We start from the raw sequence: 72089 nt of genomic DNA, 5'->3' as shown, positions 1-72089 counted from the left end.
ATTAGACCATTAACATCGCGCTGAAAAATAACCAAAGAGTTTTGATGTTTTTCCTATTTAAAACTTCACTCTTCTGTAGTTACATCGTGTACTAAGACTGACGAAAATTAAAAGTTGTGATTTTCTAGGCCAATATGGTTAGGAACTATAATCTCATTCTGGCGTAATAATCAAGGACTTTGCTGCCGTAACATGGCTGCAGCAGGCGTAGTGATATTACACACCGCCCGAAAATAGTCCCCTGCTATTGAAAGATACCAAGGGGGCTATTATTCTGTCGGTCTTAATACATGATGTACCTACAGAAGAGTCAAGTTTTAAATCAGGGGCGTAGCCAGAATTAAATTTTTGGGGGGGTCCTATCTTAAAATGGGGGGGCAACTATATATATATTTATATATAAAGATGTAGATGGCACATTGTCAGCAAATATTAATGAACTCTCATGCGAAGATGACAGCGTAAGTTATGCTCAACAACGCATGACATGAGCTAATCCAATCAAGTTTGAAAATAGCTGCACTTTACCGCGCAGCATTTTGATTGGTCAATCTATCAATCAGACTAAGAAATCAACATTTTCTTATTTTATTTTAAGCAATTGGAAATCTGAGGGGGCAGACATGTAAATGAGGGGGCCAAGGCCCACCCAGGCCCCCTCGTGGCTACACCCCTGTTTTAAATAGGAAAAATATCAAAACTCTTTGGTCATTTTTAGCACGATGCTAATGGTCTAATCAGATTCAATGGATTATGCTAAGCTATGCTAAAAGTGGTACCACCAGACATGGAGATCAGCTGAATGGATTACAAAATGGTAAAAATCAAATGTTAAACTCTAGAGGAGTTTTTCAAAAAAAAAAGTGGAGTGTCCCTTTAAGTGTATTTATTCATTTCATAGATACGATAATGTACTATGCCTTTTGTGGGGCAGGACAAATGAAAATGAATCTAAGTAGTGACATCACTAATCCAGCCGTTTTACATTCATTTTTTTCCAGGGGAATGGTTAAAAGCTATGGAACTTGCAGGATGTATTAATGATACCAAGGCCAAAAGATCAAAGCTAATTTGATTCTTAATGATTCTTAAGGTCATGACCCCTTTAAGAGATTTTTCATAACTGTGCTTGTTCTGCTATCTGGCGGACCGCAGGTTTACTCTCGAGTCCAATTTAGTTTTGGGTTTTTTTAAGAAAGATATGCAGAGCTGCAGGTGCTACACAAATTCAAGTGGGTCACATTTTAGTCATATATCATTACTTCTGCTGGTTCTTCCTTGTTACCTCATGACAGGACGGGCCAAGTTACTGACCACAGGCATAGGAAGTTTTAAATACTATTGTTTTCAGGATGTTTTCTTAGTACATCAACTTACAAATATGACTTCATACACTATGACCTTCATCTCTTTGTTTTCGTTCACTCAACCGTGCGTAGGGAAACCCTCCAAAGACCTCGAGATGTCCCCAGACCGACATCACACAAGACTCACGGCTGTTTCCTCTTTTCCGCCACACAATCTTTATTCGTTCCACTCATGTCTTCGATTTGTTTGCAATATAATCCAAAAGCAAGACAACTCCTGAGGAAGTGGTGTGAGAGCTCGCTACTTTCCCTCAAGAGGGGCTATTATTCTTTAACAGTGTTTAGAATGTAAGGCCTCTGTTGTTTTTCATTAGGAAAGGAATCACCTTGGCTTTGCCAAGGATCTTGATCAAAACCAGCCGCTTATGGCTTCTAATTGAAGCAAGATGGACCTCCGTGTAGAGCACAATACACATAATATGACAATTTAACCCAACAGCGTTTCTTAAAAATATAGGAGAAAAACATACAGTGTTAAGGCTATCTGCATTTGTCATAATTCAGCATCTGGATTACAATGAAGGAAACATAAAGTCAGTTTGGCATCAGCCAACTCTCTGGGGCGGCCGTGTGCTCTCTTTATTGATGTTTTGGGATTTTTGTACCGGTTACCTTTACAGCTGGAGTAAAAGCAAGTAGGTTTAAATCGCATATCCCAAAGAAACATTTGAAATGAAACGTCCTAAAGGGGACAATTCATGAAAATCAGACGTTTTGCTATAATTGGGTCCCCAGTGCTTCTATCAATCTAGAAAATGTGTAAAAGATCAACCCAGTAACTTAATTTTGGTAAACCATTTTCAGCAAGCATGTGAAAACATAAGTCTCCCTCTCTTGAAATTGGGCTCCCCTTGTGATGTCAGAAGGGGATAATACCGCCCCCTAATCTGCACTATCCAACCAAAGCACTGCCATTTAGTGCAGAGATCAGCTCATTTGCATTTAATCATACTGCAGTTTCACTAGTCTCAAAACTTTTTAAGCCAATTGTGTGTTTATTCATGTCATAGATACAATAATGTATGCCTTTTGTGGGGCAGGACAAATGAAAAGGAATCTAAGTAGTGACATCACTAATCCAGTCATCTTACATTCATTTAATCAATATCAATAAAGAGAAAAAAAATCTCTTTATTCATCAATAAACAGAAAAATAGGTCTCCCTCTCTTGAAATTGGGCTCCCCTTGTGATGTCAGAAGGGGATAATACCGCCCCCCTAATCTGCACTATCCAACCACTGCCATTTAGTGCAGAGATCAGCTCATTTGCATTTGAAAGGACACACCCAAAAATAGCACATTTTTGCTCTCACTACGAAGTGTCAATTTTAACATGCTGTCATAAATTATCTATAGGTTATTTTGAGCTAGAACTTCAAATACGTACTCTGAGGACACCAAAGATTTATTTGACATCTTTAAAAGGTCCCCTTTAATAACTATTGTTTTCTGCCAGACAGTAATGAATACAGAGAAGATTGAGACTTTTGTACACGTTTAATTTCAAAAAGGTGAAGGGATGTTGGAAGATTTATCCAAGGAGTGATGTAAGCAAATATATGGGTAGTCTTGCATTGTGATTGGTTGGATTAAATTAGCCTGTTGAAGTATTTGCCACGTTGTGTTGTTGCTCTAATGCACAAAGTTGAACTTTTCTTAAAGGACACACCCACAAGTCCATCGCCAATGGATATATATATATATATATATATATATATATATATATATATATATATATATATATATGTATGAAGAGTTTGGTTCCAAAACGCAATAAATCCATTTTGACAAATTTCGGTAAAAACGTGTTTTCTATACCAAGAAAGTGACAAGATGAAAACCACTATTTTCTGTTACAAACTTTCACATAGCATCTTTAGGTTATAAAAACATAAAAAATTCAAATCCATAACTTGATTTTCAAAGATTTATTATAAAAACGAATTCTTTTTTCCACAAAATGCAATAAATCCATGCAGTTTTTTATTTCAAAATGCTATAAATCTATTAAATCAATGTATAAATGTGCATTCATCTTTACCATTTTATATTTATTTAGTTGACTAGTGGTATACAATGATTAAAAAATAAACATTAATGGCATTAACCAAAACACTTACTTTGTTATATTAAGAACACAATGTTTTAGCATGAGAAGCTTGATGCTGTCTGGAGAACAAGCAACCGAGTGCCTCTCGCGGAAATTATTAGATGTTGATGGCGTACGTTTCTTTCCCGTCACAGAAAACCATCACAGGTTTGGCAATGCTATTAAAGTATTATTTTGTTTTGTTTGTTGATCACGAAGTACAAAGTAGATGAGGAAAATTAGGATTCCGTGTACTCAGCGCGCCGCCATGTTTGTTTACATTGCGTGAATGGTCCGCTGTAATATCAGAAATGTATTTATTGCGTTCTGTAAAAAAGGAGGAGTGGCGTTTGTCGCATTTTGGGAAAAAAGGGAGAAAAGATGACAGAATATCACGGCGGGTATTGGATTTTGCGTAAAATTAATTATTTACTTTTAACTACTGACCTGATATAATACTGATTTTGGCAGTAACTCATTTTTTTCAAAAATGGCGTTTATCGCGTTTTGGAACCAAACTCTTCATATATATATATATATATATATATATATATATATATATATATATATATATATATGTATATGTGTACACATATACACATATGTATACACAAACATATACATACATATATATGTATACATACATATACATATACATATACACATATATATGTATACATATACATATACATACATATACACATATATATGTATACATATATATATCTTTACATATATATACACATATATATGCACAAACATATATATATATATATATACACACACACACACACACACACACACACACACACACACACACACGTTATTTTATCTGTTGGGGTTCGTATTGCACATCTTTCTAGAAGCCTCTTTTGCTGCTAATATTATAAGAATTATATTACTCACATGCAATTTAAATTAATAGTAATAAAATATACGTATCATTTTTTAAACCACTTCTCTTTCATGTGCGCATGCATCATGTCAAAAAAATTATTTCACTAAGACAAACTTTTTCTTTATGCATTTGTCAGATGCTTTTATCCAACTCATTAATTTGTTAAAGCTCCCGTTCATTCTGTGTTTTTGAAGCTTTGCTTGTGTTTACCCTGCACAATATAACACGTGTTCATGTTTCACGTGTAAAAAAACGCTGTATTTTCCACACAATTTACTTATCTGTATATCGCTGTTTTCACTGTCCTAAAAACGGGCTGATGTTTTGTTCTATGAAATCCCTCCTTCAGAAATACGTAATGAGTTCTGATTGTGTAGTTTGTTTAGTGTGTTATGATTTGATAGCAGCTTAGCTTGCCGCTAGCTTAGCTGGCGACTGACGTATTTCTGTGGGCGGAGTTAATAAAAAAAAATGTTCTAGTGACATCATTAAAGCAGGGAGTAGAGGACTGGAGTCCAAACCGGCCGTTCGCTGTAGGCTTTGAAAGGCGAATTCTGTTCAAGAAAATATATCTCCTGGCAGTGAACTTTAAGCTTTATCATTTTACAGGTATTATTTATGCTCTAACAGCAACATTACACACTAACTAGGTAGGGTTTGAAAAACAGGATCAGGAAGAACAACCCAGTCTCACCCCATGTCGTCAATATTTGACGACACTTGACCATTCGTCAATATGTGACGCGGAGGGTATACCTTTCGCGTCATTTTTTGACGAACTGGGGACTTCAATACTATTACGTCCGTTGCATTCTCTTCTCCTATTTTCTTACCATTTTCGCGTCGGTTTAGGGTTAGATTTACATAATGACATCCCTACCCAAACCTAACTCTAACCCCAACGCCAGGTGACAACTGTTTAATTTTGCGTACAGTGTTTAATTTCGCGTACACTGTTTAATTTTGCGTAATCTAACCCTAAACCGACGCGAAAATGGAAAGAAAATAGGAGAAGAGAATGCAACGGACGTAATAGTATTGAAGTCCCCAGTTCGTCAAAAAATGACGCGAAAGGTATACCCTCCGCGTCACATATTGACGAATGGTCAAGTGTCGTCAAATATTGACGACATGGGGTGAGACTGTGTTAGGAAGAACGTGACCTTTAAAAATCAGTATGATAATATTTACTTGCATGTAAAAAGAACTTGTATACTTTAAAGATCCTGCAAAACCCTTTTGTCTTGCATTGGGTTTGTTTTGAATTAGGGAGGCCAGACTCCCCACCAACAACCCACCCATCCATAATTCATAAATGCAATTTAACCCAAAAATGTAACCGTCTGCTGTTTTGCTGTTCTGATATTCTTCCCTCCTGCTAGTTGATGACACCCGTGAGAAATCATGATCCCTGTTAACCCATCACAAAGCTCTGGCCTGGTTTTCACCCTAAGAAGTTAAAGGAGGACACCAGTCGCTTTCTTTTTGGACCCCAGCCACAATGTTGTTGACATTATTGCTGCCATCTTTTCACGTTTCCTCACATTTTCTAATGAAATCCACATTCCAGTCTTGACCCATTCTGCATTTCTCTTTTCACCATTCATCCGTCGGGAAGGCTGACGTCTTCCAGCACGCTCCTTGAGTTTCCTCCGAGAACTTCTTTTGATGTGTTTTGTTTTTTTTGCACACAAGGGACCCGTGTTGCTCCAGCTTGGAGCTGCACCGAACAACAGCCGAATGTGGGAGGCATATGAGCGGGGAACAGTCTTGGCATAAGATCAGTTAGAAACACAGAGGGATTCAATATGTCTGCCGTGGACAACTGAGCCAAAGTGGGACAATCGGCCGTATAGATGATACACAATGCTCACATTCTTTCAAAGATGTTCAGCAACCTCTAGTAGACAACTGATTCATAGCGGCTAAACAAGAATAGTCAGTCGATAAAAATGATGTCGCTTGGAAAGAAAGCGGCGATGTGTTTTGTATTTCCAGAATGAAGACTTATGGGAGTACTTCCAATAGCTCGGCTAATATAATTTTTCATTCAACGTTGTTCGCTATTTTTCAATAGATGATTATAAATCTTAACATGGAAGTGGCCCCCTATAATTTTTCTGGAAGGAAAATCGTCTAGCGAGTCACAGCGCTCGGGAGGTTAGCACGCAAGCACCATCAGGGGGAACACAATTGCAATGAGAACCAAATCCAGGAAGGTCTTGGCAAACCTTCAGACTTTAAAACAAACACAATGTCCTGATGCCCGGTGGATTTGACACAAAGTTAAAGTAAAAGCTATCCCAAACATAAAAATGTGCCTCCATGCTGTTCCAATCCGTATGCTGTTTTATGTGGAATCTAAAAGTAAAACGCACTCTTTCCATACATAAATCCAGCTATAAACTACTCTTAAGTTTTTTTTGTTGTTTTAAGAATAAAATATCAATTTGGAGGAGCTACATCAGGAATCTTCAAAATATTTTTATTTTTCGTTTATTGGTTTAAAGGGATACTCCACTTTTTTTGAAAATAATCTCATTTTCTAGTTCCCCTAGAGTTAAACATTTGATTCTTACCGTTTTGGAATCCATTCAGCTGATCTCCGGGTCTGGCTGTTCCACTTTTAGCATAGCTTAGCATAATCCATTGAATCTGATTAGACCTTTAGCATCGTGCTAAAAATTACCAGAGTTTTGTTATTTTCCCTATTTGAAATTTGACTCTTCTGTAGCTGGGTGATTCTCACGAAACCATTGAAACACCACGGCACTAATGATTTTAGCTTTAAAATGTGTAATATAGTAACATTAAAAAGCATCAGAATTAACACAATACTGTGTTCTACCTTGCACAATGTGTGATTTCAACATAAGAATTTATAATTGGAAATTTTATCTCATTTTCTGCTAAAATTCTCATTACCGCAATGTGTCCGGCTGTGTTTGAACATGTGTTATGTTGTAATTTAATTAAATTAACAAAAATATTAAGAAAAAAATTGATGTTTTGCTATGTTAGACTACTTTAGATAACAGAAAAAATATTTACTGAATATTCATGTATAATAATAATGAAGAAAAATTAGGAAAATGATGTGTCCATGCCTGATGTTCTCATCCTCCGCAACACTTTTTGAGAACAGTTTAAGCACACACAGAATTTTAATAAAGTTTGATTTTGAGTGACCAAGCACATGGACCAGTTACTTCAAGATGGCTACCAGGTAAGATCATTTTTTTACAGTTAATTTGAAATATTGTCTTGTCAGAATGCTTACACGACATTTTGATTATCATTACCGCAACAGATGCTTATTAAATGTTAATTTAATTAATAGAAGCATAATACTTTGATTTTAAATGCATGTGCAGAATCACCAAATTATGTTCTTTCAGGTTTGTCATGTCATTTTGAAAATATGTCAGTGTTGATGTTTTCTGACTGTTGCGGTAATGAGATTTTTTAGGACTAATTTTTCTAATTATGTTACAAAAAGTGTTAAATGATAAGTAAAAGTTTTTGAATTAATGTTCAAATTTACTCCAGACTTTGTTTTTCAATGTCTGGTGGGAAAAAAAGTAAATTTAAGCAATTTTTACATTTTCATGCTTGACATTTTTAAAACCAAGTTTTCATGAGAATCACCCAGCTACATTGTGTACTAAGACCGACCGAAAATTAAAAGTTGCGATTTTCTAGGAACTATACTTTTATTCTAGCATAATAAATAAGGACTTTGCTGCTGTAACATGATTGCAGCAGGCGTAGTGATATTACGCAACGCCTGAAAATAGTCCACTGCTATTGAAAGTAACCAAGGGGACTATTTATGCGCCGTTAAGTTTTAAATAGGAAAAATATCAAAACTCTTTGTTTATTTTTTAGTGCGATGCTAATGGTCTAATCAGATTCAATGGATTATGCTAAGCTATGCTAAAAGTGGTACAGCAAGACCCGGAGATCAGCTGAATGTATTCCAAAATGGTAAAAATCAAATGTTTAACTCTAGAGGAGCTGGAAATGAGCATATTTTCAAAAAAGTGGAGTGTCCCTTTAAAACAACAAAATTAAATGTATTTTTATATTTTTATTAAACTATATCTGCTTGTTTAATAAGTTTGTGTTCTGTTTGATCAGGTGCGGTGTACCAACACGTGTTTTCGTCTCTTGTTTGCGTGTCGCTGATACAGAACAGTCGGCTGTTTTCTAGGGACTGCTCTGTTTATTTCATCCCAAAATGTTTAGTTACTCGAACTAATGAAAATCTGTCGAACAGCCAGCAATGCTCAAGGAAAGAGTTTGAAGTGGAAGTCATCTGAAGAAAACAAATGTGACCCTTCCTGTGAAAACCAGGCTCATGTCCAAAAATCTAATTCTGGGATGATTCATTTCATTACATTGACATTGCCTTGCTCAGTCGATATGAAATATATCAAGATTATATTTTCACAGAATGTCCTTTAGGTTATATTGGATGATTTTATGTAAAAATCAGTAAATCACAAAAATGTAGCTGGGTTTTCCCAGGCAGGATAGCAGGACGACAATAAAGAAGTCCCCATCTTTACACATTGAAATCTACCATTCATCACACCAACAATTTTGTTATAACAACCACAAATAGACTGCATAATATCGTCCGTCATTGTGCTTGGTTAGCTTTCGTACAAATTTTCCACAGTCTATTTATCGAATCTGTATTGGAAAAAACGTAGCACTCGACAAAAACCGGTTATTCGTACAATTGTTAATGTTTTGACAGGCACACTATTGTGTAGCAACGAACCCATTTACATAATTTTGCAATAACGTAAGGACTTACATAACAACTCATTCATTTCAATTCAACTACAGCTCCCAACTTGGCCCCATGATTTTGAGATGCAACAGGGCCAGCTGAATCTAAACTTGTACTGCGAGCACAAAGTGCACAAAACAGCTGGGATCCTAATTCTGTAGACCTATTCACCTTCTCACCCATTATGACACGCTCACAGTGTGAGTTTACGGAAAACAATAACGATTTATATCTGGTGGACATTAACTGGTGAATGGCACACTTCAAAACACGGTTTTTAAGGAGTCTTATTTGTGTATTATTTTATTGATTATTTCCCATTCGACATTACTATTTTTATTATTGTTTCATTTTATGTTGGGTCTTTGAGAATGCAATTAAGATGATTAAATAAAATCATTTTATTTTATCATCACCTCATCCATCTTTGTATCTGCCTCATGCTTGAGTGTTAAGTCCCAACAGATTCGACCATCTGTGAGTAATGGACAAAATAATATTTTGCGTGACGGAGAGATATGTTGGACCTAGATCTAACATTTTTGGCATAGTCATGTTTCAATTTATGACCGTGTGGGTATTAGCTGATGTTTTTTGTATTGCCAACTTTTAGGCGAGTTATAAGGCATTATCTAACCCCCTAATTCTCAAACTCCCCTTGGGGGCGTGAGATGGTTACGGGGTGCCCAGCTTTATGACATTTTATAAAATGCATACATTTTTCTTAAATTCTGTGTAATTAAACCTCAGAAAAAAGAGGCTATAAGCAACAGCATTACATTAATTTAATATACTTTGTTTTATTTAAATTTTAAGTTTGAGATTGTTTTGAGATTGTCACAATGATGAAAAAAATTACTTACATGCCACCAAAGCACTCGTTCATCAATAACTCAATGAAAACATTATACATTTCCAATAATTTGCGGAAGATCATCTTTTGGGAGCATGAAAAAAACAGAAAAACAAAACACTCACCTTTGTGCAACAATGTAAACAGTCCGTGTTACAAGTATCCCCGCGTTTGTTTTTGCCCCGCGCACCACTATTGTATTCGTCAACTCTGTTATTTACCACCCTGCTACATATTCTGCCACTTTTCTGGCAAAAAAATTATTCATATATTCATTATTCGTATTTTCAGCCTCATGCCATCCCAGATGTATATGACTTTCTTTCTTAAGCCGAACACAAGCAAAACATTTCGGGCTCTATCTTACACCCGGCGCAATGCAGCGCAATGCGCAACGCAAGTGTCTTTCGCTAGTTTCCACCCTGCGCAATTATAATTTTCACGTTTAGCGCCACGTTGTTTAAATAGCAAATGCATTTGCACCCCCTTTTGCGCCCATGGGGGTTCTGGTCTGAAAACGAGGTGTGTTCAGGGGCATTGTTGGCGCGTTGCTATTTTGAGTCAACTAAAATAGACTACGCCATTGACCAACAAAAACCTAGTCTAAAGTCTATGGCCCAATAGTGTTTTTGTTATTTAATGAGCGCGTTAGTAATATGCTCCTATCAACGGGACGACAACGTGGGTTTGCTTATCACACACATGAATGCGCAGCAGCACAAAAACGCTTTTAAATATGAAAGATTAAAGGATTGAATGCAAAAGATTATTATTGAGTCTCTTGGACATAAATGAGGAACAATTATGAGACGTTAGAAGGCGCAAAGAGCTGCTTCACCTGTAGCCTGGTAAGTAAATAAATGCTTTGCTTAAAACAAATGTATCTGTTTTTAAATGTTTTTTTTAAATGCTACCTCACGGATTTATTGTATATGATGATGACTTTGTACCTGTGGATATTGTGAGATGAGAAACATTTTTAAGTAATGCTTAAAAAAACTCTTTGCTTAAAAAAACGCTGTCCAAGTGCTGAAACGTGCGAAGAGCCGTTTGTAAATTCTTTATCTCCTGTTTGTTACAAATAAAGTATTTTTAGAAAACCTTATCTTACATACTTGTAAATTTTTTTTTGATGATATTGGATAGCCATACATTTAAAGCAATTACAAGCCTGCTTTTTTACTTCCATGACTATTAGAAAAGATTTTAAAGGTTTTAATAAAAAAAGAAAAATTTCAATACAAGTGAAAACAACACAATTATTTAACATTAATCTTAAACTGGGGATCATCTTCCTCCGCTTAGTTTTTCAGTTTACAAAGTCCGTCATCTAAATAGGGATTAGACATAACGCCAGCGCAACAGGCTTTTAAAGGGAATGAGAGCTGAGACTCTCATTGGTTTATTGCATGTTACGCCTAAAATACTCCCATTACAATATAACCCTTTTCAACCATGCGCTCGCCGCACAAACCATTTTTCCCGTCGTAAAATTCGCAAAAGTGGATTCGAAAAAGCCCATTTAGACGTTGCGCTGTGCGCTTTAGACAATGCGCTTAGATCGTTAAAATAGGGCCCTTTATATCTAATCTAAATTTAAATAGTTGCATACTTTATCATGAAACAAATGAGATTCAAAGTTATCGACATGGTATGTAATGTATTGGGTATGCAATGTATTGATCTCTAAGTGGTGATTTCCCAGATTAAGCTTAGTTTAATAGACTCTATGCACGCCTTACTGCCTACGTATTTCCGCCAAAATCTCAGTTTTACGTTGGCTTCCGGTCTAGCATTATCCGATAGCAAGACGTGGTGGTAGTGTGGTCTTTTTGTCATTTTCAACTAACTAGCGATAGCAATTTATAATATTATACATATTATCAACCTTAGTTACATAATAGTTTTAGTTTGTTATATTTATACAACATTTTAGTTTTGAGTTCAACACGCTTTAAGGTGCGAACATGATTCCTGTTCATCTCCCATTCCGGCGGCAGTCGATCTTTCTTTAGATCAAACTGAAGAACTCCGAAAGGAGGTGAAGCGCTTGAAGAAGCAAGTGGAAGAGCTGTCTGTCAGTCACAGTTTTTGCTTGGGGCGTTTTGCTGCATCTGACGATGACATACGGTTCTTTACTAGGTAAGATAGGAAATTACCAGATGCTTTAATATCATTATTATAAGATGACATATTAAGACATGGTGTGATTTTTACATTTCGTTATGAAAGTTAGCTAAAACTGTTGGGCTTACATTACCTTAGATGTATATTATCTCAAACATGCCCAACGTTTTATGTAGGTTTGTGACCTACAGTCATCTCATGGCGTTCTGGAGACTCATTGAGCCTGCAACCAACAGAATGGTTCGTGTGACAAGGGCAAAAGCAGCTACAAGAAGTGGTGAAGTTGGAGCAACAGGCAATGCATCTGTAAATATATAATTTTTTATTTCTTCCTATAATTTATTTACATTATAAATATATATTGTGTGGGGAGGGGTAAGGAACACAAATGTAGTACTTTTTATGTATGTAAACTGTATTTTACATTTTATTTTAACAGGGTCACTCCCTAATGTCGGCTGATGAGGTAAGGAAGACGCAGTCCATTGCTCGTCTGAGGGTCCACGTTGAGCGTCTCATCCGCAGGGTGAAGCAACACAAACTGTTTGATGCTGTCATCCCTCTTTCAATCACATGAAGCATAAACCAGCTATACACTGTTGCTTGCCTTCTTGTCAACTACTAGAATGGGCCCTTGGTAAAAGCATGGGCAATGGATTAAAGACTTTGTATGGGATGGATACATTTTGATTGGCAGAGAATCCTATGTAAATTAAATGTATTTGCTATGTATGTTTTTGTAATCGAGTAACAGAAGCATTTCTTTCACAATGCTAATGTAAAAACTGTAATGCAGCAATGTCAATAAGTAATTTTGATGCAGTTTTAATGTACACCACTAATGTAAACATGAAAATAACTTTGATACAGTTTCTGTAAACATGTACATAACTGATACAGTGTTTCTGTAAACAAGAACATATAAATAACTTTCATAAAGCTAAGCTTGTAAAGTGCACCACTAATGTAAACATGTAAATAACTTTGATGCAGCTTGTAAGGTATAGTTCACCCAAAAATGAAAATTCTGTCATCATTTATGGATAAAGACCATCTAAGTGTATTCAACTGTGTATTCTGCTTTGAGAGACCATGAATATGAACTGAAATGTATGTAGTTACCAATTGTAGTAAACTTAAACCCATTTTTGTCTAAAAGTAGGGTTTGAGTTTACTTTAGGTTTTGAGAGATAGTATCTTAAAGGTGTGTTTTAATTTATATTGTTGATGTCTAAAAAATTGCACAGTTGAGTACACTTACATGTTCTCAAGTTTATCATAGGAGGTACTAAAGAAGAAATTTTAGTACATTTCATTAAAAAAAAATGGACAATGACAGAAATGACAAAATGTCAATTAAAAGACCCCAAATTATCGAGCATTTGCATAAACAATGACTTATTTAGCTTTTAAAGTGCTAAACATTTACTTAAGATACTTGCATAAATGTACTGAAGAAATTTTTATAAATTTAATAAGACAATAAACTTAAAATATGAACAACATGTCTATGTTTGTCTGCCTACTCTCAGACTATGTGGCTTCTCTGTCTTCCTCATAGATCTGAAACAAGTCGCCTTCACACTTATCTCTCCTGTTACCTGATCCTTATTAGAAACTGAAAAATGCACAAAGTGACAGTTACAGTGTATTAACATGATAACACAACTTGCAAAAATATAAAAACAGACAATCTGAAAAGGTAAAATAGGAAGAAAACAAAACTCTGACTCTAAGGAACGTTTACAAAGGAAGCGTAACGTTACCTAGCTAGTTTGTACGCTTGTGAATACTTACCCTCAAAGTTGTCCATGTAACTCGAAATGTACAATTTAAATCCTTTCTCCTTTTTACTAGAAGGAGTGACAGATGCCAACCTCACAATTCGGTTGACGTCGTTCACCGTAATCCGGGGAAGCTCTTGCAAGCAGCGAGTGTAAAATGACATGCTGACAGCGCTTATTAAAACATAAGCGCTGCACCGGAAGCTACAGTACAACTGAGACAAAACGCGGAAGTGACAGTGCATAGAGTCTATTAGGAAATATAACTAGTTTTAACAAACATGCCTTATTAAAAACATTGCTTGTGTGCATTTTGAGGCAAAACAAAGGGCACTGATATATTTTAAAATCTTTCAGTGCAAGTTGTTTTCATTTTGGACAGCTCTTAAATTTATTTTAGTCTAGGACTAGTTTAATCCCTGACTGGGAAACTGCCCCTAAATAAGCAAAAAAGTTTACATTTAAATACAATAGTTGCACGTATCAACAGTCAGAGACAAGTGAGAATCAATGAGATTCAAAGTTATTGACATGTAGCCATATTTAAGTTTACATCGCTGATCCTTATGTTTCCATGGGTATGCAATGTATTGATGGTAAATGATTTCACTTTAGTGTTGGGGAAAGTAACTTTTAAAGGTAATGCATTACAATATTAAGTTACTCCCCAAAAAAGTAACGAATTGCGTTACTTAGTTACTTTTCATGGAAAGTAATGCTTCTGTTACTTTAAAGTTACTTTTTCTTACTTGGCTGAGGCTTGATCTCTTTCAGGCCGTGTAGGTGTTTTATATGAGAAGTTCTGCATTTAGAAATTGCATATTTCCATCGCAAAAATACCAAGCTCTGGCCTGCCATCTCCGTTTCCGACTCAAACTGTTCCTGCTCAGGCGCGCACGCATAGAGTGTGTAATTTTACGTGACCATGTTCAGTATAATTCAGTACATTATTAATTTTTTATCAAATTAAATAAACTAAAAAGTAACTCGCATTACTTTAAAAAAAAGTAACTTGAATATTAATGTGTAGATTTATAAAGTAATGCGTTACTTTAGAAAAGTAATATTACGTACAGTAATGCGCGTTACATTAAATGCGTTACCCCAACACTGTTCACTTTAGAAGACATATATTGCCCCACTGGCGTCATTTGGATAGTTTAATGATGGAAGCTTGTGCTTTTTGGAGTTAACATGACTGCATTTTAATACAAGAACATTATTTGTTTGTGTTAAGCTTAAAGGTGCAGTGTGTACATTTTTGCAACATCTAGTGGTGAGGTTGCGCATTGCAACCAACGTCTCAGTCCACTGCTCACCCCTCACTTTTGAAATGCATAGAGAAGCTACGTCAGCCGCCACCGGACAAACATGTCATCGTCGTAATCAATTTAGTAAAAAAAGTTTGTCCGTTAAGGGCTTCTGTAGAAACATGGAGGCACAAAATGGCGACTTCCATGTAAGGGGACCCTCGGTGTATATAGATAAACACATCTCATTCTAAGGTAATAAAAACATAACGGTGCATTATGAAAGATCTTTATAAGCCCCTGATCATATAGCTTTGTATTTATGTCAAGAGATCCTTCTAAAAAATTACACACTGCACCTTTAAGAAAGGAAGTCATGTACTTCTGTGATGGAATGAATGTAAATAATTTATGAGAATGTTGCTTAACTATTAAGCTTTATCAGACTATTTATTTTTCAATAACACAGTAGCTAACGCACTATGCTGTTTTGACTGTTAAAGGGTGTAACGGCATAATTATTGTGAGTGGACTTCCCCTGCATTCAAACACATATCATATTCTCAAATTAGACACTGTTATCTTCTTTAAATAGCTTTTACATGGCAGCATACTTGGGCGCGCACATAGAAACACTCAAACCCCGCAGACGCATTTCCAAAGCTGAGTCACAACTGTCCCACCCGGTGCCAGTTTCTGGGCATGGACGTAGTCTGATACCTGAAATAGATGAGGCATGCATTTGTCAACCCAGGTTATAATCAACCAAATACAAGCGTACTATAAAAACCAGTTGTTTGTGTACGCGCGGCTGGTGCTTGAGAATGTAAAGCATACGGTGAAGATAAAGAAAAAAAGAGACTTTGAACTTGTTTACCTTCCAAAACAATAAAGAACAAAAAGACATTTCCAGAAAATGTAGCATTTCCGTCGCTCTATAACTCTTGTTATACATGAGAACTATGATATTACGGTAAGAATTATTACAAATGTTTTTTATTGCGCAATACTCTGCGAGTGAACGTATAATTTATGAAATCCTGGGAAAGTGCTGGAAAGGGCCTTCCTTTGCATATGGATTCGATTTGAAAAACGGCAACGGTGACATAATTGCTCACATTTGTTGTTTTCATTGGCCATTGATGTCCAGCCAATTGACAAAACATAATATTTATTGGATGTTTAGACACATCGTGTAGACACATCACAAGGATACCCTTTGATTTCGAACATCTTGTCACGCTTTTGACGTCAGTAACCTGCTCGCTGGTAAATAAGCCACGTGTAAGAAAAAAACGAAAAGCAACAATGGGCTAGTCATCTGCGGGACAGATTTCATAGCTGTTTTAAAAGGGAAACTGTCTCTGGAGGTTTAATGTGGGGAAGCCCTGTTGGTTCATTTAGAGGAGAAAAAAACATCTCCAAATGTTGAACTGGAAAATCCATGACATCATCTCGAGGAGAGTCGCAGAAAGAGGGGCGAAGCGGAGAGTGAGTAGGAGCTAAAGCAGCGAAGGGTCAAAAATCGGGACTGATTAGCAATGGTTTCCAGTGCGCCACGCTGCGGGTTCCCCAGATGAAGGGAAACAGCGCTGAGTGGATCTCATTTTCGCCCCCTCGCCCCCCTCCAGGTTCATTGTGGCGGCGGCTTGAGCGCCGTGTGATCTCGTCTCACTCGCGAGTTTCTGTGTGTATGTGTGCGTCTGACAGGAGCAGAGGTCACGCTAAGGTTCCGATGAAGTCAGAATGTAATTATGCCTCAATGAACAAAAAGTGGAAAGTAATAAAAAACAGCTGGATGTTTTTGAGTAAGACTGAAGACGTATAGATATGGGCATGAATCACTCTCTTATTCTCGGCCAAACATAATTATAATATATAGGTTTTTTTTTGGTTTTGGTTGGTTTATTGGTGATGTGTACTATGTATAATAAAGCAAAAACAGGTAACAAGTTATTGTACCTTAAACAAGTAAGTGGACGTTTCTCACAACTTCATTGCACTCCAAAATGTGTCAGATCTGTGCAGGCGTTGCATTGAACTCTACATGAGTGTGGTACGTCTTTATCTATGATTGTTTTTGTTTATAGATTTATAGCTATCTGAATAAAACTTTCAGTTTAGTAAAATAAACAAGAGGAGCTTTCAATGCATTGGACGAACATTTGCGCTTGTTGTTGCATACTTAAATATGAAGAGTTTGGTTCCAAAACGCGATTTAAAAATATGTTACTGCCAAAATCAGTATTATATTAGGTCAGTATTTAAAACAGGCTTCCCGCATCTTAATTAACTTCAAATTCAAGAACCTTTCAATGACTTTCCAGGTCCAATACCCTCAAATTCAAGGACTAAATGTGGGGACACATTTCAAGTGAGAGCAAGGTTACATTGTGTTACCTTTTAAGATACATTGTTACAGTTCCCTTTTGAGGGAACTCGCGCTGCGTCACTGCGGTGACACTTTGGGGACGCCTCCTGAATGTGTATATCAAATTCAACCAACGGTGAGGGTTAACGACAAAGACAGGGTGACGCAGGAGTCAGGAAGTATATCACTATCTGAAATATTGCCAAAGACGGCGTTACAGGGATGCAGGAAGTATGGCAAAGGAGACACAGCGTCTCGTTCCCTTCTCAGGGAACAACAGTTACATACGTAACCCGAGACAGTTTCATGTGTCAAACACAACTAAAAAAGCATTTTGGTATGAATCAACATTCGCATACAGAAGATATAAGCATTTAAAGTGAACAGTTTAGCACGTGTGCTTATAAAGTCTAGAATCTTTATGATATTATCTGACACTACACAGGGAGTAATATGGATTTTTTCCAGAAAACCTCTTGCATAAAATAGATTCAAGCACTTTTAATGACCTGTATCTATGTATGACATATGACAAAGTAAGTGTTTTGGTTAATGTGCATTTTTTTTTAAATATGTATATACCACTAGTCAACTAAATGAATATAACATGGCAAAGATGAATGCACATTTAAATATTGATTCAATAGATTTATAGCATTTTGAAAAAATAATTCGTTTTTATAATAAATCTTTGAAAATCTAATTATGGATTAGAATTGTTTGTTTTTATAACCTAAATATGCTATGTTAAGTTTGTAACAGAAAATAGTGGTTTTCATCTTGTCACTTTCTTGGTATAGAAAACAAAGTTTTTACCGAAATTATTCAAAATGTATTTATTGCGTTTTGGAACCTTCATATGTGAATAGTCTACTCATTTTCAATATTAAAATATGTTATTACCTTAACTAAGAATTGTTGATACATCCCTCTATCATCTGTGTGCGTGCACGTAAGCGCTGGAGCGCGCTGCGACGCTTCGATAGCATTTAGCTTAGCCCCATTCATTCAATGGTACCATTTAGAGATAAAGTTAGAAGTGACCAAACACATCAATGTTTTTCCTATTTAAGACGAGTAGTTATACGAGCAAGTTTGGTGGTACAAAATAAAACGTAGCGCTTTTCTAAGCGGATTTAAAAGAGGAACTATATTGTATGGCGTAATAGCACTTATGGGAGTACTTCGACTCGGCGCAGTAACACCCTCCCTCTCCCATTATGAGAGTGAGAAGGGGAGCGGACTTTTCAGTCCCAAAAGTGCTATTACGCCATAAAATATAGTTCCTCTTTTAAATCCGCTTAGAAAAACGCTACGTTTTATTTTGTACCACCAAACTTGCTCGTATAACTACTCGTCTTAAATAGGAAAACGTTGATGTGTTTGGTCACTTCTAACTTTATCTCTAAATGGTAGCATTGAATGAATGGGGCTAAGCTAAATGCTATCGAAGCGTCGCAGCGCGCTCCAGCGCTTACGTGCACGCACACAGATGATAGAGGGATGTATCAACAATTCTTAGTTAAGGTAATAACATATTTTAATATTGAATATATTTAAGAGGTCTTCTTAAAAAACAAACAAAAAAATATTAATAAAGACAATAACGTTCGCAAAATAGCTATGATTATTAACATTAATAATTGGAATGACGATTTTTCACAAGGTTAATTAACTGCCGTTCATCCAATCAGAATGTAGAGTTAAACTTTTAATGAAGTTAAATTACATTTTTAAAACATTTTAAATCTGCGTGTAGAAAGCGTACAAATTTAACGTAGGAATAAGGTGAGGGGGCGCCTCTCTAGTTGGTTTCACTCAGGTACTTGTATAACTACTGCATGTTTGCTAAGACAGACAGAAAAAAAGTCTCATAAAGGGGATAAAGGGCCTGTTAAAAACCAAAGGGCAAAACTGCATCACTTTCCAAGACGCCCCACTCATCATCATCATCTCTGTGTCTATGAGACATTTTTTCCACCTTTGACATTCACAGATACTGTATCCAGCAACAGTAGCAGTGTTCAGTAGGTTGTGGGAAACCGCACAGGGAGGGTCTGGAAGTAAAGGGATACACAACAGAGTGATATGGATAAGTGGTTTGTGAGGGGGTGACCCAATGCACTCTTGGTTCCAGATAAAGGGGTCCTGTTGCACAGATATAAGAAAATACAGAACAATAACAAAAATATTGCTCTAAACAAAACTATTAAATATGAAAGGCCATTTTTGTTTAAAAACAGGTTGAAGACAAGCAAATAACAATGATAGATTAAGAAGGTTTTGCATACCTACCGAAAAGTCTGCAGTAATTCAATGCTTTCAACCTATGGTTGGGTAAAATATGGACAAACGCAACCAATGGGTTAACGTTAACCTTATACTTGGTTGCTTCAACCTAAAATGCTGGATTGTTGTATTACATTTTTGGGTCAAATATGGACACTTTCTAGGTTAGTCGTCATATTAATTTTATAAGATTGATAGACTGAACGTGTTATTTTGCATTCATGAATGATGATATACATTCTTCTACCGGCTTAACTAAATGGGTGTCATAAATGTGTAAATGGGTGGGCATTTTGCCTGCATTGTGATGTACTCATATGGATGATGTGAGAACGTCTGGGATGTTCAGGACAAGCTTTTTCTGCCTTTTTCTTTTTGGACAACAGTCATTTTTGAGCTCTGAAAGTTGCAGTACATGTTCAAAGCACGATATGATCTTCATCTTAAAAGAAAAAAGTTCTTAAATGGTTTCTAAAGAATGCTGACAATCAAATAATAAAGCCAAAGCCATCACAGTCCATTTAATCTGGCAATCAATACCCATCAAAGTACTAAGCCTCCAATTCTTTAACGTATGAAAAAAACTGGGCAATTTGAGGTCTTGTCATTCATAACATACAAAAAACATTAACTACAAACATAGAAAACAGTTTCTCTTATGTGAAGATCGCCCCTCAGACGATTTTACAGTAGGAAAGATGCTTAAATCCAACCAGCTGGTGTCTTGCAGTAAACTTCCGACAAATGTATTTATAAAGACAGATCCATGTAAGGTCATTGGTCTGGTTGCTCTGCTTTGTGTCCCGATGGCGACTGTCCAAACATGGACATCTTTTCCTAGAAAGACCTCCATCGCGAGTCAGTATAAACAGAATCCTCATAACAATTGCTGCGTATTTTTTTATATCCGAGCATAAATAGTCCCTCGTTTGTGTGTAGGATACACTATTGCATGTTGTGGCTCTTGTCCTATTGCTGTCCTGAAGATTGAAACCATCTTGGAGAAGGAGGGATGGGTTTATTTGGTTTATTGAGAAATATTGAGTTTAGGGCTGTCAAAAGATTAATCGCGATTAATCGCATCCAACATAAAAGTTTGTGTTTACATAGCATATGTGTGTGTACTGTGTATAAATATTATGTATATATAAATACACACACATTCATGTATATATTTAAGAAATATTTGCATTTAAATACTGTATATACATTTCTATAATTTATATTATATATAAATATAAATATTTTATATATAAATATAATTTTTTTTCTTAAATATATACATGATTGGGTGTGTTTTTATTTATAAATAATAATTATACACTGTACACACACATATGTTATGTAAACACAAACTTTTATTTTGGATGCGATTAATCGCGATTAATCTTTTGACAGCCCTAATTGAGTTTCGTTGCAAAAGTTTTTTTAATTGTTCAGAAATCTCGTTTTTTGGTTGTGCATTCCAATTAATATCAATTCAACTGCAGTTGGTTTGTTTTGATTTAAACCTTCATAACTTAAAAAATACAGCTAAGTAGCACCATAAAACAAAATAATAACATGATAACATAACATGTTTTGAGAAAAATGTTAAAAACGGATGTTAAAAATCTTGTTTTGCAACGAAACTCTTCAAATATTGGCTAAATGGAAACGTTGTATTATTCTTATGTCATGTTTAAAGGGGATTTAAAGATTATTTGTAATTTTTTTCTAAAAATGCATTATCAACAAGACAGTAGCTTAAGCAGTATATATAGTCCCGTCCCAAGCTATACTTTAAAAAAAAGTTAAAACAAGTCAATTTAACCTACTTTTTTAAGTTTGACCTGTGATAAGCTGATATAACTTTAAAAACAAGTTCAATAATTGTTTAACTTAATTTGTTAAGGAACATAAAAATATATGTTGATTTGACCAAAATGCTGCATTTTTTACAGTGTATATGAAAAGTAAAATAAATAAAAAAAAAGTAAATTCTTAATTTTACGCAAAATACAATATCAGCCATGTTATTCTGTCATCTTTTCTCCCTTTTATCCCCAAACGCAATAAACGCCACTCCTCCTTTTCTGCAGAATGCAATAAATCCCCTAAACAAATCACAGCGCACCATTCCACGCATTGTAAACAACAATGGCGGCATGTTGAATACACACAGAATCTTAGCTTTCCTCATCTACTTTGTACTTCGTGATCAACAAACAAACAAAAACAAAATACTTTGATGGCATTGCTAAACCTGTGGTGGTTTTCTGTGGCAGCAAAGAACATAAGCCATCAAAATCGAATAATTAACGCGAGAGGCACTCGGAAAACGGAAAAATGCCGGCTGTTGCTTGTTCTCACACGACAGCATCAAGCTTCTGTCATGCTAACACATTGACCCCAGAGGATCTTATGAAAAACTTTACATTATTTTACTCAAAGTCAACAAAAATCGAGCAGGACCTAAACATTTTACAGCTGATCGCTGTCAAAAAAGTTCAGCGACAACGTCCCAATGATGACAGCAGCAATGACAAAGTAAGTGTTTCGATAAATGCCATTAATGTTTAATCAGTGTTTACCACTAGTCAACTAAACGAATATAACATGGCAAAGATGAATGCACATTTAAATATTGAGTCAATAGATTTATAACATTTTGAAAAAAAAACTTGCATTTTGCGGAAAAAATTATAATTTTTATTATAAATCTTTGAAAATCAAATTATGGATTTGAATTTTGAATGTTATTATAACCTAAAGATGCTATGTGAAAGTTGTAACAGAAAATAGTGTTTTTCATCTTGTCACGTTTTTACCTAAATTCGTCGCAAAGGATTTATTGCGTTTTGGAACCAAACTCTTCATATATTGTTCATGGGATATAGCACTTTTTCGCATGGAGCATAGTGACATAGTGGTTTGCATTGTTTAAAGCTTGAAATCTTCATTCATCGTAACCACATGGACAAAAGCAATCAGTACATTCTTCAAAATTCATAACTCTCATTTAGTACTTTCGTCTACTCTGTGAAATTACGTACTAAGCACAAATCTTCACATACAGTACAACCTCGAGAGAATGGTACTACGACCACAGAATGAGGAATATATCCAGGAATAAATATTTTAGAAGAGAAATCATTTTGCAAGTCTAAAAGCTTGGTCAGAACGAAACGCTCGCATGCAGCATGAAGTCCTTTTGGGGTGTTTTGGGTTTGACCTATTTTTCCAAAAGTAAAATGTTTGGCATCCTTATTTTGTGTCCTTAAACTCTGATCGTCTCTGAACTTTAGAGTTTGGGGGTTTCTGCCCAAAATGTTAAACATCAGTAGAATAATTAACTTAATAATTAAGTCGGAACCAGATTGAGTTTTGTCCCCGGGGTGAACAATCTGGCTCCAACGAAAAAACAATTACACTAAGGCCGACTAAAACGATTGCTCTTTTGAAGAAGGACAGCTGTGAACTTTTTTTCTAGGAATTCTAATGAGTATTTCTAGGAACCCTGGATGTGGTAAACGTGCGGTCTCCTGGATAAAGTTTCAGGCCTCTGCGACTTAAGAAATGCAGAAAGATGTGTATTTCCATGCTTTTCTGGCCAAAACACACATAGCCTAACCTCACCACATGAATGAATATGCTGCGTAGAACAGACATTTACATGTAAAATAAATAGTTTATGATTTCTATTGCATTAAAGCCAGAAGCTTTCTAAATCACCTGTTCATTTAGCATCTGCCTGCAAAGAAATATAGGCATATGATGATATAATGTTTTTATTGAGTTGGTTTTTGTAAAAGTGATTTTTTTTCTGTAAAGTCTTACCAGTGTATTAATGTTATAAGGACAGAGCTTATCTAGTCCCAGATCAAAATGCATGTCTGAGCGGCCTTAATTTAACTCTTTCCCCGCAATGACGAGTATTTCCGTCTTTCCGCAATACCGCTATTATCCACTTCCGCAACTTTTTAAAACCGGAAGTATTGCCCTATGGCAAGCTGCTGCATGTCCGTGTCTGTTTTAAAGATCGCTCTGAATGGGATCTCTATGAAAAGTCCGTCACAAAAATTGGATTATCTCTGCTTTTTGCTCAAAATTTGGTGTTTTTGCAGAAACCTACCCATATTCAAAAGCTGATTACAAAAGAACTACTGAAGGTAGGTTGAAACAGTTTTTTGTTTGAAAGCAGAGGGTCTGTTCTTTCATTTGGTATATTGTATGTTTATATATTTTAAGAAGAACATATTCTGGAAGGCATTAAACTTTGGTGAAAAATGCTGGCGCTGGCTGGCAACTTTTTTTAAAAAAACGCTGGCGGTGAAAGAGTTAAAAACATCTTGGCCTGACTTTCCTTAAAGGGGCCATGGCATGAAAATCTGACGTTTCCATGTTTAAGTACTAGTGATTCTATCAACCTAGAAAATGTGAAAAAAATCAACCCAGTAACTTAGTTTTGGTAAACCATTCTCTACAAGCACATTAAAAAATGGGTCGTTGAAATTTGGCTCTCCTTATGATGTCATAAGGAGCTCTTATTATAATAACACCACCCCTTAATCTGCACTATCCAACCACAGCACTGCCATTTAGTGCAGAGAAAAGCACAATTAAGTTTTAATTGCATCAAACCACCATCATCGTGATCAGTGTTTGAATTTCATCAGCTCATTTGCATGTTAAAGGACACACCCAAAACGGCACATTTTTGCCAACACCCACAAAGTGGCAATTTTAACATGCTATAATAAATTATTTATATGGTATTTTGAGCTAAAACTTCACATATGTGCTCTGGGGGCAGTAAAGATTGATTTGACATCTTAAAAAAAGTCCCTTTAACATATATCAGTGCCATTGTTTTGTCTCAATATGCACACCAGTATTGTTTATGTAAGATGCGTCTGTAAAAACTACTTAAATGTCCTAATATAACTAAGGCCTAGTCCTGGATTAATCTAAACCCTGTCCGGGAAATGGCCCCATAATGGTTTAGTCACATAACACAAGATCCAATAAGATCTATCGATATTTGATTTGAGCCTTGTATACATTGTTTGAGCATGGCTAATGGTCTAAATGGTTATTAGGGTCAATGAAAGTATTTCTTCAGAAGACTTGTATGAAGGGGGGGGGGGGCAGGGGGGTGTAATGTTTCCCATTTATTTTCATTGCGTTGACTAAAACACCTAAACATTCTTCAGTTATTTTATTTAAACTCCCAATGTAAAAAAAGTACAACGTGTACGTGTGTCCAGATTAAGAAATTACAGTTTTGCAAAAGCAACCCCTTAAAAGCTTAATTCCTCTTTTCTAAATTGCTTTACCTCAGCTTTTCCTCCGCACAATACAAAAAAGGGCTTTGTTTCTAGTAAACGGCACACACGAATCACTTAACTTTTAGTAATGCATGATCTGGATCCTACGGTTAGAGATGTTGGTAGAAATTTGTCGAGTGATTTTTATATTCACAGTAAAGTTATGCTTCGCGTGAAAGAAAGGCGAACCCATTTGCCAATTCACAATTATATGACTTCACATTTAATGGTGTGCAAAACATTGCAGTACAGGAAGTACTATTTTACATTGTTTTTGCCCCCATTAAATGTTTAATGTTCTTGTAAAAGTAGGGGGAGAGAGGTTTAAAAGCACTCTCCAATCTGCTTACACGCAAAGCTGAATCATCTGACTTCAACCTGAGTCCACGTGTGACATGTAGATTCAGCACGAGACAAAAATTGTGAACTGAAAACATGACTATGAGCATGGTACTGATGATGGATTTAGTCTCACTTTTGAGCTGCTTTCATGTCTACTCAACCGGGTTAGCATCGTGTTAGCATAGCAAAGGTTTGGGGTACATCCCAGGGAACACACGTATAAAAAAGTATGTTACAAAAGTTACTTTTGATGGAAGCATCTGCCAAATACATTAATATAAAAGTCACTGATCTGGAAAATTCGACAAATGTATTTAACGCTATTTGTCACATCAATACACAGAAACGACATGGACAACTTGACTAAAAGCCCGTTTATACTAAAAAAAAAAAATAATTCAACATTTTAAAGAATAGCGGAGTCCACACCACATAACAATAAACAAAAGGATCAATATACTATAGTTGGGATCACATTCAGAGCAATGTATTTCCAGTAAACATTGACAGGGTTTCCACACCTTATACCCTCCAATACCCTTAAATTCAAGGACTAAATGTGAGGACACATTTCAAGTGAGAGCAAGGTTACATCGTGTTACCTTTTAAGATACATTGTTACAGTTCCCTTTCGAGGGAACTCGCGCTGCGTCACTGCGGTGACACTTTGGGGACGCTTCCAGGGGTAAGTGCATCTGAATGTGTATATCAAAATCAACCAATGGTGAGGCTTAACAACAAAGACAGGGTGACGCGGGAATCAGGAAGTATATTGCTATCTGAAATATTGCCAAAGATGGCGTTACAGGGACACATGAAGTATTGCAAGGGAGACGCAGCGTCTCGTTCCCTTCTCAGGGAACAACAGTTACATACGTAACCCAAGATGTTTTCATGTGTCAAACACAACTATGCAAAAAAGCATTTTGGTATGAATCAACATTCGCATACAGAAGATATAAGCATTTAAAGTGAACAGTTTAGCACGTGTGGTTAAAAAGTCTAGAACTTTTATGATATTATCCTACACTACACAGGGAATAATATGATTTTTTCCCCCCAGAAAACTTCTTGCATAAAATAGATTCAAGCTCTTTCAATGACCTGTATCCATGTATGTTTATTTTCAAAAACTTCCAGGGCCTTGAATTTTTCCCCCTGATTCACAAACTTTCAAGAATCTAAATCCACCCAAATTTAAAGGGGCCCACACTTTTAAATCTGAAACTGCAGTGCATGAGCTTAGAGTAAAGGTACATTAACGTAACATGGTATGTAAATTCATATGTGGTTATAGTTATCTTTACAGCCTTTACAACTCATTTCAACACATTTTAAAGGAACAGTATGTACGAAATGTATATCGATTAATCATAAAATGGCCCTGATATGTCACTAGACATTAAGAAATCATTTTCATTTCAAATACTTATATCACTGACAACATTGGTCTGGCCAGGATATTGTCATTTAAAAACTGGAGTTGCAGCCCTCAACTGATGTTTATGTTGTCATTTTGTGTATTGGCCACCATTGTGTGATTGCAGTACCAGTTTTGGCCACAATCCTACATACTGTTCCTTTAACAAAAAAGCTACATTTATGCAGCAAAATGTTCGACAATTAATCAAATTTTCTTCTTATTATTGAGCTTATCAGAATGCAATATGACATTTTTTTCGTTGCTGTATGTCGCTAGTCTCCTTCATTGAGTTTGTTAGGAGGCGTTCCTAATTTTGGCTGTCCTAGAAACAAATCAGTAATCGTCATCAGTAAATGACGAAGAATAGATGACGTGAACTTTGCTTCAGTCTCATTGATTGTCACTGCTCGTCGTTTGCAATAATTTGAACTGTTTGCAACATTGTCACGTAGCTGGACACGCCCACTTCCTGTCACCAACGGTCGCAGTCGCCGGAAATCAGCAAGCATCCACTGAAATGAATGAGACTGGCTGTGTGCAATCAGCGTTAAAATGCCACAGTTGCGAAAAAGTCAGGAAATACATATAGCCAAAAATTGGAGTCTGCTTCTATTCCTAACGGAGGTGATGGTTGCCTGGAAAACCAATTTTCAGTCAAAACAAATGGATTTGTTGTCGGAATTAAGACATCACGAGGACGAAAAAATATTTTAATTACAAATAGATTGGCAGCTGCGATGTTGTTGTGTGGTCTTTTTGTAAACACCAAAGATTTGCTTTGAGACTAGATGGATATGTTCCCTTTGTCTGCCCTCCAAAACACAAAACTACACAGGCCAATGTTTGTACAGAACACCAAACTCGGGACACCCCCAGGGGTAGAAAATGTTTGGTCGCATGCCTTGTTCTTGCTTCAGATTAGCGTAGCTAACGTTGTTTTTCCTTTTCTTGTTACCGAGCCTAAACGTCAAGGATTCACTTACAATAACATCAAATAATAAGCCACTGTGTTTGATCTCCTCGGCGGCTCGCTGCCTTATTGTCTGACAACAACGGCGTGAAGGACATCTATGGGAAGAAGGCCACAGCAAACATTAAAATCACATCTATCTACAAACTCGAAAAAAAAAAATCATTCTTCCACACACATTACTGTACTCAAATGCATAACAGTGCAGTTTGTTTGTTTTTAGTGTAGTGATTCTCATATATCTCATCATCTTGACTAAACCATAAAGCACCTCAAAATAAACAGAGGCCTGCTTACAATCCATTGAAATATCCGTCGTTGGTGTTATTACATATTTAGATTGGCTACGTATTTAGAAAGCTAAACATTTGATTCTTGGGTAACCAATTACTCTTTAAAAATGAAACAAAGACATTGCATTGCATGAAACAAACCTAAATAGTCCGAAAAGTGACGTATACTTTATAAAAACTGTTTTGCTCGAGCTTACGAGACGTAATTTATCTCTTGTCTCCTAATACGCCTTATTCAGTCAGAAAATATGGATTGTTAAAATTAGAAAAAGAGCTTATTTGAGATGAGAATACACTGAAAAAAATGATTAATTGAATTTAATCAATTTTTTTAAGGTAAGTGGTTGCAATCAATTTATTTAAGCTACATTTAAACAAAAAAGATTAGTAACGTAAAATAAAATATAAAACTTTTGTTTAAATGTAGCTTAAATAAATTGATTGCAACCACTTACCATAAAAAAATTGATTAAATTCAATGAATCCTTTTTTTCAGTGTAGCGCATTGTGTACATAATATCTGTTTTGGATATTAGCCTGTTAATCGCTGATTTCTCATGTTGTAAGCATGTTTCTAAAACAAATTTGCGCTTGAGATGCGTGACAAAAACACGCCCACTTCAGTACAGTATACTGAAAAAAATGATTCATTGAATTTAATCAATTTTTTTGAGGTAAGTGGTTGCAATCAATTTATTGAAGCTACATTTAAACAAAAGTTTTATATTTTATTTTACGTTACTAATCTTTTTTGTTTAAATGTAGCTTAAATAAATTGATTGCAACCACTTACCTTAAAAAATTGATTAAATTCAATGAATCATTTTTTTCAGATGCGAATTAAGTGCTTACATGGCCAAATACTGCAAATAAAAAGAGCGTACGCCACCTGTTTTAATACGATTACACTTGCTGCGATTATGAGCTCAATCACATTATTTTTATCGAAGTGTTTACATGAGGTAAAGTATACTCACAATATCACCAAAATCCCATTATAATCGCATTATATAACGGTCATTGACTTAATAACATGCGATTGACTTCATAACAAGCTATTTACGTGATAGTTGGTTGTGCAAGTATTGTTAGAGGTAAAACCTTATTTGAACCCCCAAAGTTGTGTACAAATGTTATTTAGTTCGATATGAATCCTGCTTCCGTTGATTCTGGTCAAAGCGCTTAAAAAACTTACAGAGGAAACGTTTTTAACATGCCTTGTGTTTTTGTACGAATTGGAGATATGTACTTAATTATAGAATTATATATATTAGTGTTTAAAAAAAGTAAGCATGCTTACAACATCAGAAATTAATGATTAGGCAACATAAAATAAAATTATAAAATAATTGTACATATTGTGCTGCTCTTGTCTTAAAATTATAGGTCATATGTCCCTTCTCATTTTAACAATCCATGATTTCTGAGGTTCTTTTACCTGTGGAAATTTGTAAAATGATGTATTTTCTGTGTTTTGATACTTGAATAACCAGCATCCTGATACAAAACAATAGGTTTAAAGTGCAACGTCTGGACGTCCATCCATCACAGCCTCGTTTTGGAATCAACATGGCGGCAGGCTGAATAAGGCTTATAGTAAGAAGAAAATATAGACTTTTCAAAATTAAATTTCTTCACAAAAACAATACAATTTGAAATATCTTATATTTTCTTCCATACACTCACCTAAAGGATTATTAGGAACACCTGTTCAATTTCTCATTAATGCAATTATCTAATCAACCAATCACATGGCAGTTGCTTCAATGCATTTAGGGGTGTGGTCCTGGTCAAGACAAACTCCTAAACTGAATGTCAAAATGGAAAAGAAAGCTGATTTAAGCAATTTTGAGCATGGCATGGTTGTTGGTGCTAAACGGGCCGGTCTGAGTATTTCACAATCTGCTCAGTTACTGGGATTTTACCCTCAACCATTTCTAGTGTTTACAAAGAATTGTGTGAAAAGGGAAAAATATTTAGTATGCGGCAGTCCTGTGGGGGAAAATGCCTTGTTGATGCTAGAAGTGAGAGGAGAATGGGCCGACTGATTCAAGCTGATAGAAGAGCAACTTTGACTGAAATAATCAATCTTTACAACCGAGGTATGCAGCAAAGCATTTGTGAAGTCAAAACACGCACAACCTTGAGGCGAATGGGCTACAACAGCAGAAGCCCCCACCGGGTACCACTCATCTCCACTACAAATAGGAAAAGAGGCTACAATTTGCACGAGCTAACCAAAATTGGATGGTGTGGGGGATGTTTTCTTGGCACACTTTAGGCCCCTTAGTGCCAATTGGACATTGTTTAAATGCCACAGCCTACCTGAGCATTGTTTTTTGATCATGTACATCCCTTTATGACCACCAAGTACCCATCCTCTAATGGCTACTTCCAGCAGGATAATGCACCGTGTCACAAAGCTCGAATCATTTCAAATTGGTTTCTTGAACATGACAATGACTTCACTGTACTAAAATGGCCCCCACAGTCCCCAGATCTCAACCAAATATTGGGATGTGGTGGAATGGGAGCTTCGTGCCCTGGATGTGCATCCCACAAATCAACTGCAAGATGCTATCCTATCAATATGGGCCAACATTTCTAAAGAATGCTTTCAGCACCTTGTTGAATCAATGCCACTTAGAATTAATGCAGTTCTAAAGGCGAAAGTGGGTCAAACACAGTATTAGTATGATGTTTCTAATAATCCTTTAGGTGAGTGCATGTACTCTACACAAGGGGTGAGGTTGCATACGGGCCAGGGTGGCACTGACCCACTCAGATTGACGGCTGGCCCACCCAGTCAGAAGAGACACAAAATAAAAGCAGAAGAAATCATGCATAAATTATAATAATCTCTTTAATAATAATCATTCAGAAATAAAAAACTATTTATATAGAAAGTTTATAATTTGCATGTGTTTCTAAACCTTGCACATTTAAGTGATTTTAAACAATTTGAGATGTTAAAGTGAGCTGTTTTGTGCGCACAGACAACAGCGCAGAAGCACACACATACTCAAATAGATGCACATTTGTTGTATTTTATAAAATATATAAATAATGACTTCAACACAATATAGAAGACTTAAAACAGACATTTATTGACAGATAAATAAACACTTTACAGATCCTGCCACTGCATCTAGTTGCCTATCCGTTTATCCGATAAAACAATATCAAATTCCCTTACATCATGTGTCAAATCGATGGTTAATCATTAAAATATATGTGTGTTCACACATATTTAAGTTAACGTTACTAAATGAAGAAAGAGATAAAATAATTAGTTAAAATAATCAGTGTTATCATTCATTTGATTCTATTTTTGTTCCCAAATACTAATTTTTTTAAACGTATAATTTCTTGATTTTATTTTCTTATTTGCATTTTTTGCTTATCTGAAAATTGCTCAAGACTCAAAAACACGTAATGTAATCCGTTTAGACACTATATTGAATTAACCACAAATTATGGAATTTGACCCTATTTTTACCGAATTTCTGGCCTCGCCAGACACACTTAATAATTTTATGTAAGGCTGTTTTGAAACAATTCAACATTGTAAAAAAATGCTATATAATACATTTGAATTGAATTGTTACTCTCTAGGAGAAACAATTTTGCACATTTGCATCCTAAGGGTTACATTTATAATAAATAGACTTTACACTATGCCAATGTCCTCAATTTTACATAAATTTCTTCTTTGCAGTTACACGATTCCACTTTTTGGAGTGCATAATGGCTCCCACAGGCCTATCTGACAATCTGCCCGATGGTGTCGAGATAGAAAGATGAGTTCTCAGTGTGCCGTCCAAGTCTACGAGTGTGGAGAGGACATTAAATGAAAGGGGTTTCAGGGAAAGCGAGCCGGTTCTCCAGAAGTGAACTCTTTCACTCCAACTACAACAAAGTTGACGTTTGCTCCCGGGCACCGTACGCTTACACGAGGGACTGCATGGCTTCTCGCACAACAAAGTGCCAGCTGAACTAACATAACCTGGATTTAATTCTCCTGCAACCATTTCCTATCCAATACCCACAGTGCACAATTAGTGTCGAGGCGGCCGAGCGTTGCGTTTTAGACAATTTTTTTGAACCATACCAAATCCCCCACCCGCTGAAAAACAGTCCAATTACAAGGAACAATTCATCAAGTTGCACTGCAAATCTTGGAACGGCTACAGAAACGCACACGGAGTAAATGTGGTTCGAACAGTAAGGAAAAATCTGTCTTTACAATCCTCTCGCTGCCAACTTTATGCTGGCCGTTGGGTGAACGGAAATGAAAGCGTGCTAGATTCTCCACCCCTGGAGAATAACTCGAACCCTGCAAAGCGCAAATCAAACATACAATCGACGTCACAGGAAACCATTTTGAAGCCTAAAACCTACCTCTCAATGGAAGATCCATTCGAGTGTATGTGCAACTACACCTCCCTCTTTCAAGGCTTCGGCCGCCAAATAACCACATCGTCAGCACTATGGGGACAGGACACCCCTCCGTATCGAAGAGCCTTTCGTACTCTCTTCATCCGACACACGCAAATCTCTCTTTTTCCCATTCCCTTTTGTCTGCTACTTATCAACAAACACATGATTGTTTTAAACAAAAATCAATTGTGGATCGAGTTTGCGCGCGCTGGCGATTGAGGGATGGCAGCTCTTGATTACAAACACCAATTTGAATCAGGAGGTCTTTCAATTTTTCGTCATTCATTCTACCCACAAACCAGGAGATCTGGAGTCGGTAATGATGTGTATCGTATTGTGTTTAATTATCCAGGATCTCATGCCAAGCCCTCGCGCTTTCGTCTTAGGAGACCGCATGACCCCTCCACGCCTCCCCTTCCCGCCTGCTTGACATTTGAAAGATGGGTTGAAAGGTCAGACCCCAAGCAATCAAAGGCGTTTGTTTTGGCGCTCCTTCCCCCCGACCCAACGTCTGGAGAAGGGCCTTCCCATCACCTCGCATGCCTTTCAGAGAAACAAATACATCCTTAAAGATTACCGCGGGTTGAGGCCACACATTTGGGCCGTCAATTAAACCGTCCAGTGTAGGCACCGGTCTACGCTGCTGAGCTGAGCCAGGCTTGCTCGGGGAGCGTACCGGACACAAATGAAAACCAGGACTCGCGTCGTTTTCCTCTGAGCCAACATTTGGCCGAGGTTTCAAACAATTCGCATGCCGTCCCTTCGAAAACACCTTAACACGTGAAATTCTCTCGAGGGGTTTGCATTCCTATCACCTATTGGTTTGAATGAGATCAGAGGATGTGTGGTTGTTTGGGGGCTCTTTCAAAGATTAACAATGCAGCCATGCTTAAACTTTTCCCAGCAAGTGAGACCATGGGGTGCACACATATCTATTAAATCAAAAACCACAGCATTCTCAGACGTTTAAGAATCTTTCAAAGTAATTCTTAAACATGAATTGAATTTCCTGACTGAGATCACATAATCAGACTAAAAGATACCATTCAAATAACCTTAAAACAACCTTTAAACAACCATTTGTCTTTAACCTTTATTGAAAAGTTATCTAAATAGTCTGAAGAACATTTATCCAAGCTTTTATGAATGTTATATTGAAACCATACAGCCTGACAAAGAACCTTTATGTGGACACTTTCAGTTTTATAGAAAACTGTCAAAACTTAAAAGCACTACCTGATTGAAACATCCAGTAAGACTTTGCCAGGTTCTTCAAGCGAGAATAAACACCGTGCAAATGACTCTCATCTGTATCGTTTCATTGATTATGGATTTCAAAGGAGCGGATTGTGTGGCCACATACTGTAGACGCTGATTTGTTATGACAATCAAACTCAAATCTCTAAAACCCTTTTATGACACATTCAATGCATCAAAACATCGCCTGCCCCACCCATCACCTATTCTTTGAGTTTCATTACGATTATAAGCTTGTTTAAAATGCAAATGCGTTTGTCGAACAGCTGCTTTGGACAAAGACCACCCAGTAGGTACGTATAGTCGATTTCAGATAAGCAGTAATGGGGTGTCAGGGGAACTTCTTTGCCCCTCTAAGGAGTCTTGCAAACACATCAGCGGTAAAAAACAAAATAAAATAATGTCTCCATTTGGGTGTAATAATGTGTGTCAAAACCAGAGACAGATCTGAGACAAGAAATGCGAACGTGCTGGATTGTGCATATTTACTCCGGTGAAATGCGTAACGACATTTGCGCAATTCCGAGATTTGACTGATTAGTTATGTGTTTAAGATATGCTAGCGTAAGTTGAAAGGGTTTGCCCAAGAAATCTGGAAACTGGCTGTTTCTTAGTTATTGTTTATTATAATTTAACCTGAAATTTGCAAGACCCCGACGCACTAGAATTCACACTTATCTTTGACATGATATTACTCAGCCAATTTTAAAGGCATCAAAGTTATATTTTCACAGAATGCTCTTAACATTACATATAGGATGATTTTATGTTGTAAAATCGCAAAAATGACTTTAGCTGGGTTTGCACAGACAGGGTCACATATCAACCTAACCTCCAACCCATACGATTGTTTTGGGCATTTGTCCATTCCCCCAAATACGACCAAGAGATGCGTTTACTAAATTACTTTTATATAATAGGGTATGAATTGATATATAAATATATAGTGGTATAATATTGCAATGATGACATTTTATTACCCAATACACTATTCAGGCATTTAGGGCAAATAATATAGCTATTTATTTATTATATGATATAAAACACAGCATACAAAACAGTCACACCTTTTTTTTAAGTGTACCGAGGTTAAACGATCGATTTATATGAAGAAAAGATGCAAAAGTAATCACAATCTGCTGTAAATATCAGATCAGGTGTACTCGTTCAAAAACTGCCGCCAGAAGAAGTGATGATACGTCATTTTTTATTATAAAATACCATTGGCTCTCATGACTGATTGCATCATTACGTCAGCTAAAAATATGAAGCGCTATTGGCTCTCGTGGCAGACACAAAGTGATCAGACAGCTTAAGGTTTGCAACGCAAATTGTTTGTAATAATACTGTTGTTTTTTTGGTCAATAGGCTTTATGCCCAGCTGCACTACTTCCTGAACTTCAGCCAGCTCCTTGTTTCCTGTCTGCCATTATTGGACAAACTGATTAATCCAGGTGTGCCTGACACTAGTTGAAACTGGGTTTATACGCATAGATTTATTTAAGCTCAACAGTTGGGTTTGTGCATATTTCACCCAACCATAAGTTAAAACAATCCAGTATTTTTTTCAACACCTGGATTAATCCGTTTGTCCAATAATGGCAGACAGGAAACAAGGAGCTGGCTGAAGTTCAGGGAGTAGTGCAGCTGGCATAAAGCCTATTTATGCAATACATTTAACTGTACTTTTACCTGTGTGTTGTGTTTTATATAGGTGAGCATGGTTGGGTTTAGGGTAAAGGTGGGGTTGGATGCCCCAAAATATCTTTAAAACCATAAATGTATATGAAACTGACAAATTCATAAAATTAAACGCGTTTAATCTGACACATAAGGCAAAAACCTTAAAACGTAAGCACATGTAGTATATAAGATAGACAGTGGCGCTACAGTACAATAACACGTAACTTTATGTAGTAATAAGGTGCCTGCAGGCGCGTCATGCAAAACATTTTTTTATTTGTGCATACACAGACATGAAACAAAATTTTATAGAGCTTTCAGTCTTTTCATGCAAAAACCTCTAAAATAAAAGTGTTGACTAACTTTCATATCAAATATTATTTAATCGGAATAATGACATATCGGCATCACATTTACATCTAAAATGGCATGTTTTATTTATTTAGTTTTAATAAATTACTTGTTTAATTGTGCCATTAATGCATTTTGCACAACAACTGCATTATCCTATAAAATTAATGTTATTTTAAATCCATAAAGTATATAAGCAACGAAAATAGCCACATGATTGATTTTAATGTTCAATAATGATTTAAAAAAAATGTAGATAAAATTATTAGAGGAACAGATTTTTGCATAAAATTTTACCTCATATGTGAGCATGTGTGATTTTGCGCCCCCGTGAACTCTGGCGAACTTTGGCGTTGTACCAAGATAAATCTAGAAATCTACTAATATAACGTCGAGACATTTTAAACACATACATTTTCTACACAGAGGAGGTTAACTGGGGTTTGGAAATGATGTGTGAGTTTCTTACACGTTTTAATTCCTCAGATAGCAAAATGCAGCAGCAATAGCAAAGAGCCGTGAGCGCGCTAAGACGCTAATGACGTCTGCGACTGCGCTGTCTGCAGAATAAAGTAATCAAAACGGCGAAAATCTCCGAAAATTGACAAGGATGCAGCACAGAATTGATAATATTGTGCATATTAAACAGATTAAAAGACAAATAATGGACGTTTATTTGATTTTGAGGTTGCATGCAAAATCCATTTGGCGCAAAAAAAAACAAGGCGGCACGTGCCCCCTCAGTTTGAATGGGCATGATGCCTCTGGGTGCCTGCACAAACGAACTATGAGGTCGCTATTTTTGGAGGACAGTCTCTCACATATACTTATAACCTTGTGGTGGAAATACTATTGGATGCACGAACAGGACCGGTGCTAATGGGGTGAGAAGTAGTACCAATAAGGGGGCACACAAAAACCCCACATCAGGCCCCTTACTCCTCGAACAGTGAAAACTAATGTGAACATACTTCAAACTGTAAAATGCAGTACATTGTAAACTTTAGGTAGATTTAAAAGTGTGCAGTTGTGCACAAGTTTGTTTTTGATGCACACAGTATTGCTCCGTAATACAATAAAAATACTGGGTTGTTTTAACTTATGGTTGGGTGAAATATGCACAAACCCAACTGTTGAGCTTAAATAAATCTATGCGTATAAACCCAGTTTCAACTAATTTGGGTCATATATGGATATTTTCTTGGTAAATTTAAACCCAGCGATTGGGTTTACCCAACTAAACTCTAAAGAAGGTTCATGGCTATTTAACGCATTTGCGTTAAAATAAATAAGTTTACACAACTTGTGTTGTTCCAATAATAACACAGAGAGTGTAAAAACAATGTATACTGCATTTATTTTATTCAATATGGTATAGTAATAGTGTAGACTAGTAATCTGTGATTCCCTCATCTGCACAACTCTTTCAAATACAGCTGTGCATAAGGACTTGCAGAGCTTCCTGCTGGGCAAAAAACACTGCTGTTTGCGCACTAAGCCAAGACCGAAAACGTGGGGTGACGGAGTGCACAAGCTGAGCTCAAATGAACCAAAAGCAACCTGGGGGTTTCAGGAATGTCTATGGCTCCTGTCCAACACTCCCGCTCACTATGGGCCTCCTCTGGTTGTCTTAGTGAACATCTTTCAGACACACTAAAATGCGTAGTGTGCGTCGGCTTTTCTTAAGATTTGCTTCGCCGCTATTTATAGGAAGAGAATTTATCGTACCATCCATCGTTGATCGCCCGAAGGCGACGATTCCCGGGAACTTGTGTCAATACATTCCTTTAGATTCTCGAAGCTTGCCAAAATCCGAAACGATGCCGTTGTGGACCTTCGAACGAGAGTGTTGTCAGCTAGAAATTTTGCTCGGTTTGAAGCTGCGGAGAGATGATGTTTATTTTAAAGACCCAGATGTATCACTGAAAAACAGGCACATTCATAAGTCAAGAATGACAACATATTTTATTATCAGGGGACATTGGGCCCCCATTACAGTACGAAACAGCGGACCACACAGGAGGCTTGCAAAAGAACACATTTATTAAACAGACAATAACCACAATATATTCATATCGTTGAAAGGGTTCGTTTATTTTAATTGTTGAAGCTGATAAAATTCAATTCTGAGAAAGAAATAAAAAAGCAACAGTGGAGTTTATAACAGGTCATTTAAGTACTGGATATTCGAAGAACATTGTGATACGGTCTGCCAGGAGATGCTTTACAGGTTTGCTCTTAAAAAGAGAAATAGTCATGTTCCTAAATCACAGTAGAAGTAGTTTTGGTTTCTATATGATGTCACTTTACATGGTTTGTCCGTGACCAGTCCGTGAAACACAGCTGTGAGATATTAGTGAGAGTTTGTTTTTTTATCCAGCAGAAATAGTAAATATAGACATTTTATTTTTCCAATTTATCATTATTATTATTATTAGTAGTAGTAGTAGTAGTAGTACTAGTAACTTGATCAGTGTATTAATATGGTTGGTTAAATCAGTGGTGGAATCCATAAGGAGGCAACAACAAATAAAGAATTCCTTTACTTGTGAATGGACATCACATAATTATATTTCTTTTATATATTTATATCATTTTAAGTATATTATTATATGCACTACCGGTCAAAAGTTTGGTGAAAAGTGCTCTCAGAAGGTACAAAAGTTGTCACTGGGACAGTACCCTTTCAAAAAGGTACACCTTTGTACCCAAAGAGTGCATATTAGTACTTCAAAGGTACATAATGGCAGTTCAAATATACATATTTGTACCCTTTCCTTTTTTAAAGGGTACTGCCCCAGTGACAGCTTTGTACCTTTATTTTTGACGGTGTGTGATTTAATTTTTTTATGCAAAACCCTCAAAGTGCATCTGACACATTTCCTTGTGAATGAGCGTTTTTTTATGTTTACGTTCAGGGATTTCACTTAAATGGCAATAAAAGGTTATTAGTCAGAAATTGAAATGTGGTTCATTTCAAAATGATTTAACAAATTTATCATGCAAAAATCTCCATTTCTAAAAAAGTCACTCCAGTCACTCTTCACAAAATTCGGCCAATATCCTAATATTTTTGGTAAACCTCCTTCAACCGGGTAAAGAACTCTTGCACACCTTGGCGTACGCGTGCCATCGTTAATCAAAGTCTTCCGTGCACTTCCTTGTTAAACAGATTCTGCCAACAAACCGATATTTCTGAATGGCTTAAGGCCGGGATTAAACGGATTTAAAGCTATAGTTTTTGATGAATGTATAATGCATGTCGAAAGCATTCAGTCAATATCATTATCTTTTTTAACGGAGAAGGAGTTTGTAAGGGAAATCAATCCGTTGGCCCAATGGCGGAAACCAATCGGCAGGGCGAATGGTCCCTGCACGTTCGTTTTTTTTCCCGACGCTTGCTTATGACGTTTTAACGTTACGTAATTTAGGTAATTTTATATGACTTCAAAAGATTACATCTCGTTATGTGTAATTATGAATCAAATAAATAATTATCTTTGATAACTGTGGAATTTAGATAAATGTTTGGTTATTCTGTGTCTTACTTCTTTACCCAATATTGCGCTTGTTTATTCAGTTACCAATGTCGTATTAGTCCAAACACAAACTTTACCTACAGGGTTAAATCTTGGCGTATCGACTGTTATTAATTATGAGGTCTGACAAACCTCTTAACTAGTTGCATGGTCATGTTTGTGATCGAAAACCTGCAGGGGCTGATGCAAGGATTCTGAGCAACAATTGAGAACCGATTGAACGAGTCAATATAATATAATATAATATAATATAATATAATATAATATAATATAATATAATATAATATAGAGAGAGAGAATGAAAAAAAATTTAATGGATATGATCAAACTTTTATCCAAATTTCACAATTACCTATTTGAATCATATTACAAATAACGAGATTTTATATCTTTTGGAGTCAGATAAAACTACCTAAAATTACGTAATGTTAAAACGTCATCAGTAAGCACTGGAAAATATCGAATGCGCAGGATCCTTCTCCATGCCGACTGGTTTTCCCCTTACAGCGTTTAGCAGCTTTTGCATCTATATTAAATCTTTCCCCGTAATTTACAAAGTTTGTCGTCAATTAAGAGAAAACACTTCCTTGCCAATAATGCTTCCCTGACGAGTTTTTACGGCCAATCTATATTTCTGCTATTATCTGCAAGGTGGCGCTCTTACCCAACTTATAAAACACTTAAGCATCCACTGATTCAGAAACAGTAAAAAGTTTATGTATGTTTTGATCATCATTCTGAATCTGTTCTCTAACATAAGTCCTTTACAAAAATGCAATTATCTCTAATAAAATGCTATTTTTTATTTTTAAAGAAACCTATCAATATTTGAGAGGTGATAAAAAGAGAACAAAATGAATATGGAGGAAATGGTATTTTACGTTTTGTTTGTTTGAAAGCAGAGAATCTGTCCTTTTTTATTTGATATATTGTATGTTTATACATTTATAGAAGAAACGGTTTAAATACTTTTGTAGACCAATTGTGCAAAACATATTTTTTATTAGAAAACAAAAATGTTATTTAAAAAAATGGTAACACTTTACAATAAGGTTGTATTTGTTAATGCATTAGCTAACATGAACTAATAAAGACAATTCTTTTAGAGCATTTATTAATCTTGGTTCATGTTATTTTCCGCATTTATTAAAACATTTATAAACTCAAAAGATGTAACACTTAACATTAGTTAATGTACAATGAACAATTGTATTGGCATAAATTAACATTAATGCAAATAAATAAATAAAAAAACTATATGCGGGTGATTCTCACGAAAACTTGGTTTTAAAAATGTCAAGCATGAAAATGTAAAAATTGCTTAAATTTACTTTTTTTCCCACCAGACATTGAAAAACAAAGTCTGGAGTAAATGGGAACATTAATTTAAAAACTTTTACTTATCATTTAACACTTTTTGTAACATAATTAAAAAATTAGTCCTAAAAAATCTCATTACCGCAACAGTCAGAAAACATCAACACTGACATATTTCATATTTTCAAAATGACATGACAAACCTGAAAGAACATAATTTGGAGATTCTGCACATGCATTTAAAATCAAAGTATTATGCTTCTATTAATTAAATTAACATTTAATAAGCATCTGTTGCGGTAATGATAATCAAAATGTCGTGTAAGCATTCTGATAAGACAATATTTCAAATTAACTGTAAAAAATGATCTTACCTGGTAGCCATCTTGAAGTAACTGGTCCATGTGCTTGGTCACTCAAAATCAAACTTTATTAAAATTGTGTGCTTAAACTGTTCTTAAAAAATGTTGCGGAGGATGAGAACATGAGGCATGGACACATCATTTTCCTAATTTTTCTTCATTATTATTATACATGAATATTCAGTAAATATTTTTCTGTCATCTAAATTAGTCTAGCAAAACATCCATTTATTTTTTTCTTAATATTTTTGTGTTAATTTGATTAAATTACAACATAACGCATGTTCAAACACAGCCGGACACATTGCGGTAATGAGAATTTCAGCAGAAAATGAGATAAAATTTCCAATTATAAATTCTTATGTTGAAAATTCTTATGTTGAAAACACATTGTGCAAGGTAGAACACAGTATTGTGTTAATTCTGATGCTTTTTAATGTTACTATATTATATTTTAAAGCTAAAAAAAATCATTAGTGCCGTGGTGTTTCAATGGTTTCGTGAGAATTACCCATGCATACATACATTAACAGAGACGCAACCTTATTGAAAAGTGTGACCAAAATATTTTTTAAATAGAGGACTATTGAAGAAAAATCAGCCAATAAGAGCCCAGAATAGATGCAAACTATGCTGCCTGATAAAAAGCCATGAGTAAGACTATGCAAATTCTCGTCAACCCCTTGAGATTTGTGTTGTAAAGAAAATGGAAATGTACTAGTTATATCTTACTGTATGTATACTGTAGTTATAAAGTGCACACAGCGCAACTTTCTCATACTTCTATCCTAATCCAATGATGTCATGTCAGTTCCAAACTTGGCTTTAAAAACAAGGTCACTTTTCTTACAGGAGCCTGAATCAAGTAAGAGAGGTTTAAATATTCAACCCTCTTCCATTAGCTTTCGAAGGACGGACAGGGAACACAGCTCACACTTTCCATATAAGACATTAAAGAGAGGCTAAAGAAGAGATGAGATGGGAACACGTGTGTGTTGGATGGATGGATGATCCATCTCGTCTTTGAGCTTTAAGCCAGGGCAAGCTCAATAATTTCTTAGCAGATGCGTCTACCGCAACTTCATTTCCCAAACTTTATCACATTATCAGCAAGGGAAGATCATTTATTTAAAATGAATCATTAATCCCGGACAACCCGAACCACATAACACTTATTACCGCTGGTCTGAAATCAAGGGATCCCAAACGGAGAAAGTTGAGGCCAATATCAGCGTTAGGAACATCATGTGAACAAATTAGGAAATCGGTGCCAGCTGTGTGTGTAAAGCATTGTGTTACAAAGTTTTTATAAGGTTTGGGCAAGAGGTTGATTGGGTTGTTGCGGGGAGGGATGCGGGGATGGATGGGGCCAACCTTGGCAACCGCTGCAAGATTTCCCGAATATAACGTGGGTTCTCCTCATTCATTCAAGCAATGAGGATATTGGACAAAAATCCTTTCTTTGTCGTCCAGCCGCTCACTTACAAGCCGTTTTATTGCAATACAGGGGGTCCAAGCACAAACCGATGGGCAAATGTTATCAATACTGACATGATCCCTGGCAAACGGTGAGGTAAGTCCCTCTGGTATGAGGACTGGCAAGAGGTTATCCAACACATCTATGAACGCCAAGCAAGCTGAAGTAAATACAGAAAAACAAGTCATGTCGTACTCTTTTATTGTAATTGAAGTACACAGTGTAAAAGACCATCAGGAACGCGGTATGAATTTTCAAGGAGAACTGAGACACTTTATCAGATCGCTGTAAAGAGAATACATTTTGGATGGACACGCTCCACATCCCTGCAATGCCAAATTTCGAATAGTTCGCAAGGGAGAGGAACATAAGCTAAAAAAATATCATGACATGGCCAAGGCGATGGTCTGCAATCTAGACGTTAGCTCTCTCTAGTTTGGATTTTCGAATCTTCTCGTGTCTCACTTTCCATCGAGTCAGATCAGATCACTGCAGACGGCCCTCTGTGGACGCCAGTCAGATCACTGTAAACGGCTCTTCCTGCGTAAATACATAATCTACCATACACCACATACTTCATTCAGTCGCTGTCTCTCTGAAGTCATTCTTCATTCAACGCTTGTCTGTCTAGAGGCCAAACCACTCAGTAACTCCACCTCTTCTGGGATCTGGTTTCTGCCTCTGACGCTCGTCCTCCATGAACTTCTCCTGCATCTCCTCCGCAGAGCCCTCCTCGTGTTGCTTCTCCTTCTCGGGAAAGATATCTGGGAATTGGAAAGTTTGCTGCTGAGCCTGTAGGAAAAACACAAATGCATTTAAGTTTAAGATTAGATTGCTTATCACAGGGCTATAATGTTGACCGTTTATACCCGTCGCAGCAATATAGCTAGACTGCATGCAATTGTATCCAAGGCTTCTAACACTTCATCAATCAATTATTTTGTCTTCGCTGAAAGTGCAAATGTCTTATGAAGCAATAAAACTACAGGCGAAGTATTAGATGAATAAAATACAAATATGTGGAACTATGCAAAACGTTGAAAGGTTTTAAAATCACAAGCAATTGGTGTTGAACTTACATACGGGATAATGAAAGTGAAAGTAATGTGCTTTGGTTGTTAAGAAAGGGATAATACCCCTGAGGGGTCTTATTTCGCAATAACATCCATAATATTTTATTTGCTCATTTTTAACGAATACAGACCTTCTGGAAGAAAAACCCATTTACTTTTGGTTTCAAGATAAGACAAGACGTTCAAATGTCACAAACACTATTTGGTTTAATCATTTGTGAATATAATGCCATATATGTTATTAAAAGACATATTTATATTTCATTTTTGTGTAACTGCACCTGTCAAAATGATTTGCACCATCAGGGTTACCGTGTTACTGTGGGTTCACACCAGCCGCGTTTGAGGCGTTAAATTCGCGTCTAGTTTGCCCCTTGAACATTTTGAGTGTAGTCGCTTCATTCGCGCGTGAAAGCCGCGCATGAAATTCTAGTCATGGAGACAATCACGTGGAAGTTCGCGTCATGGGAGGGGCTTCTGCGCTCACTTTATGTAATCACATCACTACTAGAGCAAGCTCCTGATTGGTTAAAGGAATAGTCTACTCATTTTCTATATTAAAATATGTTATTGCCTTAACTAAGAATTGTGGATACATCCCTCTATCATCTGTGTGTGTGCACGTAAGCGCTGGAGCGCGCTGCGACACTTCGATAGCATTTAGCTTAGCCCCATTCATTCAATGGTACCATTAAGAGATAAAGTTAGAAGTGACTAAACACATCAACGTTTTTCCTATTTAAGACGAGTAGTTATACGAGCAAGTTTGGTGGTACAAAATAAAACGTAGCGCTTTTCTAAGCGGATTTAAAAGAGGAACTATATTTTATGGCGTAATAGCACTTTTGGGAGTACTTCGACTCGCCTGAAAAGTCCGCTCCCCTTCTCACTCTCATAATGGGAGAGGGAGGGTGTTACTGCGCCGAAAATAAGTAGACTATTCCAGTATGTGTGTGGGTTCGAACCCATGACCTGTTGCGCTGCAAACACAATGCTATGCCACTGAGCTATACAGGAAATTAAACCCCAGCTAAGTAATGCGCGGGTTGATCCAAAATGAGCAGGTGCCTGCGGTCACCCGCGATTACGAGTCATCCAAAAATATTTTTATATTCAGGTCGCGGTGAGTCGGGTCGTTTGAAATAAAGATGCCAAATAAATATTTTAAACAATTACTACTTACGGGTCAGAGTTGCGGGCGGGTTATTTGAAAATGTCTGTCGGATGCGGGTTATTTATGCATTGACCCGCACAACACTGATTGGTACACATAAAAGAATATATAAACATAAGTTAAAAGGATATTTCACCTAAAAACCAGTAAAAAATGTATTTTTCTGAACACAAAGGAAGAAATTTGTAATCAAGCAGGAAGGAACTTTCGTAATAGGAAAAGAAAATACTATGGAAGTCAATGGTGCCCAAAAACGAATTAGATTACAAACAAAAATATCTGCATTTGTGTTCAGCAGAACAAAGAAATTTATACAGGTTTGTAACAACATGAAGGAGAGTAAATGATGACCAAATTTTCATTTTTGGGTCAACTATCCCTTTAACATTTGGCTGGTTAGACTCCATTGTCCAAATTGCTGTGGGTTAAGAAGACGATCTGACTATTATCTAACATAATAAAATCGTCATAGATTCCACTTCAGTGGGCAGAACATTGTGACCTTTTTAGGATCTCCGAGTGCCTTCCGATGTCCAAAAACACTCAAGAATACATCAATCACCAGATCTCAGGCCTGGTCCTGCCAGAAAACTGAAATTTAAAACTTGTATTTTATTGCAGGTCTGGTACATAACAGCAGGTAGAGTACAGGCTCATGTGGCTGTGCGATATAATTCAATATCACATATTGATGATATTTTGTATGGACATATTTTATTAGTTTTTTGTGCAGTCTTTATGGGGATTAATTTAATCGTTTTCACACCTTGGTTGCTTGTTGTCAAGGAATTGTTTTGCGCTGTTTGTGAGAAATAAAAAAGGAGTATAATTGACTACTGGTGCCGTCTTTAGCACATCTCTTACTATTCGGCAAGATTCGATATTGAACTACATTTACATTTATGCATTTGGCAGACGCTTTTATCAAAAGCACCTTACAGTGTCTAAATCTTATTATCAGTATGTGTTTTTCCTGAGGTCGAACTCAAAACCTTTTGCGCAACTAATGCAATTATTATCTCGATCATCTCTAATATTCAATAAAGTGTCCAGCCCTACGAGGGGGGCATGTTGGGTTGGAAGAAAGTAAGAAAGAAAAAAACCAAGTGAATCACTTAAAATCAACAGCTTGGCCTCCGAGGCTCGGCAGTTGTGCTCCATCTAGGAATGCGAAACCCCACACTATAAACACAGAAACCGGCCAAGTGAAAGTACGAGAACCAAACCTATTAAAAAACAGGACCGTAGTAACAAAGTACTAAAAATGATGCCAAAAATGCCTGTTCCTTCACCTGTAGTAAACTCTCCGCAAAGAAAAACACAGAGGTTGAAAATCGTCAGGGGGACCCGTTTGCATGACAATCCAAGAGTGAAGTTCAAAAGTTTGGACGCTCTGCATAAACACCGAAAGCATTCGAGCACTGGACAAAGAGGCGGCTGGTTGACCAAAACAAGTCCAAAGAACTATGCCACTCGATAGTACGCCAGATTCGAATCGACAACACATTAATGCGCATTGAACAATACCCTTAGGCCCAGATTTACTAACAACTTGCCGCAGCGCAAACCATCCTTTCGTCGTTAAGTAATGACTGTTGGGATTAACTAAAGACGCGGTGGATAATTTGCGCTGAAAAGTTGTGATTTAGTTAAAATTTATGGGAGTATGATTCACGCAACACAATTTAACACGTTTTTTTTATTTGCTGGAGGAAATTTTTATATATTTGTGTATATATTTGCGGAATATTGAATTTGCATTTCCATAACACAGCTTTTCTTCTAACTTCTCTATAGGAGCGATTTTGCTATTTGTGCTTGTTTGGATGACCCGTTTCTATTGGCCGCGAAGGTAATCGTCACAGAGCGCAGGGCAAAAGTTAAAACTATTTTTAACTATTTTGACAGTGACGTGAGTGCGAGCAACAACAAATCATCAAACTCTTGCCGTAGTTTGCGTTAATTTAGCAAATTGCTATAACGGAGTACAGCATTAATATTACAATTTCAAACGTATACTCCGCGAATATACACAAATGTAGGAAAATTCATTTGGTGGTCGGCTTTTTTATGGTACGTTTACACCAACCGCGGTAGAGGCGTGAAGCGCGAGTGATTTCAATGTTAAGTCAATGTGCAGATGCGTTGACGCGCGTCAGGAGGTCCCGCGGCACGGAAGAGGCGTTCGGTGCGGAGCGGAAGACGCGTTTCCGCCTCATTCGCGCGTGAAGCTTGCGCGAATTGAGCGTTGTGCGCGGTACGTGCGAATGGTGCTTTTGTGCATTTTGCGGTTCACGCGAATTTGCGGCTGACGGCCGAGTTGAAAAATTTGAACTTTGGCGGAATTTCGCGCCGCGTTAACCAATCAGGAGCCTGCCTGCTGCTGTGGTGGCAGCCCCGCCCGGAGTCACTCATTCAAGCAGTCACTAGGAGCTATATGACACAAGTTCTTATTTCTATAGGATACAGGAATAAAAAGGACCTCGCTTTGAAGAGTGTCAGTAAGGACTTTGGGCAACCTGGTAAGTTGTAATACACACTTTACTTTTGAGTTAGGTTACGTTTATCGACCCGCGCCGTTTATTTTCCCCCTATAGTAAGGTTACCCAATACAAACTCTTGATAAATGCACAATCAACATCAGTCATCTTGCAAACAGACACTCGCACAGCAGTTGCCCCTCCCACAAGAAGCGGAGTTTGCCTCGGACGCGCGTCAAATGCTTGCTTTTCCACGCGTCTACTCCGCTCTACACGCGCGAATGCATTCAAAGTGTTCAAGCTGCAAACTAGGCGCGGTAGACACGATTTTGACGCCCAAAACGCGTTTGGTGTAAACCCTGCATTAGAATGTAATGGAAATGTGCAAATATATATTTTTAAAAAGTGAAATGTATTTAAAAAGCTGAACGCCCCAGGTAAAAATAAAGTACACTTGAATGTACTAACAAGATACTTAAATACCAGAAATACATTTTGTAGTACATTGTTATTTTTTGGGCTCATTAAAATTGTAAATGTTTAACATACAAATATACAAATTAAAAATATAACTACGTCAGTACTTCAGGGCACTTGAAAATATTACACTAAATGCCAGTAATATTAAGACTGATTTACAGTGTATTAAAATAAATGCCTTCTCAAAATAGCACAGTTGAATACACTTAGATGTTCTTAAAGTAAACTTAACAAGTACTGGAGAATAATTTGTTATATATTAAGTACAAAATTAGTGTGTGAAAATAGTACATTTACTGAGTTTACTTCACCTGGGGCATCTATTACCCAGTTGCGTGTCCCATTTGACTTCAAGATGTTTTTCCAATGTGTAAAAGGGAAAAATAATACATAAAGAAGACTAAAGCATGAAACAAAAATGTTGTTGTTGGGTCTATCCCAAGGTCTGTCCCTGCTATAGACACCCGACCCCCCATAACTTAAGCTCTGAACTTGAACCATTAACTGTATATTTCGTGGTTTGGCGTCAGGAATAGACACTATGAGCAAGAGAAGTCTTTTATTAAATTTGAAAAGTGTTAAAAAAATTGTGTTTCAAAAACTACATTATCAACCTTTGAAGGTTATTGGGAAAAATGTGTCCTGTTGGCCTGCACTGGAATGCAAAACCATACTATAAAATCCATCTTTTTTTGTGCCAACACACACAGATATGGGGATTATATATCACATATCCAATAAGGTGATGGCGCCTCTTAAGACGGTAAACATTTATGCACTTGGCAAATGCTTTTACCTAAAGTGACCCATGGTGCATTAAAAGGTATCCTTTTTATCATACTGTACATGTGAATTGAACCCATGACCTTTTGCACTGCTAATGCAATGCTCCACCAAGCATGTTACAGAAACACTAAACGATGACTTTAACGGATAGTTCACCCAAAATTGTCATTATTTACTCACTTTCGTGTTATTTTAAACCTGTATGAATTTCTGTTTTTCTAACGAACACAAAAGAAGATATTTTGATAAATGATGATTAGCACACAGCTGGTAGAAGCCATTGACTTTCATAGTAGGATAAACAAATCTTATGGAATTCAATGGATACCGTCAACTTACCATATTTTACCATATCAAAATATCTTCATCATCATTTATCCCAATACTTTCATAGTATTCGTTTTTCCTACTATGGAAGTCAAGGATTTCCACCAGCTGTGTGCTATCCCTTTAGTTTTTTTCTGCGGCTGTAAATCCATCATTAAAGGGACACTCCACTTTTCAGCTCCCCTAAAATTAAATATTTGATTTTTACAGTTTTGGAATAGGGATGGGGCCGATCCGATCCAGTATCGGTATCGGGACCAATATCTGCGTAATTCACGTATCGGATTTTCCGATCCAACATGCTTAGATATCCGATATCCGAGCTGTCTGCGCTTTAACGTTGTCTGCTGAAATGACTCCGAAAGTGATTCCCGCCGGCAGGCTGCAAACTGTGGAATGGATTTCCTGAACGGAGGCGCGGCTCAACGAGACACAGTTATGAGACACGCCCTCACGCAGGAAATCCATTCCGCAGTTTGTAGCCAGCTGGATAGCGCTGACTGAGGCTGGACAACATGTCCGCTGTGTGGAAATTCTTTACCTTGGAAACACCGCAAAGCAAGACGGCAAAATGCAATGTTTGCAAAGCCGTTATTCAGAGAGGCGGAAGCTCCCTCGCGTCGTACAACACAACAAACGCAATCAAACATTTAAAAAAACACCATGTTAAAGAGCACGAGGATTTTTTAGCCAGTGAGCAGAAAGACAACGGGATTGTGTACTTGATTTTTACTGTTCAGATGCACATCGTTTTATTGATAGTGTAAGATGTTTACACTTGCACTTTTCATTCCTAAATGTTCAAGACGAAAGTATTTGTAATTTATAAAATGTAATAAATATTGACAATCAATTTGAAACCATTACAGTTGGATATTTGTTTTCAGAATGGGATTCCCTGTTTTTCTGACTTCCTTTTCTGACCTTAAATCTACCTCAAGTTGCCTTTTGGGACATACATGCATGCATACATACACATACATATCATACTTGCCTGTTGAGAGGAGTTTATTTCAGTATCATATAAAATCAACAATGATGATAATATTAAATGCAGCAAATACAGCGCTGATATCGGAATAGTATCGGTATCGGACGATATCCAAATTCAGGTATCAGGATCGGATCGGAAGTGAAAAAATGTGGATCGGTGCATCCCTATTTTGGAATATATTCAGCTGATCTCCGGGTCTGACTGTACCACTTTTAGCATAGCTTAGCTCAGTCCACTAAATCTGATTAGACCATTAGCATCGTGCTAATAGTTTTTCTTATTTAAAACTGACAGAAAATTTAAAGTTGTGAGTTGTGAGCTAGGAACTATACTCTCATTCTGGCGTAATAATAAAGTCCTTGATTATTACGCCAGAATGACAGTATATTTCCTAGTCATATCTGCCTAGAAATCGCAACTTTTAAGTTTCCGTCGGTCTTGGTACACGATGTAACTACAGAAGAGTCAAGTTTTAAATAGGAAAAATATTAAAACTCTTTGGTTATTTTTTTAGCACGATGCTAACGGTCTAATCAGATTCAATGGATTATGCTAAGCTAGTGCTGGGCGATAATTCGATAACAATAATTTTGACGATATAAACTTTTCTGCTAAAACGATAACGACAGTTCGGTAAGTGATCGGTAATGTTTACGCACTGTGCAAAATGTTGGAAGCACTTTCGGATGCGGCACACGCTCTTGGTTTACAATCACAGTGTCAGTTAGACTTAAAGGAGTGGAGTAAGATGAGGCAAGTTAGTCATTAATGATTTTTGCGATGCGGATAACGCAGACAGAATCACGGAATCCAAATGCGCGGAATAATTTTCCTTTTGTGTAATGTTGGACGCGCAAACAAGATTCGTCAAAACCCGGAACACAGCAGACAAAATAGGCACAGTATACTATTTTTTTTCAGCATCCACCTTGCGCGCACACACGTCCGCACAGCTATAAAAGTATATTTACAGGACATTCACAATTTCAGGAAACTGAGGAAAAACAGCAGATACACCACTGCTGTGAATATTAAATACTGTATGAGTGTGCGCTCCCATAGCAACATGATGCTCCTGACATCCATTTATAAGCATGTATACACCGTAGCTTGTATACGTATAACACACGCGTGATCGCTGAAAGTTTTCTTTCTTGTTTAAGTGAACATTTACAGCTGGATGTTACTCAGTATATTGAAACTTAAAGCAGTCTGTCTTGGGTCTTAAAGTGACAGTAGCCTGCTACTTTCTGTGTCAGAAATGTGTTGATTTCATAACAAATATATTTACATTTAATACAGATGCCTGAACATTAAAACAAGATTTAAGTATTTGTATATGTCATGTTCCGAATAAAAAGTTGTTTAAAACCATTATTAACTGTCTGGTTTTACAATTTCATTCAGGAGCAAAAATCTGCCTTTAAATTTGACAGGAATAAAGATTTGTTATTTATCATGATAATTATCGATATCGACTGATATGGGAAAAAAAATCTTGATTTTTTTTGGTCATATCGCCCAGCCCTATGCTAAGCTATGCTAAAAGTGGTACCGCCAGAACGGGAGATCAGCTGAATGGATTACAAAACGGTAAAAATCAAATGTTTAACTCTAGGAGCGCTGGAACATGAGCATATTTTTTTAAAAAGTGGAGTGTGCCTTTAACATTTAATGATTATCTAATCAAAATAACAAAAGAAATCAGATATCAGAAATCAGATTTTGATTTATTGGATATGTTAACGTAGCCGACAGCTGCATATAGTTCGCTTTCTCTCGTTATTAACTTAAAATATGGACAAAAGTAATAAACGAATGCAAATCGATAGTAATAATCATGACATTAAAGGTATGGTTTATCCAAAAATGAAAATTCTATCATCATTTACTCAACCTGTATGAATTTCATTGTTCTGATGATCACAAAGGAAGATATTTTGAGAAATGTTTGTAAACAATCCGTTCGTGGACCCCATTTACTTCCATAGTATTCTTTTTTCTACTGCGGAAGTGAATGGGGTCCACAACCATTTCTCAAAATTTCTTCCTTTGTGTTGATCAGAACAAAGAAATGTATACAGGTTTGTAACAACCCATCATTTTTGGCTGAACTATCCCTTTAAAATTTGGGTTGGATTTATCTGTTTGAAGTACTACTAATATTATTGTCCTGACAAAATTGGGTTCCTGCTGTTGTTTCTCTGCTAATGCAGCATCTATTCGACAAATTAATTACTTTATAATGATATGAAGCAACAGACGCACTCGGAAAAACTATCGGCATTGATTTTTTGCTGATAGCCGATTGTTCCATCAATGAACACCGAATAATCAGTCTACCTTTACTTCATAAATTCATTTTTGTTCTACCGAATAAGTTATACACATCTGGGATGACATGAGGATAGGTAAATTATGAGTTTTCATATTTTGGTCACCCGTACCTTTAAGCATTGCCTTTTCAACTACTCAAAACACATTAGCAACCTAACAAAACACAAAACAGCAATCTTAGCAAAGGAAAAATGTCCTGCTCCATCATATAAAAACTTTAGCCCACCTCCAGCCTGTGGTCACTATCTAGAACCCCTAGCACTCTTGGTGAACTCCAGTGACTCACATCCCACAATCACTTCCACGATCAGTCAAACAGGAACAGCTGGCATGACTCGGGCCAGTCTGAAAGAATTAGCAGTAGATGGGGTTTCCGTACAGAAAGCACCACCCTCTTCTCTTCAGACGCTGCCTTATCTCCACTGTTTGCTCTCTGACAATGATGGCTAAACTATTAGGCAGAAGCCACAAGAGTTTTCTTTAGAGGTTCTTTATCTACCCACTTAAGAAAAGAGAAGATGATAAGATACAACCGACACGTAATAAGTTCACAAGCAAAACCCTGTCGTGCAAAAATGCCTGCGGGAGTGAGGTCCAGACCTTCGGGCATGCCAAAATCATAACAGAGGTGCTCATTTTTCTTTTCATGTTTATCTGCATCTTCTCAGCCAAGGAAAGGAGAAAAACACCACAATTATGATTTATTTCGCACCAAGGCAAGCAAAATTCATAAATCTGACACATCCCGTGTGCGTGTCTGCGTGTTCAGGGATGTTTATTGACAAGGGTATGTTTGCGTAATGTTGGAAGTCTATTAACGAGTTCATTACCAGACGAGAGAGCAGGAAATGTGGGGAGATGCTTGTAAACAGCTCCCTCTGTCAGTCTCACTGGGTGGGCCACACTGCAACTTCCTCTAAATCCACAACCTCAGCTGACAACCCATACTAAGTAACCACAGATATCTGGCGGCCCTTAAATATCTTGTATCTCTCGGTCTTGACACAAAAAATAAGCTTGAATCGAGCCAAGACAGTGATGGTGGGATTGTGGGGACGGGCTGTTGATAAACGGATGATTTGTAGCCTTTGCGGCTCTCGCAAATAACAGTGGTAAGGCGGGGCGAGGATGGGCTAGACAAAAATTCAATGGTTGCGAAGACTCACGTTGGGAGAAACAAACAGCAAACTCAGAAAAAAAAGACTCGACCACAAGGGAGGAACTGGTTGCTCCCAGAGTCCGTGACCTTCACTTCGTCTCAAACTTGAGAAGTTGGTGCGACCACAGTGACCAACAAAATGGGTTTGTTTATCTTTGTTTATTGCGTTTATGTGGAATGCAGTGTATGCATAACCGCAAAACTGTAGTGAAAACAACACAGACAATGGAAACCTTTGGGATTTGTCTGAAGTCCGTGATACGTCATATGTGACACTGTCTGTAAAACCCCAGCCGTTTTTTGTGATTGACTGTTTACTACATAAAATAATCCTACAGCACGTAAAGAGCATTCTGTGAAAATATAACCTTGATATCTTTAATATTGACTCAGTAAGGTCATGTCAAAGATTGAAATCAGCACTGGTGGGATAGCACTGATATAGCACTGGTGGGATATTGTGAACAATTTGTTGCCCCCTCTAAAGGACAGCATGCACCCAATGGCACTAATGTAAAGCATTGCAGAAAAAAGGACAGAATCTGGCCCATCTGAGGCCCAGCTGAGGTCTATCTGGGCCGGGGCCAACCTGTCTGTCCGGCCCGCTTCACTCTAACGCCTTGACTGCCTCCCAGCAGAAGACCAGCATTTGTGTGAAAACACTTCCTGTGGGCATTGGGTATAGTGGACCAGCTGTCAAAACCAGATTGGCCACAGCGGTACAGAACATGATTCACGCACTGTGTTTGGCATGCCAAGAAACAGCGGCCTTGCCAAACGAGTGTGGGGGTCCAAAGCCTTTGTTCCCAAAACTGCTTGAATGACTCCTCAACGGCAGGGAAAAGTGCGCGGAGGGAAAAATTAAACAAAACGTATTAAATTTCTTCATTGAGGGCAATGTTTTTTGTACCACTGCAACTGGGGAACAGGGGTAGACGATCGCTGGCACGCAGTCTGCCTTGTTAAATCATTATGGTCAAGCCTAGTGGTCAGTCTAATGGCGCTTTTCCATTGCATAGTACCCCACGGTTTGGTTTAGTTTGGGTCGGGTCAGCTTACTTTTGGGAGCTTTTCCATTGGGATCACTTCGTAGTACCCGATACTTTTTTTTGTACCACCTCGGTTGGGGTTCCAAGCGACCCGAGCTGATACCAAACGTGACGCGTAAAGACTGTAGATCACTGATTGGTCTGAGAGAATCGTCATCGGCGTCATCCTATTATGTAAAATATTAGCTTTAGCTTACTGCTAGCTTGCGCTGTCTCGAGCAAACATGCTCTGCTATAAGTTTCCAAACACCCTTTTAGCGATGAAAAACATCCACAGGTTGTGAATCAGGAACACTTAACAGTTTTTTCCAGACTTGCAGTTTGTGGCGGCACATTCGCGACGTGCACGTCAGTATTATTTATGCTTTAATGCAACTTCATTGAGGCTCAGCGGAGCGCCGTCGACTGACGCCACGGGGGATTGAACAGAAACTGTCACGTGAGACAGAGGTAGTTATAAAAGCGATGTGCAAACATCTATTTGTGGTGGCCAATTTTAATTTTGTGGTGGACTGATAAATAAATAAATGTATGGGAATGTACAAGGACGCTCTCACTTGTATGATGTCACAGCAGTATGCAGCGCAAATATAACGACACGCCTATAATCCCTCCCACTGAGAAGTGATACTAAACTCAATGGAAAAGCTAACCACGCCAAAGTGAGGTGAGCTGACCCGACCCAAACTAAACTAAACCGTGGGGTACTATGCAATGGAAAAGCGCCATAAAGGAATGGGTGGCAACGTAAGCACCGTGTCATTTTTAAGCCAGTGAGCCATTCGCTCCACATTTGCTGTGATGACCGGTTGACTTGTTCATGCTTGTCCCAGCTATTTTTTGGTTCCTCAGGATATTGGACCCCATCAACAGCGTTCAAAGATAAACCCTACCACGTCGAAATTCCTCCAGGAGCCAGGACATGCGACCGAACCTCTCCCTCCATCTCCGGTGTCCGAAACACACAAAAGACAAGGGGGGTCAGAGAAAGAAGCAGGGGAGCAAATTGAGGAGGTGGTACCATAACAGGAAAAGCATTGCCAGTATCTGAGGAATTTATTTTGAAAGCGATACCGAAATAAAGCCGGGTGGTGCCTGGACGTCAGAGACCGATAAAAACTGTAATGGGGTGGAAAAAGGTCAGTTGCAATCAAAGGGTTTTTATGACGTTAAGTGTAAAGTAGTGCTAAATGAGTGACTTGGAGGAAATGCAAACAATGCACGCAGCTTATGAAGTAGGTGGGGGACTTTATCTCATTTGCTTGCATTTGCCGGTCTCGTAGTGGACGTACACTGGGGAGCGAGTGAATGTGTGTGTGTTTACTTCAAACAGGATGCTAGAGACCTTGCTAGGCTTTCCATTATTCATGATGTGCTTCTCTCATCCCTACACGGCCTTATGAAAGTCCATGTGGCGTATAAAACATTGCACATCTGTAATTAGGAATTGTCCTTTCTCTTGCAGCCAAATAATAATATTCTGCATAAAAACAACTCGGCCACACACGCACACACATACTTACTCACTTCTGGTAAATGGATTTCATGTTTTTCTAACTTTCTTATTGGCAAAAACATCTACTCTATTCTCTAAAGAAACAATGACAAGCTAACCAATCACGTTAAACACGAAATAATGAATTCTGCGTCCTATTCTTTTTCCTTTCACTACTTACAGTGAACTGCAATGAATCCATGACAGCAGTGCTGTAAGATCCAGCATTCATTCAACGCCAGTGAAGCCAAACGTTGCCATCTAGTGTTGATAAGATCAAGATTTGAACTTTGACAAACTAAAACTACAGCAAAAATAAAATGCAAGGGTGTTAATTTGTGCCGGGCATTTGGATGGAAGGTAACAGGAAGGAACCCATTTGAATAGAAAAATAATAGTATGCTTTAGTTTCACTGGGTTTTGTTTAGCGGTAATTGAGCAGAGTGTGCCAACGAGTTCAGGTGGAACATTGCGATCCGATCTAAAAGGTAGCCGGGCTACCAGCTGATCCAGACCGAAACACGGCCCCAAAAAACGACATGCACCGTTTTGTGAGACCCGGCAACGAGCTCTCAAACAACAACAAACATCCATTAGGAGCAACAACAGTTGCCTTGTCTTGCCAAACTCTGATGCTTGCAACAAGACCCTTACGGAAAAAGGCAGGGGGGACGAATATAAACAGTTGTTGGAGACAAACGGCCAAACTCGAGTGATCCCGAGATCACATCTTCACAGCTTCATGGGCCAAATGTTTCAAATGAGGCGTGCACTTGAGCGCAACGTCAAAAGTCTGATCCGGAAACCGTACGGATCAGTCGAGTCTTCAATCCGGCGATTCTGCTCAGGCTGAGTTTACACAATAACATGTGTTGCGTGCATTATGCAAACCGGTTGGGAAAACAACAAACGCAACATCAACAAACAGAACCGGGTCACGGACTTGCAAAGGGGTGCACGAAATACCACCGCGTCTAACTGGAGCGGGGGTAAGCCAAGCCTTGATGTTCTCTTTAGATTTTACATTGCTTGAAATTGCCCTGACCTTTGTCTGGACCTCCCTGCTTTGGCACCGGTCCATGGTGCCCTCATTCACCTCTCTGGCTTCATGCGTAACCCCCTCCTCCTGGCCGCTGAACTTTCTCTCCTCCCGTGTGCCTCCCCTCTGCGGGGAGGTCTGATGAGAGAGTGGCCGCCAAGGAACCGCAGTACCACACGGCTCTGGAGTTTGTAAAACCTGGGGGTACGTGGGGGGGGTCAGATAGCAAAGAGTGTTCCCCTCCGTGTTGCCTCTGGAATATTAGCTGATGTAGTGCGTTGGGGGAGGACGGGCCGGCGGGGGAACCGCTGTGGGTATCCAACCGCAGAACACTCCCCCACATGTGGTGTCAATTAGGAACAATCTTGTTTTTACCCACCACTGAAAAGAAAGGAGGGCTTTTCTCGGGCAGAGTTTTTTTCCCCGTTGCAGACCTGGTGGAGGAGAAGAAAGAGGCCGGAAATTTGGTTTCATATCAGTGTTTTTCGCCACAGTCTGACATTTTCAGCTCTCGTGTTAGTCACACATAAATAAGCATGACTTTCTGAAAGTTTCAACAACAAGGAAGTACTTCTCCTCGGAAATGTTAAGGCAAATATAGAGCTGCTTCTGAATGAAGACAAATGTAAGGAACAGGATGCAATAATTCCTCGAATCCGAGTTCCTGAACTTGTATTAAATTGTCGGCACAAAGGTACATAGGAAGTCATTCAAGGAAGTCCCCCTTTAAGCACAGTGTTTTGAGCACTTAAATTATTTTTCCCTCCCTTGATAGGCGGCTGATAAAAGGTACAGTCTAATCCTTCTAAGTATAAAAAAGCAGCTTTTCAGATTGATTTAAAAGAGATCAAATTAAGAGTATGTTCACGTCGGCATGCTTCAAACGCGGTTCATATCAAAAGTCAAGGGCTCAGCCCAAATGCAGGTGTGAACCAAGCAGCATGGTTCAGCATTGGATCAAGACCAAGTGTAATGTTCTGATGCCCCAAAAAACAACACCCTCATCCGCCCATGATAATAACCATAACTCTCCCAGAACTTTGTACTATAATTCCTGGCATGTAACCAAAGACAACCTTTTGCCTTCTCGGCTAGACCCAGAACCCAAACCGGCTGCTCTCTCAGGAGGGCAGGCGTAAATGTGTGAGAGAGACAAAAAAGGTACAGAAAGTTGTATTTGGGCTCGATCACAATAAGGTGAGGGTTTCGCATCAAAGAGTACCTGGGCCTCTGGGTTTTCTGTGGGAACATAAGCTGTGACGTATCTAAGAAACAAAAGCCGGAGGCTTAAACTCCAAAGCAACCCACTTCTCAAGAAAGTCTTGTTTTGTTTAATAACTCCTATAAGCTCAACTGTTAAAACATGGAGCCGGCAACGGCAAGGTCATGAGTTTGATTCCCACATAACTGAAAAACATACGTTTCGCTTTGAAATGCCATAAATGTGAATGTAACAGTAAAATGTGAATATTAAGATTCCCCAGCTGAATAACACTCACCAGTTGAACGTATGCAACTTTGTAATCTGGCCTCTTCACCCGCTGGTTTAAGTGGTTTTTTTTCTTGTTTGTACCTAGGAGAAAAAATGGAATTATGAATACTAAGTTAAAAGGTTTGTCAAGATTTTTACATTTAAAATGTACAATTTCATGACAATTAATAATAAATTGGTCTTCAATAAAGATATTTATATAAATGATGGTGTGCACACAGTTGACAGCACCTATTGACTTCCATAGGATTGTTTCCCTACTATTAAAGTTCGGTAGGTACCGTCAATTGTGTGCTTATCAATATTTATCTTCTTTTGTGACAGAATAAGGAAAGAGTAAATGATGACAGGATTACATTTTTGGCTAAACTATCCCTTTCCCAGCTGCCCATTATGTCATTGCACAAAGCCTGGGTAAAATCCAAAAAATAAAAAAGTTAAAACACCACACAAAAAACCTCTTGGCTCCAGGATATCGAAATAGTACAACAAACAAAAAAGTGAAATAACAACTCAGAACAAAGGAAAAAAACTGGAACAAAGGTTTCAATATTAGCAGAAGTGTCTTAATACTTTATAGCAGGTTGTTTTGCCAAACTTGAAATATTATAAAAGGTCTATTTTTAAAAAGCTCCTTTTGCGTCAAAGTCATACAGGTTTATTTTGTGGTGAACGATTTGTTTAAGTGAAAAGTCTCAAGGCAGGCTTGTGTAATAGGTTGTCTCATTGTCCATCACATCCACATCGGTGGCGGTATACCTTTACCAGTAGAAGGAAACCCTAAAAACACAAACACTCCCTCCATTTAGGGTTACCTAAACGGTCAACGCACAAAGCAGGTGAGAAGCGCGCTTGTTCATATATGCGACCCCTTCTTCCATTCTCGCGCTCCCACCCAACACATTATATTGTATAAATAAATATTCAATCAGGCTCTCTTTTAAGGTTGTGCGTTGGCTGGCTACTATTATGTTACAGATCCCAGACCCGAGGGGTAGTTATAGAAACCCCTTCCAAAATACCCAGCGTTCGAGAGGAAAAGAATAGACGCCTTGAGCCTGGGATTTCCCCCTTAGACCCCCTTTCCTCCACTTCCTTTAAACCATCAGCAAAGTTGAACCCATGACGCAGAGCGGGACGCCTTTACTGACGTGCGCTTTTATACCTAATGGGTGTTATGCATAATTTTTTCTGCGGTTGTAAAAATGGCCACTTTGCTTGTTGGCCCACTGTTATGTTGGTGTGGAGACCGCATGGAAAAATACCAGTGGCGTTAACCCAGCTGGCAGCTTGTAAAAGTGGTTCCCTCTGCGTTGACCAAACGGTAAAGCCTGCAGTAACCTCATCCATGTTTACTTACCCTTTGGCATTATTATACATGTACACTAGTTAGGGCTTGATGATGTAGATAAAAATTTGACCTGTGCTCAACTGCCCATTGACTGCTCCGACTGATCGGGTGCTGATCATTATCGGCAAATAAACGTTAGGAGGACGTCTCTATAAAAGATGACGCAAAACTCGAGAGACTCGCTGTTAAGACAGATTTAGGACAACTTGATAATAAATTTAATCTTTGAGTGAACTATCCCTTTAAGAAATTAAAGTCGAATCCGATTACAAAAATAAAGGCATGTTTGTGTTATTACAAAAACTAACACAGGAAATAACTTTTTTTTTATAAACGGTTTCTTTGGACGCGCATGCGGTGACGCGATTACGCATTTGGTCGGAACTTTACTTCAGGTTTCTGTTTGACTAGTTGCTAAACTGAACTCTTGAACAATACCTCGTCGAAAATAACAAATGTTTCATTTTCCTAGGTAATCTATGTGTTGTTTATTTTGCTTGTTATATAAATAAACTACTTTAAAATGACTTTGTTATATATTCTTAGCGGAATTTACCGGAAGTTACATGTTGACCACGAAAGCCGCTTGTGTTTAGGTTGTTACTGCTGAAATCATCTATATGCATAAAAATAACTACTATTATTATTATTATTATTTAAAAATCAATTTAATAAATTGTACAATAATAACAAGTTAAATGTGAGCACTTGCGTAAACTTTTCGATTTTACGGAATCACTTCTGTATTGACAAACTGAACAGGAAAGTTATGTAAACTAATCAACCGTACCAACTATAACAGCATCTTTGCTACTCAGGTTTAATATCCAACCATCTTTTGGGAAATGCAATTTTTTTATTTAACCACAAAATTATAACAATGCACTGTTGCTTATGTTCAGACTGCCAGAAAAATCATAGCAAAGACATTGTGAATATTAATAATGCTGTGTATCGGTATCTCAAAATACGATACATGTCATGGTACATTGGGCTGCAATACAATGTGGTGCGGTACTATAAAGTCTCAGGGCTCGAAATTGCGACCATTTTGGTCGCATATGCGCCCGAAATTTAATCTGTGCGACCTTAAAATATATTTGGGAGCATTTGTGCGACTGCTTATTTTGTTGTGACGCGAGTTGATTGTGATTCTGCGTGCTGGCGCTGTCCCAGGTTCAGTGTTCTCTCCAACGATACATAACCAATCAAATTTCACCATTAAGTTCTTGCGTTTAATGAAGACCGCAGATTGGCTAATATGAGCGTCAGTCATTCCTTGTTGCCGTGAAGCGCGCAAATGTGAAAAGACGAACGCGTCGCGAGCATGACGAGAGCGATTATTACTGGTTATTACTGTATTTTTTGACGACGATCCGGATTCAAATGTAACTCCACCACCGGAAAATACGAGCTGACGTTAAACCTTTCAGAGAGAGTGGCTTAAAGATTTCGAGTGTCTCCGCTATGAAAATGTAACTTACTGTGTTTACTGTAAATCCTGCAAAACGGCGTTAATGGCGGAATCAAAACATTTTAAGCGCCAGACGAACCTTGCTTAAACATGGCAAAGGTGCCAAAAACACAAGACGTGTCATGACAAATGTGTTAAGTATTGATGGAGACACCGACCTGTCTGTCAAAGAGTGTTTGATAGTGTATGTGCGCATGCGCTGGTGAATGGACATTCGACAAACATCCTTGTGGTCCATGTTGCTGTGGAAAACGACAATGCTGATGGTATGTTTTTGTTGTTTTTTTAAAAACATTGCCTATTTAGTAGTAAAAGCATCCTGGTAATGCAGTTATCAATACCAATATATATTAGCCTTCTATATTAGGGTCACTTTTGTAATGTCACAATTAATCAGTGTTTTACATGTGTGCTAGATTTTCTATGTAATCTTAATCATGTTACCTGTAATTGTTAAATTATTATTGCTGCTATACTATTTCAACAGCATTTGGGTATTAATTTAGGAATTTATGCAGCAAAAAATAAAATAAAATAAAAGACCAACTTTTAAATGCTGGCCATAGGATGTGTAAAGCCCGGTGGTGGTGTTTTATTTTTAATACAATAAATCTATTAACATTTACATTGTAGTTGTGGTGCTTTTTAATTTTTGGATGGATGCGCCTAAATTTTTGCTGGTGCTCCTAACTCTTTAAAGTTGGGAGCACCAGTGCTACCAAATAAAAAAGTTAATTTTGAGCCCTGTAAAGTTATGCAATATATTTGCAGAGTTTTTTTACGGTACGTGTCACGATACATGAGCTGCGATGCAATATGTTGCAATATTGTGAAGTGGTATATTAGACTATTTCCTTTTTTAGGAATATATAGATATCATGATACAGTGGGCTGCGATTCAATGTGTTCCAATATGATGACGTGATTTGATATATCAGGCTATTCCCTTTTTCTTTTTAGGAATATCATACGATAAGCATCACGATACGTGGGCTGCGATGCAATAAGTTGCAATACTGTGAGGTGGTATATCAGACTATTTCCTATTTTAGGAACATAATGCGGTACATATCACGATACGATTCAATGTGCTGCAGTGTTGTGGCGTGATACGGTATATTGGGCTATTCCCTTTTCTTTTCTTTTTTTTTATATAATACGATACATATCACGATAGAGGGCCTGCGATGCAATGTGTTGCGATACGATAAAACGAGGCAATATATTGGGCTATTTTCTATTTCAGAAAAAAAATTGGTGCACCCCGCTAGTCTTCTTTCCATCACTGTTTCAGTTCAGAGACAAGAAGAATTTTATCTAGTGGTCAGGAGTGGTATATTTTATTACACCCCTAAATATTAAATATTTATCGCACCCCTAAAACAAACATAACCTTTTGCTTTAATCGCAACCATAAAAATCACACATGGTTGTATAACACTTCTGGCAAATTTCGTGAAAAGTAACTGCGAAATAAACAGGGCAGTGCATCTCAGGACAAATGACGGTCAGAGCGCTATAGAAACACACAGAGAGATAAGCAGCTGTTAGGGGAAATCATGCAATCCGTTCCTCTGTTTTACCTCTCGCTGATTCCCTCCCCTGCGTCTCCCACTTTACACCAAAACACAGTTCCCCGAATTAGCCGTGTGTTTACATGTATAATTCAACCTCCCGCTCGGCTGCCTAGTATCTCCAAAACATCTTGTCAGTATTGATCATTCTCAATGACTAACAAGCATAGCACCTCCCTTAAGTTTCGGACAATATCGTGAGCTCAAAACAAGTTATAAATGCAGAACATGGGTGGGGTGTTGCAGAAATAAGAGCGCTTTAAAGTGTTAAGGGTATCATTTACCCTAAAATCCTCGTTATTACAATGCTAAAAATAAAGGGTTTCTTCACAGTGATGCCATAGAAGAACCATTTTTGGTTCCTCAAAAAAAAAATTTTCTCAAGTAATGACGGTCATTGAATTATTAAAAACAAAAATGCACACCCGAGGTGGTAATGTGGCCACGATGCAGAGCGCTACCACGCATTAATTTTATTTATTTCGCTACCACACATACATTTATGCTTTATTTGTTAAACAAGTTAAACTTGGCGTAGTGATATGGAACTGTAATGCGGGCGACAGATCTGGAACTACTTCATAGGTGTGCGTTTACTAAAAAATAATGCACACCCTTAGAATGTTTCTCAACCAATCAAAACTAAGCATTTAACAGCCTCGTGGTATAACGGTTCTTTAAAGGGGGCATTTCACAAGACTTTTTTAAGATGTCAAATAAAACGGTGTCCCCAGAGTACATATGTGAAGTTTTAGCTCATATGCAATACAGAATACCATATAGACAAAAATGTACCGTTTTGGGTGTGTCCTTTAAAATGCAAATAAATTGATCTCTGCACTAAATGGCAATGCTGTGGTTGGATAGTGCAGATTAAGGGGAATGCAGTGTGTAATTATTATGTAATTATAAATAAATACACATTCATGTATGTATTTAAGAAACATTTACATATATATTTACATATATATACATATACATATACATATACATATACATATACATATACATATATATATATATATATATATATATATATATATATATATATATATATTTTAAAAAATTGGTTTAAAAATAAAAAATTCTGAAATTAATATATATTTATTTATTTAATTAATATATATTTATGCGTGTGTGGTAATACATATATTATAATTACACACAGTACACACACAAGTATTATGCAAAAAATCTCTTTTATTTTGTATGCGATTAATCGCGATTAATCTTTGCCCAGCACTAATTTTTTCACATGCTTGTTGAGAACAGTTTACCAAAACTAAGTTACTGGGTTGATCTTTTTCACATTTTATGGTTGATAAAAGCACTGGGGACCCAATTATAGCACTTAAATATGGGAAAAGTCCGATTTTCATGATATGTCCTCTTTAAACAATAATTATTTCATACCTTTTTAAAATCTAAATAACCATTTTTTACAAAAAAAAAACACCAAATTTTTTCTTCTATGGCATCGTGAAGCACCTTTACTATTAACAGTGAACTATCGTTACTGTTGAACACTAAAGGAGAAATCTTTCAGAAATGCCACAAAGGCCATCGAGCAACATAAAAAAAACTAATTTAACAATGATTTGTACAGATGACGCGTCAAACCCAAGTGATAATCAATTATATAATATCTAAGGCATTGTGGGTTTAAAGACTTTGACGGCACAAAAATAATTCTTGTGTGTCATCACCAAGTGCAAACGTTCGTGGAAAGAATCAAACTTTCATTAAATACATTTCAGTCTTACAAAGCAATCAAATGGCTTTCTCAGAAAATATATCGATATGAAGTTTGGCTTTGGTTTAAGATACCAAAATTTCGGTCGCCGAAAATTTCGTCCGAAAATTGCATTATTGCTTTCGGGCCGAAATAAAAAATCCAGCCAAAAATGTCAACCGAAAATGAATGTCAGTCGCGTCCCTCCCATCCGTGCGCTAGCGCTTGGGTTTCACTCACGGTGATCAGTCGTCACCCACCCCTCCCCTTCGTGCTCAAGCAGGTTTCACTCACGGTCGAGTTGTTGCTCGTGTCTGCAAAGATTAAGCATGTCTTGATGTGTAAACTTTAGAGAGAGTCGCGCTAATGTGTCTCATACTGTAATCCATTAACATACATTTGGCGAATAAAGCAACGAAACACAACGTAACATTTTTATGTGGAGCGACTGTTGCGCTGTTTGGGATTCACCCTCGGTCTCTGTGTGCGCGCGCGTTTAAGTGCCCTTAATAGTGCACATACGAGAGAGACACGTAAAAAAAAACAAGCAAACATAAAATCTCTCTGTTATTGACAGGGCACATATAAACAAAATTCTCTCCACAGTATTCTTTTTCTAATAAAAACATTTGTTTATGTCTTAAATGTATGTATAGATTACAGTCAGATTGTGTCATTAATGTTAATCAAACAACCCATGACAAAGAGACAAATAGCTCTAAAAATAATAATATATTTAATTTATTGTGTTATGATTGATTTAATTTGATTTCTGTACCTAATGCTAACATTATTAATGTACAACTTTGTTCTTTTTTATAAATGTTTGCAATTTCTTTATTGTTTATTAGATTTTTCCCACCTGCTTTTTGCTGATCCGAAAAATAATCTGATCTGAGCCTCAAAAACTGTAATGTGATCCGAACTGTGAGTTTTTTGATCAGTCACAAACCCCTAGTAAAGTTAGTACGCAGTGATAGCCATAAATGCAATTGTACTAATAATTGGCATAATAATTTATTTCTGTGTTTCGGTTTCGGTTTTTCGGCCTTGGTTTCCTTTTTTCGGTTTTCGGTTTCGGCCAAGAATTTTCATTTCGGTGCATCCCTAGTTTAAGATTTCTCTTTATGTGTTTCACACACAAAAAAATATCATATGTCTATTTAAAAACAAATGTTTTACTTTTGTAAAGTTAACGACAGAGAAAATTTTACTTACCGAACTGAATCCTCGTGCGCACGGCTGCTACAGGAACGCTGTAGATCTTTTCCAGGTAGTTTTTCACATCGAATTTTGTCATTCTTAGAGAAAATTGAAACAGACAGAGATTCAAAATTGCAGTGTAGTAGGGGAAAATTAAATGATAATCTGTACCTTGTTAAGGTTTCGAGTATGGACGAATAGTTTTGGGCTAAAAGTACACATCATATGCAAGCATTTAGTAGCTGCGTGTTTGATTTAAGGGATGAAAATTGTTTTTGACTTTACATTTTGAAAACTCATCTGACGCAATGTCACATTTAAATATAGTTCAGTACTTTAAAAACATGATTTTTAAATGCAAGAAAGCATCCTGTGTAACTGGCTGCTTACTTAACTCTTTCCCCACCAGCGTTTTTAAAAAAGTTGTCAAAGCGCCAGCATTTTTATGATTTTCACAAAAATGTGAAGCCTTCCAGAAAATGTTCTTCTTTAACCTTCTAAGACCCAAGCTTTGGTTTGGCTCGCATTTTAGATTTCTTCTAGCTATTTGGGGTTAAGAAGAACCAATAAATATAATAACCAAATATTTTTATTCGAACATGAAGCAGCGTAATTGTCCACGTTTGTGTACAACAGGTTCCAGTTACACAGAATTAAGTATTATGGTGCAAACAACAAAAAATTTGATGTCCACGTATGGGGACACACCAGGAGATTAAAAATATAAACATACAATATATCAAATGAAAGAACAGACCCTCATCCTTCCTTTATTTGTTATCTTTTAATCACCTTTCAAATATGGGTTGGTTTCTTAAAAAATACAATATTTTAAGCAAAAAGCTGAGATAATTGATTCAGAGCGATCATCAACATATACACAGAGTTTGAACTGTTTGCCCTAAGGGAATACTTCCGGGTTTTATAAGTTGGGTATGCAGCAAAGCATTTGTGAAGCCACAACACGCACAACCTTGAGGCGAATGGGCTACAACAGCAGAAGACCCCACCGGGTACCACTTATCTCCACTACAAATAGGAAAAAGAGGCTACAATTTGCACAAGCTCACCAAAATTGGACAGTTGAAGACTGGAAAAATGTTGCCTGGTCTGATGAGTCTCTATTTCTATTGAGACATTCAGATGGTAGAGTCAGAATTTGGCGTAAACAGAATGAGAACATGGATCCATCATGCCTTGTTACCACTGTGCAGGCTGGTGGTGGTGGTGTAATGGTGTGGGGGATGTTTTCTTGGCACACATTAGGCCCCTTAGTGCCGTTTAAATGCCACGGCCTACCTGAGCATTGTTTCTGACCATGTACATCCCTTTATGACCACTATGTACTCATCCTCTGATGACTACTTCCAGCAGGATAATGCACCATGTCACAAAGCTTGAATCATTTCAAATTGGTTTCCTAAACATGACAATGAGTTCACTGTACTAAAATGTCCCCCACAGTCACCAGATCTCAACCCAATAGAGCATCTTTGGGATGTGGTGTAACGGGAGCTTCATGCCCTGGATGTGCATCCCACAAATCTTCATCAACTGCAAGATGCTATCTATCAATATGGGCCAACATTTCTAAAGAATGCTTTCAGCACCTTGTTGAATCAATGCCACGTAGAATTAAGGCAGTTCTGAAGGCGAAAGGGGGGGTCAAACACATTATTAGTATGATGTTCCTAATAATCCTTTAGGTGAGTGTAGACTGCTATTGATTCTTTTGCAGAAGTATACAGTAAGTTACGTTCCTGACGATAATCACTTTGATCACGATTCACAATATAAACACTAGTTACATAAAAACCAACCGCAACCTTTCCAAACACATGACGCTGCCTGAAACTACAAGAAAGGAAAACAATGAACATCTTTCAAAAACGAGAATGTTTGTCCACAAGTCAAACCATAATAATAACCACTCAATTTTTTCTTTCGCAAAGTAAAAAGTTTCCAAGAACCCGACAGACGGAAAGAGCATCGTACGCACGTCTCACACAGTCAGCAAGAGGGTGTGATGCCCAGATTTCAATGAAGTGGAGTGGAGTTTTGGCCATGTAATTTATGTGAGAGAGGAGAAGCGCACAAGCGCGCGTTGTCTGTGTGAAAGTGAGTAAGGGAGGCGATTCCTCGAGAGCAGAGGACTGAGATGAATAGCAGGCAGAGCTGAGTGCTTCTGAGATCTGTGATCTGCCAGAGAAGCGGAGATCTCTCCGAAATCCTGGACCCCTGGTGACCTCTGCCACTCTGCCAACAGGAAAGACCTCCACTTCCCTATCCACTTCTAGAGCTGGAGTGTAATGTTTACGGGCGGAAGGAGAGATGATGTCACAGAATTTGTATAGTGGGCAGCATTCCGACCGACTCGAGGTACTTTCGATCCGGTTCCTTAATCAATGCCCTGTAATTTCCTATACCATACACCGTCCTATTCAAGAGCTCCAAAAATGTACATAAAAAAGCAAATTTAAGGGATGTGGTAGAAAATTATCAAGATTGAAGCATTTACATATGCGATGATATTGATATGTGCTAGGCTATATCTCTGCATCACTTTAACATCCTAAATATGAATATAGGAGAATAATTAAAAGTCGTCTCTGTATTAAATCAAGCACTGGACAACAATGCCGTGACCCGAAGATGTAAACACTGCCTCGAGTCTACAGTGCTTATCTTTTTAAGTGCTGACGTTTCATAAAGATAGAGCTCGTCTTGTTGTTCAGTGTCTTCTGGAGTGAGTCTGAGCTGCGCCCCACCCTGCATAAATAAACAATACACGCTCATCCCTAAACCTCTCGTTTTAAAGCCTATCCAAGTAGGTGACTCAGAGAGCCAGACGGACAAAACACTCCAAATTTAGAGGAAATCCCAAAAAAAAGGGGTTATCTTTTGTTTGCAAGTGACCTGTGGGTTACATTCACACCATTTGGGACTATAAAGAGCAGACAATGAGCTTTGATGAAGATTTAAATAAAATCATTTATAAGAAATTAAAAATCAAGGATGTCGGTGACGTACCGAATACTTAAAGAGAGATTAGGGTCGGGCTTAAACAAGGTTAAATAAATAAGTGAAAACACTTTTTTTTTTTTACAAAAACAAGTGCTTTGAAATTCTTTGGCTTTGATAATCGCTATGCAAACCAAGTCGGTTTCAAGCAAAACAACTCTGAAGTGTATCTCTGAAGAGTAGAAAGTGAAGAGAGTTTTAATGATACCTCTGATGCTTTGTCTACTTTCGTACTGTTTACGGTGGGATTGTGTCAAACGTAGCTCTAGAGGAGATCTTGAGGCCCAGTAAGGTGGCAATGGATTCAAAACAACACTGGATGTGGTTGACAAGGACGCCCGTTGCAGATTAAGACGCTTCAGATGTGCAAAAACAAAACAGTGTGCGCAGATAAAAAAAAACACTACAAAAACTTTGCCGAGCTCTTGCGCAAGTGATAACATACAGCCCAATTAGGAACGTGTGCGGTTTGGAACAAGCATAGGCGAAATAATAATGGAGGAATAAGGCTCTGTCGTCACTGCCTTAGATGTACGCCCTGCGGTTCTGCAGAAAACAAAGCAGACCTTGTCCTCTTTTCTTACGTGGACTACGATTATACCCGTTATTAACAGTCTGACTGCCTGTTTCGTATTACACCGCGGCAATGCAATAATTACAGCTGTATTTTTAGTGACGTTTAACAGCGTCACTAATACAGGCACAAGACGTTGAATTGTAAAGTAAGCTGTAAACAAACAATCGAAAGAGTCAGGGAGCAACGTTAGGGCATCTGCGGTCATAACCCAGCATAGTGATATCTACAAATCAGGATTTTGTTTTGCAATTATAGATGTTAAGGGCCATTTAAGATACTTTTACTCTTTGTGATCACTGTGTGCATAATATTTGCAATAACATTCCTACTATGCCATTTTTAATGTGTTTTGTTTGATGAGTCTGCCATCTAGTGGACAAGACTGAAACTGAAACATTGAAAGGTTCTGGGCTTGCATTATAGACCCCTTCAAGGTTTGTAAACATTGAATGACTATCGGGTGCGTGCGCAGCATGGGGTCAAACTGTTCATACCATCCAGGCTTTATAATTTAATCTAACAGGGCTGAAAAATGATGACTTACCTCAAATGAAGTGAGCACTACAAACACAAGCCTCTTTGATATTTGCATTGTCCTAGTCTGCAGTTAATTGCTTGCAGCCACAGATGTTGTATTTTTTTGTTTTTGAGATTATGCATGAAACGCGAAAACTTAACGAAAGACCTGGTGCGATTTTCACAGGCCACGACGTAAGTAGGCATTTTTAACAATACCGAATAATAAATCTGCTGTAATGACTTTTCTGACCCCGACATGCGCAGTGGGAACCGCCTGTGACGTGAACCGTGAAGGGGTCTATATACACTCACCTAAAGGATTATTAGGAACACCATACTAATATGGTGTTTGACCTCTTTCAACTTCCGAACTGCCTTAATTGATTCAACAAGGTGCTGAAAGCATTCTTTAGAAATGTTGGCCCATATTGATAGGATAGCATCTTGCAGTTGATGGAGATTTGTGGGATGCACATCCAGGGCACGAAGCTCCCGTTCCACCACATCCCAAAGATGCTCTATTGGGTTGAGATCTGGTAACTGTGGGGGTCATTTTATTACAGTGAACTCATTGTCATGTTCAAGAAACCAATTTGAAATGATTCAAGCTTTTGACATGGTGCATTATCCTGCTGGAAGTAGCCATCAGAGGATGGGTACATGGTGGTCATAAAGGGATGGACATGTTAGAGACAATGCCCAGGTAGGCCGTGGCATTTAAATGATGCCCAATTGGCACTAAGGGGCCTAAAGTGTGCCAAGAAAACATCCCCCACACAATTGCATTAATGAGAAATTGAACATGTGTTCCTAATAATCCTTTAGGTGAGTGTATAGGAATTAAACACGAGAACATTAAATGGCATTATAAAAAGGAAAAAAAATGTTTATGTCAATGATAAATAACATTAAGTACTTACTCCAAGGGAATACGAAACTGTACTGTATCTGGTGGCTGTTCTTTACCCGGTCTTACTAGGGTCATGTTGAAGGTAGGGCGAAATATTCTCAGCTGAGGGTTTCCAAACTGATATAAGGGAAATCTGAGCAAATAAAAGAGAAAATACAGATAGATATATGTATATTATACATATTTGCACATGGAATAACATCAATAACCCATTAAAAATCTAAATAAACAAATATGTAAACTTTGAAAAAGTGACTGGAAAAGTTCAAAATCTTCAGTGTAGTCACCCATTGCCTCAAAATCTTATAAATGTATTCATTTGTCATTTATCAAGCAGCTTTTTGAGGTTTCACCATAAAAGGCTTTTTAAACAATGCTGAAGGAGTTATTATGGGCTCGTTATTGACTGCTTTACTTGATTATTCAGTCAACGTCATTCTTTAAAAAAATTATAATAAAATAAATTCATATGTTGGTAAAAAATTATTTGAAACTTTTAAGCAAACACCTTCAAATCAAATAATTTCTGATCAGAAGAAGTGACTCTCTAAACTTTTGACTGGTAACGTTACGAGGGTACCTGATCGTGGTATAAATAATCTCAACAGCTTAACATTTTTTGCAGAGAAACACTATTAATTATTGTATATTTAAAACTAGTAGCGCACAATCACTACAAAGCAGGTAATTTTACATAATTTTACACGCTTCTGTGAAGATGCCTAAACACATTCGCTTTAGAGGAACGTGTAAAATAAACAAAATGAATTATTTACTGCACAATGACTAAAAATATGAAAAGACACTCACAATATCCGCCTAACGTTAGCCATGTCTTATAAAGTGTCGATAATGGTCACTGTAACATGTGCTGTTATGGTTTTATTTTCATGTGCTCAAGGTCTTCAATGATGTGATCAGTGCGTCAACAAACGCGTAACCCAAACATGACGCTTCAAAATAAAAGTCTCAGTTTCGTTTCCAGTATTGGAATTGTAGGCCTTTAGTTGTTCAAATGATTTGAAATGTATAAGATAAATGATGCATTTTTTAGATAAATGCTAGATAATAAGACTTCATTATAGAAGTTTGTGCTATTTCGTACTTTGCAGAGTACAAATTTAAGCTGAATTAAATCATTTAAACATGCTAAACTGAACTAAATTTTACTGATTTTACTCTTTATATGGCAATTTAAACTGGCTATTTTAAAAGCATAATACAAAAGCAACTCAAACAACCAAGAGCTGT

At 37.4% G+C, this 72089-nt stretch overlaps 1 protein-coding gene and 1 long non-coding RNA gene across 2 annotated transcripts; one reads left to right on the top strand and one right to left on the bottom strand.

Annotated features, from left to right (window-relative positions):
- Positions 1-11729: 11729 nt before the first annotated feature.
- On the top strand, positions 11730-13203 carry LOC129435498 (uncharacterized). The gene is made up of 3 exons (XR_008641309.2): positions 11730-12150; positions 12312-12441; positions 12575-13203. It is a non-coding gene; the product is annotated as an uncharacterized lncRNA (long non-coding RNA).
- A 29573-nt stretch (positions 13204-42776) lies between these two features.
- On the bottom strand, positions 42777-71793 carry LOC141362461 (large ribosomal subunit protein uL23m). Its single transcript, XM_073864557.1, has 5 exons — positions 71649-71793; positions 70849-70971; positions 65827-65909; positions 58485-58558; positions 42777-43384 (listed from the first exon to the last, which is right to left on the bottom strand). Exons 1-5 carry the CDS (start codon positions 71669-71671, stop codon positions 43220-43222), a joined length of 468 nt encoding a protein of 155 aa, XP_073720658.1. The 5' UTR covers positions 71672-71793; the 3' UTR covers positions 42777-43219.
- Between the last annotated feature and the right edge of the window lie 296 nt (positions 71794-72089).

This window comes from Misgurnus anguillicaudatus, unplaced genomic scaffold (assembly GCF_027580225.2).
Source record: "Misgurnus anguillicaudatus unplaced genomic scaffold, ASM2758022v2 HiC_scaffold_27, whole genome shotgun sequence".
NCBI classification, from domain to species: Eukaryota; Metazoa; Chordata; class Actinopteri; order Cypriniformes; family Cobitidae; genus Misgurnus; species Misgurnus anguillicaudatus.
The sequence above is the reverse complement of the archived record's forward strand: the minus strand, read 5'-3'. Positions and strand labels throughout refer to the sequence as shown.

Bases quoted from the DNA above. Each gene is read 5' to 3' on its own strand.
- LOC141362461 (XM_073864557.1), bottom strand. From the start codon at position 71,671: ATGGCTAACGTTAGGCGGATATT. The intron at 58,559-65,826 runs GTAAGTAAAATT...TTTTTCTCCTAG, and splicing joins GCGCACGAGGATTCAGTTCG to GTACAAACAAGAAAAAAAAC. The intron at 43,385-58,484 runs GTGAGTGTTATT...TTTTTCCTACAG, and splicing joins AAGTTGCATACGTTCAACTG to GCTCAGCAGCAAACTTTCCA.